The 72,089-nt window shown below is 37.7% G+C and overlaps 4 protein-coding genes across 4 annotated transcripts in view; 3 read left to right on the forward strand and 1 right to left on the reverse strand.

Annotated features, from left to right (window-relative positions):
* The first annotated feature begins 37,363 nt into the window (after nucleotides 1–37,363).
* Nucleotides 37,364–41,995, forward strand: LOC128015482 (E3 SUMO-protein ligase CBX4-like). Its single transcript, XM_052599344.1, has 5 exons — nucleotides 37,364–37,607; nucleotides 37,795–37,838; nucleotides 38,338–38,403; nucleotides 39,977–40,043; nucleotides 40,166–41,995. The coding sequence occupies exons 1-5, from the start codon at nucleotides 37,539–37,541 to the stop codon at nucleotides 41,546–41,548; spliced, it is 1,629 nt and encodes a 542-aa protein (XP_052455304.1). The 5' UTR covers nucleotides 37,364–37,538; the 3' UTR covers nucleotides 41,549–41,995.
* Nucleotides 41,996–46,914: 4,919 nt separating this feature from the next.
* On the forward strand, nucleotides 46,915–49,157 carry LOC128015483 (chromobox protein homolog 8-like). The gene is made up of 5 exons (XM_052599345.1): nucleotides 46,915–47,098; nucleotides 47,261–47,304; nucleotides 47,568–47,633; nucleotides 47,718–47,784; nucleotides 47,984–49,157. Exons 1-5 carry the CDS (start codon nucleotides 47,030–47,032, stop codon nucleotides 48,821–48,823), a joined length of 1,086 nt encoding a protein of 361 aa, XP_052455305.1. The 5' UTR covers nucleotides 46,915–47,029; the 3' UTR covers nucleotides 48,824–49,157.
* Nucleotides 49,158–56,974: 7,817 nt separating this feature from the next.
* Nucleotides 56,975–68,716, forward strand: LOC128015485 (diacylglycerol kinase epsilon-like). The gene is made up of 11 exons (XM_052599347.1): nucleotides 56,975–58,043; nucleotides 59,253–59,409; nucleotides 60,347–60,466; nucleotides 60,631–60,774; nucleotides 61,062–61,219; nucleotides 61,311–61,359; nucleotides 61,571–61,684; nucleotides 62,225–62,296; nucleotides 63,983–64,110; nucleotides 64,308–64,419; nucleotides 65,376–68,716. Exons 1-11 carry the CDS (start codon nucleotides 57,610–57,612, stop codon nucleotides 65,604–65,606), a joined length of 1,719 nt encoding a protein of 572 aa, XP_052455307.1. The 5' UTR covers nucleotides 56,975–57,609; the 3' UTR covers nucleotides 65,607–68,716.
* Nucleotides 68,408–72,089, reverse strand: part of LOC128015484 (E3 ubiquitin/ISG15 ligase TRIM25-like) — a 14,604-nt gene continuing 10,922 nt past the window's right edge. Inside the window, exons 6-11 of the mRNA XM_052599346.1 lie at nucleotides 71,760–71,822; nucleotides 71,550–71,621; nucleotides 71,410–71,469; nucleotides 71,193–71,291; nucleotides 70,300–70,359; nucleotides 68,408–70,218 (exon numbers count right to left, since the gene is read on the reverse strand). Of these exons, the coding sequence (XP_052455306.1) occupies nucleotides 69,686–70,218; nucleotides 70,300–70,359; nucleotides 71,193–71,291; nucleotides 71,410–71,469; nucleotides 71,550–71,621; nucleotides 71,760–71,822 (887 nt within the window). The 3' untranslated portion in view covers nucleotides 68,408–69,685. The remainder of the gene's footprint in view (nucleotides 70,219–70,299; nucleotides 70,360–71,192; nucleotides 71,292–71,409; nucleotides 71,470–71,549; nucleotides 71,622–71,759; nucleotides 71,823–72,089) is intronic.

The raw sequence follows: 72,089 nt of genomic DNA on the forward strand, positions 1-72,089 counted from the left end.
TTACTTGTTTGCATAGCATGTGTCTTTTCAAGTGGAAAGGACCCTGGCCTGCAAGGCCAGCGCCTCACAAAAAAAAAAAAGAAAAAGTGAAGTGACATTCAGGCAAGTATGGTGACCCATACTCAGAATTTGTGCTCTGCATTTAACCCATCCGAAGTGCACACACACACACACACTGTGAACACACACCCGGAGCAGTGGGCAGCCATTTATGCTGCGGCACCCAGGGAGCAGTTGGGGGTTCGATGCAGGTGGGCAGGGCTAATGGAAAGCACCCGCAGTTACCCTATTTGCTTTACCGATGATAGTGTCAGAAGCATAGTAGTCTTCAGTGACAGTGACCGAATGGTAGGCTGTAGCGGTTTAAAAGGGCAATAAGAAGGGTCTTTTCCACTGTTTAGACACCAAGTGGAGAAAACAGACAATTTAAGGGCATGGAGGCATCTCGTAGACTGTGCTCTAGAATAAAGTTCTGCAACGGGCCGGGTACCCGCGGGTAACCGCATAAAAGTGGCTGAAACTGGTGGATTTTGACATTCCTAAAATTCGTGGGCGGGGATGCGGGCGGATAATTAACTCCTTGCGGGTGAGTAGTAGCATGGATTTAAAATATGTGAATTATTTGTATGTCTAAATTACCATTACACATACGCAACAACAATATGACATTTGACCCATCACATCACCACCACTGATTCTTTTTCACAGCTGGATTAGTAATTCAAGAATGGAGAACACAACTTAAACCTGGGACATTAACCTTAAGGGAAAGTAAATGCATAGTTTGTGAGTGACAGGCTCAGGTTGTATTTTTTCCTTGTTTTTTTTTTTTTAGGTCTATTTGCGTATAGTTATCAGGTTCCATAGCCTATTTAGGTGCCGATGGTAGGCTACTTGAATGGCACAAAACAAAACGCACATTCGTTTCATTAGCACATTAATGATGTTGAGAGAGGCGCGAGATAAAAAATAAAGCACTTTAATTGGAATAATTTTAGCGTGTGCGATTTAGCGCGGGCGCAGATCGGGTAACGGGCCAAATATTAATGGGTCTGGGCAGATGCTGAACTTTGCGGTACGGGCGGGTGCAGGTCTCCAAAAATGGGCCCATGCAGGATTCTACTCTAGCCTCTGATATTGTGTTTAAAATTTGCTCTGGGAGGCTAGAATGCTCTCATCAAGTGGCCAGAGATGTAGAGCCCAAAAAAGGAGCCACCAGGAGAACTTTGTGTTCTTGTTCCCTGATTTGCCTCATAGCCTGTGGGATCAGGGTGCATCCAACGCATCCCTGTTCTTTGTATAGTAAATTGGGCAGTGAGAGTTCTCTTCTGAGGTGAAGAGCTATATCTTGGATCAATATTTGCTAGTATTAGTATCATTGTGTTCCCCATAACAAAGGCAATACTAGGAGCACACACTCACTTACACACACACACACGCACACACACAAACACAAAAAATGTACATGAATGTCACCATATATGTCTGTGTTGTCTTCTCATACGCTTGTGTTTTTGTAGTGATTGGTAGTGATGTGACTGCAGTTGTGGTTAGCAGAGGCACAAATACATCAAAAAGTAATTTTAATTACAAGTACTTGCTTATCAAATAAATCTAGTTATAAATACAAAATACTGGTGTAGAAAATGTATTTAATTAAAAGTAATTTGTAATTTAAAAATAAAAACATTATTTACAAGCAATCAAGTCCAAGAGACAGTGCCAATTCATTTAGTACTGGAGTTATATACACACAAAAGAGAAAGAGAAGTGCTTTCCCCTACTTGAACAACGAATTTACAACATATTCTTTAACCCTAACACTAGACAATATGTCCAATATATTGGTCCATATTTCTTCTAATTTCTTATGTTCACCTAAGACACCTTATGTTCACCCCTGTAAAGACCTTGTCTCAGATGAACACCAGGACAAGACCACAAGAAACAGATGATTCTTCTGCACAATCTGACTTTGCTGCAGCCTGGAATTGAACTACTGGTTTCGTCTGTTCAGAAGAGAACTGGCCCCCCAACTGAGCCTGGTTTCTCCCAATGTTTTTTTCTCCATTCCGTCACCGATGGAGTTTCAGTTCCTTGCCGCTGTCGCCTCTGGCTTGCTTAGTTGGGGTCACTTCATCTACAGCGATATCGTTGACTTGATTACAAATAAATGCTCAGATACTATTGAAAATGAACAGAGATGACATCACTGAATTCAATGACGAACTGTCATTTTGCATTATTGACACACTGTTTTCATAATTAATGTTGTTCAGTTGCTTTGACAAAATGTATTTTGTATAAAACGCTATATAAATAAAGGTGACTTGACTTGACTTGACTTGACACAGACTGTGTTTTCATTATCGTTTCTTTGTCAGGGTGTCAAAAATAAAGTAGTCCTGCAAAAATGTATTGTGATACTGCCTAGTCCTACTCATGAGGATGTTTCAAGCTATTACACTGTCAACCGTTGCACTTTATTTTACAGTACGTGTACTAACATGTACTTATAGTGTACTTACAGTGTATTTATCTAAGAAAGTGAGCTGTGATCAGCAACTTTTTGTTAATGCACTTGCAACATGAATGATCTTGCACTAAAACAGCTTCTTTCAGTGGCAAAAATGAAATCACCCAAAAATGGAAATTCTGCCATTAATTACCCTCATGTTGTTACACATTTGTAAGACATTCGTTCTTCTTCCAAACACAAATAATTAAGATCTTTTTGATGAAATCCAAGAGCTTTCTGTCCGTCCATAGTCAGGAACACAACTTACACATTTAAGGCCCAGAACTTTGGGATAGAATTAAAGTAATCAATATGACTTCAGTGGTTTAACCTAAATTTTAAGTGACGTGAGTGCTTTTTTTGCACAAAAAAAAACAACAAAATAATTTACAAGTATTGATTTGCATTGTGCATTCACAATGCATCTGTATTATGTTCATCTAATAGAAGATTCACGTCAACACAATTGACATTAGTCAGTGTTAACTAGAGTACTATGATGCATGTGTTTGGATAATATTTTAATAAATTAAGTGGTAAAGAATGTGTTTTTTTTTTTTTTTTTTTTTTTTTTTTGCAAACAAAGCACTCACTTGTCTTCATAAATTGGAAAATGTAATAATTTAGTTAATGAAATGGATCCAGGACCTTGAATTTGCATGGCTGACTGCAGAGGGACAGAAAGCTCTCCGATTTCATAAAAATATCTTCATTTATGTTCCGAAGATAAACAGGAGTGGAACAACATGAGGGTGAATAATTAAAAACGTCTTGGTTACGTATGTAACCCTTGTTCCCTGAAGGAGGGAACGGAGACGTTACGAATGGGATCTCGCCCGAGAGCCCAATCACCTTTGAGTGGTACAAAACGAGCCAATGGTACACAAAGTACCTTGGTCTGCAGAATTTGCATCGTGAGCTCTGCCCCGCAGAGCGGGTATATAAGGAGCAACGCGAGCAACTCACATTCAAGTCTTCGCTGAGGAGCCGAGCCAGTGACCTGGCCGTTCAGCGGAACAGCGATGTGGCAAGGGGACGTAACGTCTCCGTTCCCTCCTTCAGGGAACGAGGGTTACATACGTAACCAAGACGTTCCCTTTCAGTCGGTCACGTTCGACGTTACGAATGGGGTCCCTTACAAAACACCACATGGCTGTCTTCCAGCGACTCGTGTGAGTGATAGCACCCTGTCGTGAGGCCAGCACGAGTGAGGGCCTATAGCTCGCACAGAATACACTGGGTAGCATATTCCAGCTGGACATATGCTAGTAGGCTGCCTGCCCGTGGGAGGACTTACAGAAGGCAGGTATCTACCAAGGTGGTGATACATAAGAACTCTGAGGTACCCAGCCCGCAGGGTGGAAGTTTCAACGACAGAGCTGGCAAGGGGCTTGCCAAGGGAAAGACACATGCTGCGGAGAGACTTATTGTGGACATACACACGTGGGATTACCCAGAAAGGGGAATCACGACACATGGAGGCACCTAGTCCCACACATGGCTGACCAAGGGGCATGTACGCAAGTGTTGGACATTAACAGTGCTGGAGGAACCCAGGGTTCTGACTGAGGAACTCACCTGAGGGTAATAGCGCACGCATCCAGGCCGTGGAGTGGAATGGCACAGCAAGCGGATTGACACCGAGCAGGTCCTTACTGGCCCGAAGGGGCGAGTACCCGGGAGGACACGGGCTCTACACAGAGATTATAAAATCTCGCGAAAGTGTTAGGTGTCGCCCAGCCCGCAGCTCTACAGATGTCTGCTAGCGAGGCACCATGCGCCAGCGCTCAGGAGGAAGCTACGCTCCTAGTTGAGTGAGCTCTCACCCCTAGGGGGCATGGCAGGTCTCGAGCCTGATAACCCAGTACAATAGCATCCACTATCCAGTGGGATAACCTCTGCTTGGAGACAGCCTTTCCCTTCTGGTGGCCCCCGTAACAGACAAAGAGCTGGTCTGAGGTCCTAAGGCACCGAGTTCTGTCCACGTAGGTGCGGAGCGCACGTACTGGACAGAGCAGTGCCAGGGCTGGGTCTGCCTCCTCCAGGGGCTGCGCTTGCAAGTTCACCACCTGATCCCTAAAAGGAGTGGTGGGAACTTTGGGCACGTACCCAGGCTGGGGTCTCAAGATAACGTGAGAGTTAGCCGGCCCGAATTCCAGGCACACTTCGTCAACTGAAAATGCCTGCAGGTCCCCGACCCTCTTCACCGAAGCCAAAGCCGTCAGGAGCGCAGTTTTCAAAGACAAAAACTTCAGCTCTACTGAGAGCAAGGGTTCGAAGGGAGCTCTCTGCAGTGCTGATAGAACCACTGCGAGGTCCCAAGAGGGGACTTGCTGAGGGCGAGGCGGATTGAGCCTCCTCGCTCCTCTCAGGAACCTGATGATTAGATCGTGCCTCCCAAGAGGCTTACCTTCAACAGGGTCATGGTGAGCCGAAATGGCAGCCACATAGACCTTGAGGGTGGAAGGAGACAGCCTTCGTTCCAACCCCTCCTGAAGAAAGGAAAGCACTGACCCAATCGGGCACTTCCAGGGGTCCTCACGCCATGAAGAACACCAAGTGACGAAGAGGTTCCACTTCAAAGCATAGGCATGTCTGGTGGACATGGCTCTAGCTGAAGTGATGGTAGCTACCACCTGTGGTGGCAAGGTACCTAAACCTTCCATGAACCATCCAGAACCCACACATGTAGGTTCCACAGATCGGGACGTGGGTGCCAGAGGGTGCCCCGTCTCTGAGAAAGAAGGTCCTTCCTCAGAGGAATTGGCCAGGGAGGGGCTGTCGCGAGGAGTACAAGTTCGGGGAACCAGGTCCGGCCGGGCCAAAAAGGCGCAACCATGAGGACCTGGTCCTCGTCCTCCCTGATCTTGCACAATGTCTGTGCAAGAAGGCTCACTGGGGGAAACGCATACTTGCGCAGGCCCAGCGGCCAGCTGTGTGCCAGGGCGTCCATGCCAAGGGTGCCCTCGGTCAGGGAGTAAAACAACTGGCAGTGGGAATTTTCTGGAGAGGCAAACAGGTCTACCTGAGCGTCTCAGAAGTGTTCCCAAATCAGCTGAACCGACTGGGGGTGGAGTCTCCATTCCCCGGGGCGAGACTGCTGTCGTGAGAGCTCGTCGGCTGCACGATTGAGCCTGCTCAGAATGTGAATGGCACAAAGCGACCTCAGATGGCACAAAGCGACCTCCACAGGAGGAGATGGCGAGCGAGTTGCGACATGTGGCGGGAGCGTAGACCACCCTGACGGTTGATGTACACTACGGTCGCAGTGTTGTCCGTACGGACCAGAACGTGCTTGTCCTTCAGCAGGGCCCTGAAGCGGTGCAGAGCAAGACGTACTGCTAGCAACTCGAGGCAATTGACATGCCACTGAAGTCGGGGACCTGTCCAGGAGCCTGACGCAGCATGCCCATTGCACATGGCACCCCAGCCCGTGGCAGAGGCATCTGTTGATACAACAACATGTCTGGACACCGGTTCTAGGGGCACGCCGGCCCGTAGGAATTAGGGGTCCAACCACGGGGTGAAGTATCGATGGCAGGCCGGAGTGATGGTCACTCGGAGCATGCCCTGTTGCAATGCCCATCTCGGGACTTGGTCGTGAAGCCAGTGCTGAAGCGGTCTCATATGGAGTAGCCCGAGCGGTATGACTGCCGCTGCGGACGCCATATGCCCCAGGAGCCTCTGAAACAGTTTCAGTGGAACCGTTCTCTTGCCCTCGAATTGTCTCAGGCAATTCAGCAGTGACTGCACGCGCTCGTTCATAAGCTGCGCGAACATGGCGACCGAGTCTATTTCCATACCGAGAAAAGAGATCCTCTGCACAGGGGAGAGTTTGCTCTTTTCCCAGTTGACCTGAAGACCCAGTCGGGCAAGGTGTCTGAGCACCAGATCCCTGTGCTCGCACAACCGCTCTCGAGAGTGAGCTAGGATCAGTCAGTCGTCGAGGTAGTTGAGGATATGGACACCTTGTTCCCTGAGAGGAGCCAGGGCTCCCTCCGCGACCTTCGTAAAGACGCGTGGAGACAGGGCCAACCCGAATGGGAGAACCTTGTACTGATATGCCTGCCCCTCGATAGCAAACCGAAGAAACGGTCTGTGTCATGAAAGTACGCGTCCTTCAGGTCGATCGCTGCAAACCAATCCATCGTATGAATGCATTCAAAAATGCGCTTGGGCGTTAGCATCTTGAATGGGAGTCTGTGCAGAGCTCGGTTCAAAGCACGCAAGTCCAGGATTGGCCGTAACCCACCTGTCTTCTTGGGTACTAGGAAGTAAGGGCTGTAAAAGCCGGACTTCATGTCGGCTGGAGGGACCGGCTCTATTGTGCCCTTTGCCAGCAGGGTCGCGACCTCCACACGCATGACAGGGGCATCTTTGCCCACCATCTTCGCGTGGACACCCCAAAACCTGGGGGGACGCCGGGCGAACTGAATTGCGTAGCCGAGCCTGAGCATCCGGATGAGCCAGCGGGAAGGCCTGGGGAGCTCTAGCCAGGCTCCCAGGAACCGAACCAGTGGGGTCAAGGGAACTACAGGTGTAGCCACAGTGAGGCAGCGTGGTGGAGCAGACAGCCCCGGCATGGGAGGCATAGCGTCCCTTAGCGGGGGCAGAGTGCGGGCACTCGTCTGACTCCAAGTGGCAAAGAGGGCATGGGAAGGCGAAGCGTTCTTGAGCCGTCTTTGCATGGAAACTGGCAAGGGGAGAGAGGAACGAGAGCGGCGAGGAAGCACGTCGCCAGCTGTCGTTCGTGGCCTCTTGGGACCCGGAGGTAGAGGAAACAGCTCTTTTAGTGAAGGTTTGGGTACCACCGGCCGCAGGGCCAGTGGCGGAACAAAAAGAAAACGAGAACAAAGGTTTCACCCCCCGGCCCTCCTCCGGGGGAAGGAGTGGTCCTGCTACCATCTCCTGATGAGCTGACGTCTCCAACTCCGGGTCGCCCGTCTCAGGAACGCCGCTTGGCCTGGCGTTTGGCAGGTTTAGGGGCAGAGACGGGTTGCGCCGCCCTTCTGCGGCCATCTCCTCGCTGCGGCCGGGGTGAAGGCTGCTGCTGTGGCCGAGCGGGAGTGGAGGAGGCCGCAGGGAGGCACCCTCGGCAACGAGCAGGCTGAGGTTGCGCTGGCAGCGGGGTGGAAGCAGCAGTGGGCCGCCAGGGCAAGATGTGTCTTATGGCCTCAGACTGCTTCTGGGCGGCAGAGAACTGCTGGGCAAAGCTCTCTACTGCGTCGCCGAAGAGGCCATCCTGGGAGACCGGGGAGTTGAGGAGCTGAGCCCGATCAGACTCCCTCATGTCTGCCAGGTTCAGCCATAGGTGGCGCTCCTGGACCACCAAAGTGGACATCACCTGCCCCAAGGAGCGCGGAGTGACCTTCGTCGACCGGAGAGTGCAGCTGCTGGAGCAGCTTGGCCTGATAGACCTGAAGTGAGGCCATGGCATGCAGGGCAGGAGCGGCCTGGCCCGCAGCTCTGTAAGCCTTGGCCACAAGCATGGATGAGAACTTACAGGCCTTGGAGGGCAGCTTGGGACCACCTCGCCAAGCGGAGACGTTCTGTGGACACAGTTGCATCGCAACAGAACGCTCCACCGGGGGAATCCCAGCATACCCCTTGGCCGCCCCGCCATCGAGGGCAGTGAAGGCAGAGGAAGAACCAGAACGGTTTCGGGCAGTTAAAGGTGCCTTCCATGAACTAGTTACTTCCTGGTGCACTTCCGGGAAGAAAGGAACCAGAGGGGGGTGCCAGACACGTGACACAGCGATCGTGACCGTCACGAGGAGCGATATATCGACTGCACCCAAAAACACACGGGCGAAATGACATCTTTAAAAAGACGCAAATCGGCCCGTATCTCTTTTGTGAGAGAAATTGTCTCTTTTAGAGGTGTTGAAGTGCTCAGGGGAATGCGGGAGCTGTCGCAGGAAACCCAGACGAACCGTTGAATCGCGCCGTCACACCAACACCAGCTCTTGCTTGTAAACACTCCGGTGATTGCAGCAAGCGATGTGCTCGGCTCCGAAGCGAAAGCTTGAATGCGAGTTGCTCGCGTTGCTCTTATATACCCGCTCTGCGGGGCGGAGCTCACGATGCAAATTCCGCAGACCAAGGTACTTTGTGTACCATTGGCTCGTTTTGTACCACTCGAAGGTGATTGGGCTCTCGGGCGAGATCCCATTCGTAACGTCGAACGTGACCGACTGAAAGGGAACTGAATTTTTCTTTTTTTGGGTGAATTAACCCTTTTGGGTGACTCCACCTATGGATCCAACAGGACCTACTTAAGTGTTTATTTTATTTTTTTATTATTTAAAATCCAAAATACTGTCTCTCAAAGTATTTAATTAAAAATTCATTTTGTTTTTATTTTTTTTTGTCCAACAAAAGACAAATGACAAAATACTGGAAAGAAATTAAATGCGTATTTTAAATATATTTAATTGAAATACTGCCCATGGTTAGTGTGTCCACAGGGAACAGTGTGGTAATTCCCTTTTGCTATTTGAGCATGTTTGGCTTTCTGTCTTTGTTGCCATTGACAAACTGGATGTGATGAATGGCATTTTTCTGCATGCCAGCATGCAAGACATCCCAAAACTACTGCCAAACACAAATGTGCATGTTGCTCACACACTCACATACAAATGTGCAACCATAAAAATCTCACCAGTGTGTCTGTATATGGAGGCATGTTTGCGCAGACACATGTAGTAGTCAAACACAGACAGATACACACACATACACACACTTCAGGCAGATGACACTGACTTATTAAGCTGCTGTGTGAGAGAGGCAGGGGGAGGGGAACAGACTGGTGGCTTCCCTCAGCATCACCCCCTCCTCTTGCTCTTGCTCTATCTCTCCCTTGCTCCCTCGCTGTATTATGATAAATTATCTTTGTGTTCCCTCTTCACTCACTGAATGTCTGTCCTTCTCTCCTTTGCTGAGCTACAGAACTGGCAAATGCTCTTTTTAGTGGGAGGAGGAGCAAAGGAGACTTTTAAATCCCTGAAATCTCTCTCACACATAGGCACACTGGCACTGGTGCTGACAGCTACAAAACAATCCTACAACTGAGAGCTTCCTTTGTTCTGCCAGGCTGGACTCTCTTGTATCCTATTCAGAGAGGTTGTTCTTTTCACAGCAGTTTTTTCTCTATCTCTCTGACCTCTGTCTAGAACTCTGATGCATATGTATATATAACCAATCAGCTTATTGTCCTTTCCCACTTTTTTGTGTCTCAGTTATTTTTCTCTCTCTAAATAAGGTGTGTTCAATGCATGCAGACATTAGTATTGCACACCAGGGAGCTTACAAGTGGAAATTAACCATTTTATACTTGTGCTGAGTGACAGCTGTGTCTCCCAGAGCAGTTTTCTCCTCTTCCTATTCTCTTTCTCTCCTGCTCACTCACTCACTCTCTCTAGCTCTCACACATGCGCAACTCCCCTGGGAGAATAAATCTGCAATCAACTAGGCCTAAAAATAGCTGGTGATAAGAACCATCACCCTCTCTGTCCTTCATCAAAGATTCTTTCTGTTTCATTTAACAATGTATCAATATTATAGCAGTATTATTATATTATTCAAAAACTGGTATCTGCATGGCACATTCAGAAACTTAAACATCATTCATAACATTCATGCAATGACCATGTTGGTAATAGGATCACAATCAGATTTCACTGCATTACAGTTTAATTACAGACCGATCTCGAACCTTCCTTTTCTGTCCAAGATACTAAAAAAGGTGGTATCCTCACAATTATATTCCTTTTTAGAGTAAAATGGTATCTGTGAAGATTTTAGTCAGGATTTAAACCATATCATAGTACTGAGACTGCTCTCATTAGTTACAATTTACCTGCTCTTATTATCTGATCGTGGTTGTATCTCTCTATTAGTGCTATTGGATGTTAGTGCTGTTTGACACTACTGACCAGAAGATTCTCTTGAATAGACTAGAAAAACTTTGCTGGCATTAATGGAAGTGCATTAGCATAGTTCAAATCATACTTATCTTATTGCCATCAATTTGTTCCAGTGAATGAAGAGGTATCATATCAATCACAAGTGCAGTATGGAGTACCTCAAGGCTCAGTACTAGGGCCATTACTTTTAACGCTTTATATGTTACCCTTGGGAGATATCATCAGGAAACATTGTGTTAGCTTTTACTGTTATGCTGATGATACTCAGCTCTATATTTCTTCGTGGCCAGGAGGAACATACCAATTTGAAAAACTAACTATGACCTATGCTCCAAACAATAAAACTCCAGCTAGTCCAAAATGACCATATTAGCCTCGTTCTGCCAGCACTGCACTGGCTCCCTATTAAACAATGTATAGATTTTCTTGCTTATTACTTATAAAGCCCCGATTGGTAAAAACCTCAGTATTTGAACAAGCTCTTATTGCACTATAGTCCTCCATGTCTGCTGCGTTCACAAAACTATAACAATTTTATAATAACATGAATATCAAAATCAACTGCAGGCATCAGATCCTTTTACTATTTAGCACTCAAAATTTGGAATAACCTACCTAACATTGTTCACAAGGCAGACACACTCAACTACATCATTGCATCATTTGAATTCTGTATCATTATTCTGCTTTCCCAGATTATATTACCTGCAATTGTTTCAGCTGTTTCTACCTATTCTTACTCTGAAATTTAGTTAATCTGATTTATTTAGGGTGATTTAATAATGTCATTTTTTTATTATTAAAATCAAGCACATTTTTAGGTTATCTTTTTATTATTATTATTATTATTATTATTATTATTATTATTATTATTATTATTATTATTATTATTATTATTTACACTGTGCACTGTGATGTTTAAACCTGACTTCTTTCTGACTTCTTTCTAACAGACTGAATAAAACAGAATAAATGTGCTGTGGTCAGAAAGGTCAGAGTGACAATATTGATTATCTGTGTCATTAAACCTCAACACTGATTCACTCCTTTAATGAATCTATTTGCTGAGGTTTTGCAAAGAGACAATAGGTATCAACACGTCTTTCTAATGAGATTTTAACAGACAGTGAGATGTGTGTTTGTGTGTCTGTGACCCCTGCTGTGGTATATTTACAATGCGTGTGTAGACCTATGACCTTTTCCTGTCCTAATTGTTGCTCTGGGCCATTTTTGTATTGGGGTGTGCGTATGGGGTTTTTTCAGTAGCAGGGGTGTTATATGTGTCAAAAGAATCACAAAATTGTGATTGTTTAAAGGAATATTCCCAATTCAAGTTAAGTTTGATTAATGTTTAATGTTGATTATCCAAAAATAACTCAAGGGTACATTGAGCCACCTACAATGGAAGTAAATGAGGGATTTTTTTAAAAGCCGAAATTTTATTAATATAATTTTTTAAAAGCATGTACATTAATTCTTCTGTTACAACTAGTATTATGTGAGGTGTAAAGTTATTTCTTATTTTCATGATAATTTTTGTGTTTTAGACATTATTTCATGGCAACAAAGCTGCAAAACTGGATATCTTTACACGGTAAATGTTATAAGTTTGTTTTATATTTATTTATTGGTAACATTCACTTTGTTTGTCTTTTTCGACTGGCCCCTTTCACTTACATTGTAAGTTCTTTTTTTATGAAAACAAGGTTCAGAATAAAATTACATTTTATGGTAAAAATTAACATTAATTTATTATTAACCTATAGAAATGTTTCTAGGTAAAAATACATGGTAACAGTTTATAATAAGGTTTATTAGTTAATATTATAATATTTAATATTAGTTAACTACTTTAGTTATTAGTTATTATACAACGTTATTGTAAAGTGTTACCAAATACACAAACTAAAAATACTTTTAAATTGAACCGAAATAAAGGTCAAGATATGATAGCTGACAAGAACTGTCAGAGTAGCATGGTTAGCGCCCACTGATTAACCCTTTTACTGTGAATGACATTATGAATGGTTTTCCAACCCAGTACTATGAGAAAACATCATTATTTTACAATCTGGCTATTTTTTTATCTAAAAATAAAAAATTTAATTAAACAGTAGGTTAACACCCCTTAACCTAATTTTCAGTAAAATGTAAGCAGATACAGTAGGTACAAAAACAAATTAAAACAAATTTTCTGCTAATTAGCCAAAATGTAAATTAACTGTGTGACTGTTAGGCTCCGCCCAAACTTTTGTTTAGAACACCATTAAATTCTCTTCACACATATTTTTTTTTTGACCAATAACACCCTCTCTCTCTCTCTCTCTCTCTCTCTCTCTCTCTCTCTCTGTGTGTGTGTGTGTGTGTGTAGGTGTGTTATGGCACAGTTAATGGTATGGAGCCAAGGGAAATGTGGAGTAATCAGCAACCATGTTAGTATGCAGAGACCAGGCTGAATCTCTAATGGGGCTGAACTCTCACAGTCACGGCTACTCTGGAACGCTGAATCGCTCACTCCCTCTCTCTCTCCACCAACCCACCCCCAACACACCCACCCATCACACGCCCACAATTTACTCATCCATCACCATCAGGTCTATCTCCTCTTTCCCTCCATCTTCTGCATCTCTGTGTACCATCTCTCGTTTTTCTCCTCCTTTCCTGCCCCCTCTGCCTTTTTCTTTTGTCTTCGAACCCCCTCCTCCTCTTCACCCACTCCATCTCTCTCTCTTTCTTTTCTCCAACAAATTATGATTTTATGACTGCATAAAATACAATATGGTTTCTGTTAAATATATTAGACATAAGCAGGGATGTGCATGTGTTGCTTAAGTGTGTTTCTCTATACGTGTGAGTGTGGTGTCATTTACACAATATAATCAAGCAATTCAGGTTACAAATAAATGTAACATTGTTTGTTTGAGTTCCGTAGACATAACTTAATATTTAGTGTAATTTAATCTCAAATTTATGCGTTAATTGAATTTCTTTAAAAAAAAAAAAAGTTTTCGTAACTCAATAAAATTGTCTTGTTAACTTTGAAAATTGGGTAGTGGATTTTTAGTTCCCAGCATGCTTTGCATAGGACTGATAAGGAGAGTAAATGTTGAAATTAAATGTTAAATGTATCTATCTATCTATCTATCTATCTATCTATCTATCTATCTATCTATCTATCTATCTATCTATCTATCTATCTATCTATCTATCTATCTATCTATCTATCTATCTATCTTCATAGCAACACTCTAGCAACTATCCAAACTAACCTAGAAACCACCCAGGGTATCCTAGCAACATCATTACAAAACCCTAGCAACCGCATAGCAACACCCTAGCAACCATCCCAGATACCCTAGCAACCGCATAGCAACACCTTAGCAACCACTCAGGGTACCCTAGCAACTGCATAGCAACACCCTAGCAACCATCCCAGAAACCCTAGCAACCGCATAGCAACACCTTAGCAACCACTCAGGGTACCCTAGCAACCGCATAGCAACACCCTAGCAACCATCCCAGAAACCATAGCAACACCTTAGCAACCACTCAGGGTACCCTAGCAACCGCATAGCAACACCCTAGCAACCATCCCAGATACCCTAGCAACCGCATAGCAACACCTTAGCAACCACTCAGGGTACCCTAGCAACCGCATAGCAACACCCTAGCAACCATCCCAGATACCCTAGCAATCGCATAGCAACACCTTAGCAACCACTCAGGGTACCCTAGCAACCGCATAGCAACACCCTAGCAACCATCCCAGGTAACCTAGCAACCGCATAGCAACACCTTAGCAACCACTCAGGGTACCCTAGCAACCGCATAGCAACACCCTAGCAACCATCCCAGATACCCTAGCAACCGCATAGCAACACCTTAGCAACCACTCCGGGTACCCTAGCAACCGCATAGCAACACCTTAGCAACCACTCCGGGTACCCTAGCAACTGCATAGCAATTATCAAACTTTTTAACTTAACTTAAAATTTAATTTTAAACTCTTTAAACTGGCCAGGCTTTCTCAAGCCAACTTAAAGTTTGTCTTGACGAACTTTTTTATCTAGTTTATTATTATTATTATTATTAGTTTATTTTTGTTTTTAGTGAAGGGACAGACCTGTTAGCGTATAATGCTGATATGTTTGACATTTTAAAGAGTTTCTATTTTTGTGGTTATGTTGACTCTATTAGCAATGATTGTGCTAATCCCAGTGACAAGAAACATCTTGTTTATTAAATATACATGCTAAATAAATTGCATTTAGTATGTGCTATGATAGCTGTAGATTGAATTGATATTATATAAATTTTGGATTTTGAAATTATAAATTGGTTCTATAGACCCACAAATCCATTAGTTGGAGCGACTTACATTTTTTGAGTAATCAACTTAAAATGCCTCTATTGAATCAAAATTATTCACCTACTTGGAGTTTTCTGTCCTTGCCAGAATACCTAAAAAAAATAAACTATATGGAACTGCTTTAAGCATGGATCTGTAGGAGTAAAGTCCCATGAAATATCACAGAACATTCAATCTAATACACTCTTCTACAGTATTCTATACTCATTGATGACTGCTATATAATGAGCAAATGAAAATTAATATAGCTGTATAACAAACCATAACACATATATGTGTGTGTGTGTGTGTGTGTGTGTGTGCTAGTTAATCTCCAACTATTAAAAAGGTAAAGAAGGAATGGATTTGATTCATACTAAAGCTATTGTAATTTCCTGAATGAATAAATAAATACGTATAAAAAACATTTTATTTTTTTCAAGGATGAACTAACCGTAGTGGACAGTAGTTTTGAAGCTTCATAAATAAAGTAACATTGGCAGACAGCTTATAATAATTTAGAATAATAATTTAATGGTGTTTTTTTTTTGTTTTTTTGTTTTTTGCATTTTTTTAAGCTTGAAAATGTATGTACCTGAACAGATTGACAAAGTGATTTTCTGGATACATTAGATCAGAATACAAAAGCAAAAGTGACACTGGAGGTACATGTGAAGATGCATATCTTGAAACATTTTATTTCTGAAGTCAATCAATGATAACATAATTTTAATGTTTGTGTGAATAGTTATTCAAAACGGTTCAAGATGAAGGTTTCACCTAGTTACCAGTTAACAGAACACCAGATGCTGTAGATGATAGAATGAGCCTCATCTTCTGCCTCTCTCCTCCTATCATCATACTCTCTACTCCTCCCCCTGCATCCCTTTATCCATCTCTTCTCCTGCCCTCCCTCACCTCCTGCTTTATATGTCTCTCTACACCTCTGTTGTTTAATGCTGCTCTCTCTCTCTCTCTCTCTCTCTCTCTCTCTCTCTCTCGGCCAAATGTCCCTAGACACCCATTAGCTCTCGTTAACCCTGTCACTTTGACAGCAGGAATTAAATGTTTCCAGATATGCGTCCTCACGTGTTCCTGGGCCCTGAATGCAGTTCCACTTTTGTCTTTGTTTTCTGATCTAAAGGGTCCAGGGCACCTCTTAGTCCTTCTGTTCTCAAGCACATTTATAAATGTGTTCATCCTGAGTTCATTCTGGAGTCTATGTTTAATTTGACATATACTCTTGTGTTTAGCTGAGGAGAGCAAATACTGTAACACAATAATAACACAGGCAGATTTCCCACCATTACACAATTCTTTCAATTCAAATTAAATTAAAAACTGGATTTGTTTTTTACAAATGTAGCTCATTTTATTAGACCAAAGACACATTTTACCGTCTGCACAGGTGGCAATAAATTCAATAAAGGCAGATTTTGCTTGAATTCTTCATCAATATTCCAGACACAACCTGCTAAGTGATCTAATTACAGCAACCATTATCGCTCTGTGGATAATCAGCTTTAAAGTCTTTATTTGTACTGTAAAACACAATTGTCTGTTCTACAGCTAAAAAAACAATAATGTTTTGCGATTAAAAACTAGAGGTTACTCTTAATTTTTTGTCTTTATTATTATAAAATACATGCATTTTTGAATGCTTAAATGTTTTGGTATTTTGGAGTATAAAAGCTTCAGTTTATTGAATGCTTTTGAATTGTCTTCTGTACATGTTTGTTCATTGCTTGTTCTGAAATAAAGCACACTTGATCACTCCCCTAGGCAAATTCCTTAGCTTGCAGTCAATGGGACCTTGAATGCACTGTTACGGTAATCTCGGAATCTCTTGATAAGAATGAAAGAGATTATTGTTTCTGCCTCACTGCAGGGATTTTTTTTTTTTTTTTTTTTTTTTGACTCTGCTCTTCAGTAAGTCTCACATTTGCGTGTGGTTTGCTGTAGAATGTTAAAATTGAGGGTTTCTTTCAGTCAGAACCTAAGCTTTCCTCTCCCGATCCACTAAAACTGAGCAATGGCATTATACTGGAACATAAATATATGAACTCTGATGCAATTGTGGAGAGAAAAATGAAATGGTTGTTTGTTCTTTGTGATTTTTTCTCTCCTATTGTTTCTCTTTGTCTCTGTTTTTGTCTTTCTTCTCTTAGCATTCCACACATTCTCTCATACACAATTCCCCTTTTTTCCTGCTCTGCTGTTGCCCTTTTCACAATTTTACACATATAGTCTGGTTTACTTGGACATAGAGCTTCTTTTGATATAGTGTTTGAACACCCAACATGTTCTATATATTTGTGTTTGAAATGAAAAGAATGAGTGTTTGGTGCAGATATAATGCATTATGATCAGCTATTTGTGAACTTGTTAGATGCAGCATAATAAAGTTGTGTTGTGACACGTGTTTGGGTAATGACTGTAATATTGTCATAAATCGAAATCAGGCAGCTCTAACCAACCTGTCAAATGAAATACCACTGCCAGAGAGAGAGAGAGAGAGAGAGAGAGAGAAGAGGGAGAGGCTTAGAGAGTGTAAGAGTGTATGTCATGTGACAATAATAATTTTTCACTGAAATGAGAGGCGACTGAATCAGTGTCATTATATTGCAGCATATATACATGTACAGTTGACACTCAATTTCAAAGTGAGCATGTGTGTGTGTGTGTGTGTGTGTAAGAGAAAAATATATGAAATTGGATAAAGGATCATAAAGATGTGTAAAATGTGTTTTTTATGTGCATACATCTGTTTGTATGCACATGTGTATATTATGCACATTGATGTGAGTGTGTTTAAAGTGGGTGCAAGTGTAAGTTAAATGATCCTATTGTCAGGAGTGTGAGACCGCTGCCCTATAAACTTGTGTAAGTGTGTGTGTACCTGTGTCATTAACCGCATATCCGTGTTGCCATGGCCTTCAATTAGGACACTGAGATAAAAATGGCATTAGCATGTGAAAGCCAAGCTCTCTCCTCTATAGTCAGAGCTGAAAAACACATTCTCTTCTCAAGCCAGAAGCGAAAAAAAAAAAAAAACTGCTATTCTGATATTAAATACATCTCCTTGCTAAGCTCAATGAAAATAAAAAGAGTCAGATTCAGATTCAGAGTCAGAGACACAATTCTTTCTCTACCATCCTTCAACAGTATTTAGCAATCAGGCTTTATACATAAAAAGTATGTTTTTAAAGATAATAATCTAGCTGCATGCTGAAGAGCAGGCTTTGGTGCATCCTGTGCCTGTTTCATGATACACATGTATGTATTTTTAAGTTTCTGTTTGTGTGTGCATGAGTTTGAGGGTGGATGTGGGTGTTTATAAGTATATGCAGATATGCATGAAATTGCAATAATATACATGTATGAACCTTGTGTCAGGCTCTGCTTTTAATAATATGGGCTGATGGACAGAAAACAGACTGAGTATTTACACAAAAACACAGCAATTAGGTGGAATACAAAAAGTAGTTATCTAAGTTCAGTACAGCCAAATACAGTATAGTCACAATTTCTACGTGTCTATAATGACTTAAAGTTACAATACCATGATGCACTATACATAATCGTAAAAAAGTAAAATAAAATAATTGTGGACCAGACAGATTTTTGGCTTTTGTTCTTTGAGAATAAAATGCTGCATCAGAACCACTCTCATGACGCTCAGAATGTGTCTTTTTTTATTCCACTTCATACAAGAACAGATGCAGAATATAGTTACATCCATCTAAATACATACCCTGACATGTTAACAATGTCCTTTGACTGGTGTGTTCTGTTGCCTATGACATAATTGATTGAACATTACCATTAGATTATCACAAATAGTTACATTGTGAATGCCGTTTTCATATTTAAATCTTTTTCGCTTTTGGTATTACTTTAAAAAGTATACAAAATCTGAAAACAATCACACTAAAAGGGATTGTTCACCTACAAATTATAATTCTGAAACCAAGGATCATAGAAAAATCTGAAACACTTAAACGTGAATCTTGCAACATTTTATTGCATTTATTGTTTCATGTGAAATATGTTCTTTGTGTTTCATAGAAGAAATAAATGCACACAGGATTTGAACAACATAAGGCTGGGTAAATGATGTGAATACATTTTCATTTTCCAGTGAGCTTCCCCTTTAATGATGAAAGGATCTCAGTTTGAATTAAGCCTTTATGCTATTAAGACTGAATTAATTGCAGATGTTTAATACTTAAGAGTAAGAGGGTTAGAAATAACCCTGACCAGAACATTAAATATCAGTAGTCTTGTCCTGTGTAAGTACTGTAATATGAAAGCACCACAGTTCCACTGTGTGTATGTGTGTGAGTGAATGAATCTGTGTGTGTGTCCTCTGCTGTTATTATTATTATTATTTTTTTTTTTTTTGTGCTCTCTCATAGCCTCTGTGCCTCTGTCAGGGCGCTGGGTCAGCAGTAGTCTGTATAAAACTGGCCCATGGCAGCTGGCAGAGAGAGCTACAAAACCTCTCCTTCTCCATTTTAATTACCTGCACCCATGACCTCCTAGAGAGGGGAGAGAGGGAGGGAGAAAAAAAGAGCGAAAGCTAGAGGGGGAGGGAAGGGCATGTGTGTATGTGTGTTTGTATGAGAGAAGGTAACAAAAACAAAAATATTTTGAGAGGAAATGGTAGTCTGGCTCTTGTTCATCACAACACAGCACCATTGGCAGGACAGAACTGGCTTGCTCATGTGAGAATACACAAACTAAATAGAAAATACATTAAGGATTCCCAAACCCCCGTCTGTCACAGGATAATGCACTATAATATTTTATTATTCATTAGCACCAGAATTTCAAAACATTGTTCAATATAGTAATGATAGAAAAAATAAATAATTCCAATTTAAACATAAAATCACAACATTACAAGGCACTAAACCCCAAGTTCTCAAAAGCCTAAACCAATTTGTCAAATAAATCCCACATTCTCACTCACTAAAACACAATTTGCACTGTGATAAACATTAAACATTAAACACAAGAAAGCAAAAGTTAAGCACAACTGCAACATGGTTGTCAAGTCAAGTCACCTTTATTTATATAGCGCTTTAAACAAAATACATTGCGTCAAAGCAAATGAACAACATTCATTAGGAAAACAGTGTGTCAATAATGCAAAATGATAGTTAAAGGCAGTTCATCATTGAATTCAGTGATGTCATCTCTGTTCAGTTTAAATAGTGTCTGTGCATTTATTTGCAATCAAGTCAACGATATCGCTGTGGATGAAGTGACCCCAACTAAGCAAGCCAGAGGTGACAGCGGCAAGGAACCGAAACTCCATAAGTGACAGAATGGAGAAAAAAACCTTGGGAGAAACCAGGCTCAGTTGGGGGGCCAGTTCTCCTCTGACCAGACGAAACCAGCAGTTCAATTCCAGGCTGCAGCAAAGTCAGATTGTGCAGAAGAATCATCTGTTTCCTGTGGTCTTGTCCTGGTGGTCATCTGAGACAAGGTCTTTACAGGGGATCTGTATCTGGGGCTCTAGTTGTCCTGGTCTCCGCTGTCTTTCAGGACAGTAGAGGTCCTTTCTAGGTGCTGATCCACCATCTGGTCTGGATACGTACTGGATCCGGGTGACTGCAGTGACCCTCTGATCTGGACACAGACTGGATCTGGTGGCCACGGTGACCTCGGAACAAGAGAGAAACAGACAAATATTAGCGTAGATGCCATTCTTCTAATGATGTAGAAAGTACGGTGTTATGTGAAGTGTTCCGGTTCCAGTTTACCTAATTAATGCAGCCTAAAAGTCCTTTAACGGATTTGGATATTAAAAGCATATTAGTATGTTATGTGTAAGCCAGGTTAAAGAGATGGGTCTTTAATCTAGATTTAAACTGCAAGAGTGTGTCTGCCTCCCGAACAATGTTGAGCCAGTGCAGTGTGGACAGGACCGGGCTAATATGGCCAAACTTCCTGGTTCTAGTAAGAACTCTTGCTGCTGCATTTTGGACTAGCTGTAGTTTGTTTACTAAGCGTGCAGAACAACCATCCAATAAAGCATTACAATAATCTAACCTTGAGGTCATAAATGCATGGATTAGCATTTCTGCATTTGACATTGCGAGCATAGGCCATAATTTAGATATATTTTTGAGATGGAAAAATGCAGTTTTACAAATGCTAGAAACGTGGCTTTCTAAAGAAAGATTGCTATAAAATAGCAAACCTAGGTTCCTAACTGATGACGAAGAATTGACAGAGCAGCCATCAAGTCTTGGACAGTGTTCTAGGTTATTACATGCAGAGTTTTTAGGTCCTACAATTAACACCTCTGTTTTTTTCAGAATTTAGCAGTAAGAAATGACTCGTAATCCAGTTTTTTATATCACCTATGCATTTCATTCGTTTTTCAAATTGGTGTGTTTCACCAGGCTGCGAAGAAATATAGAGCTGAGTATCATCAGCATAACAGTGAAAGCTAACACCATGGAAAACATATGTTTCCTGATGATATCTCCCAAGGGTAACATCATTTACACACAATAATTCACAACTGTTCACATTTGTTTCTAAATATGTGAACGTACAAAATATAAGCCAGTTCAAAGTGCACAGATGGCATGGTTGCATCCATCCATCTTAGAGTTATGGATAAGTGTGCATACAAGGCGGAGGAAGAGGGGGATGAGGAAAAGCAAGACTAAGAACAGTCATTTCAGATCAAATCAGAGCTACTGTGATAGACCATGTTCTTGTGCATGGAATGACAGAGGACAAAGAGTTCAACCTAATCAGAGCAGATTCTCGGTGGCCACCAAGTTGGACCACATCCATCAGTTGGAAAGTTCAAAAGAACAGTAAAAGAAGAGTGGAAAGAATCTTGTGTAGAATTGGAAGAGTACCACGTTAGGGTGGAAGAACTGGAATGTGCTGACAGAAACATAATTTCTTGTCAAGGCTGTATCTGCCACACCATAACGTTACATTTAGCAGACACTTTTATCCAAAGCAACTTACAGTGCATTCAAGATATACATTTTTTTTTAACCAGTATGTGTGTTTCCTGGGATATACATATATATATATATATATATATATATATATATATATATATATATATATATATATATATATATATATATATATATATATATATATATATATATATATATATGTATGTGTATACACAGTATACACACACACACACACACACACACACACACATATATATATATATATTTATAATGTGTGTGTGTGTTTCCTTATTGAGAGTAATTTTATTTTATTTTTTTGGCATATTCTCTAAGATTTTTTTCATTTTTTTTCATAACTACAGGCACTAAACATTTTTTTGTTAACAAATGTTTATTCAAAATCTTCTCTGGGAACAGTAGTATAAAACAAAAAGCAACTGTGCAAATTAAGAATCCGTCCCACTCACTGGACTACAAAATAAAGGTAAATAAATAAATGAGTTAATAAACAAACATTAATAATACACATAAATTAAGTAATATTAGTACATGAATAACAATAAAATACATTTTACAAAGATTTAAGAAAAAAAGACACAACATTAAAAACTGAAAGCCATAATTTACACTAGATCCATATATACGAGAAGTAGCGAGTTCCAGCAAGATAATGTCCAACAAATACACAGTACCGGTTCATCTGTCCATTGTATGGTTCTAACAAAATGTTTCATTGGAATCAAGTAATCCCTATGCAGCAATTTCCAATAAATCAGTTGGTGGTTAGGGTTTTAAGAAAACAATTTAAACATTCCCCATACCTGAACCGAAAATAAAACATGCACCTCCTCATTAAGATCCTTAGCCCAAACAGTTGTAATGGATAAAGCTTTGTCTGAATGCGCAATAAGAAAGAGATAGATAACTGAAGCAGAGGAGGGAGATTCCTCAGAGGGAAGGATTAGTTTGCACAAACGGTGAGGCAGTTGAGAGTTCCATGGCACCCCATATTCTCATAGGGCCGATCTAATGCACAAATACATTATAAAGGAGGTGCCTGGCAGATTATATTGAGTTTTGAGATTCTGGAAGGATTGTAAACCACTATCATCATAGATATCTCCCATAGTATTTATTATGAGTAATGCCTGACAAAAGATTAATATTGTGGAAAATAGGCGAATACCTATGCCATATTTTAAATAGTTGTGGACGTCTTTCAACATCCCTCCATGTGAAGAGAAGGTGGCTTAGGTACACTGTCTAAACGGAACCCCTGAAAAAATCAAGATGCTTCAATTTATACGGATAAACAATAGATTCCTCAGTTGCTCTCCAAGACACAGACCAAACTGATTAAGAGCGGAGTCAAGAGGCTTGAGCATACAGTCTAAAGTTTGGGAAAGAAAGACCTCTATGTAATCTACTTCTTTGTAAGGTAGTCAGTTTAATACCATGAAATACATGCATCAAGTTTGTTCCAGTAGCCAGCCGGTGGAGCGAGAGGAATCATGGAAGAAAATAAATAAATACAAGGGAAAACATTCATTTTAATCACCAATTTACGAGCCTGAAGATAAGTAGGAAGACGAGACCAATTTTTTTTTGAGAGAGAATTTCCTGCAGGGAAGGAAAAACATCTGTCCCCAAGGACTAATGTGTGTATGATTTGAAAGCTTTGTTTAATTTTGAGTACAGGTTAAATGTTTTGAAGCAATTGTTTGATTTTGCCAGAAGAATCAGGGGTTCTGTGAATTTAGTTTGACGGTTTAAATTTTTGTTTTGAGAAAATGAGTGATGGTTTCAAAAAATCTTTTTAGCAATTCAGAAAAACTTTAATGTATTTTTTTTTTTTGGTGCAGATTACAAATTTGCAATGCATTTAAAAATGCAGTGCATATATAAAATTACATACATAAACATTTAATGCACATAAATCTACTGTAAAATGAGCCATATTAATTTCTGAATTCAAATACATTGCATATTTTTTTCGAGGCATGAAAACAAATTATATCATAATGAAGAAAAAGCCTATTACATGAATAACTGAAGAAGAAAAAAAGTTTAAAGTAGTTTAGCATACTCTTCATTAGACAAAATGATAGATTTTTTTTATTCAGTTACTCCACTGCTTGTTCATATTTGAACAACATTTTCTGCCAAATCAAAGTCTTCATATATACATAAATGAAGAAATGGAAAATGTTTACAAATCCAAGAGTAAATTATTTCTATCCAAGGTGCATAACTAGTTTTAATTATATACTGTTTTCATAAGACATGCACACAATTCGCACAAAGGATACAAAAGCTAAACTAACACAGTATAGATGAATGAAATTTGTGGCATAATTCTAAGATCTTTTCTTTTTATGGTGTTTAATCATCTATCTTCAATTCTGTTATACTGAAGCCAAGACTGTGGAAGATGCTTGCTGTGGAAAAACTTGCTTGCTGCTAAGCTTTTCAGCACTTGGATACAATTGTTTTGATTAGTATCATGACACAGTTGTGGATAGGGGGCTACTATACTTTCTGATAGCCTATAATGGGCCTGTGGAAGGAAAGCTGGTATCTGTTATTGTGTACTTACTGCCTTTATACTTGAAAAGAATCTCCAACATTTCATTCATTTCTGCTACTGTCACAATGTCAGCATTCTGTTTGGTCAAACTATGGAATGCTGCAATTCCTGTGATCTGCACTGAACTGCAGTTAAATGCTGCAGCTCAGAATGAGCTGTACACTTTTTATTTCATTTGCAAAGTACTTAACACTGCATAGAAGATATACGATTAAATAAAACAATTCAAGGACGTGCAATGTTCTTATTTCAGAGTGTCAATGCTCAGCTCTAGAAGAATTTGCCATATCTACAGTGACCTCTTACCCCGTGGTCTAATGTGTGTAACTGTTCTTAAGAGTGCAAAGTGTCTTTTTTTAATCTAGTATGTTGACATTGTGAAGATAAAGATCAGTTTGCCTCAGAGTTCCTGTAAGTGTGTTGCACAATTCTCCTCCCTGCTTCCTTAAATGTGTAAAGTTTTTTAGAAAGATATTTTCATTATTAGTATGTACTGTAGATATTGATGTATAAGCCCAAAATTTTAAGTAAATACACAACACTACCGCATTTCATCTGCAAAGAGTAAGAATCGATAATAACAATAATTTGGAGCTGCTAAATTGAGTCATATAAAACAAAGGACTAAAATGAGAATAGGAGTGGACAGGAGATGCAGACTGAAAATGTGGTTATTTTTTATAGCATGTTTCACAACATTAGCACAGAACAGAAGAGGATTTTAAGTAGTTTATGGTAATTTATTTAAGGTAGTTTTATAGTGGAATTTGGATGTGACATTTACTGCTGTGCCAATTATGTGTCCTAGCTTAAAAACAACAACAACAACAACAACAAAACCTGTATGATGTGTGGCACCTACGTATGTATCAACAGAAATCAGTATCAATCTTTAACTGTTCAAATCGCTAAAATATGATGAATTATCGCAGAATCAAACCAGAGACATGATTGCTGGTAAAACTTGAGATTGTTAGCGTGGAGTGTTTTGCTTTTAGGTTCTGACTTGTACTGTAGGTAAAGTCTGTTGTAGACACATTTATTTGTGTGATTCTCCAAATGCCTTGCATAATATTGTTGGTGAAATGCTTGTGTCCAATAAAGTATTTTTTATAGTTTGTTTTATTAAAATTGACTAATTGCAGAGAGTTCAAAGTGTACTTGTCTAAAGAATATAATGAAGCAAAACAGAAATGTTAATCTTTAGATTTCTGCAAACCTTAATTCCCACATTAAGCTTGAAAGAGCCAGACAAGGCTACATTTTATGACTATTTAATCAAGAGTTTTTTGCTATATTCATAGCAAGTAAAAATCCCTTGTGATTGTGGTGGTTCCACTCTCCTTAGTGTAAGTAGAAGCCCACTAAGTGGACACTGAAGGATGTTTGTCAGTCTGTTTCTCATTTCTGATTCTCTTTTAAAATTGTTGAGAGAGGGCTACAGAAATGTATGGCTTCCTCTCTCTGTTTGTCTTTGGATGTGGTTGTAAATAGTAATAGTAGGAACTAACAAGTATAAGCGGTGGATCTTGGTCCCATCCTTCCCGGTCTTTTGCATTCACTGCCTTGACCTACAACACAAATTCTACCTTCCTTTTGTGGGCTTGTGTAAACTTCACATACTGCTCCTCTTCTTTGCTCCCTCTCCCCCTTCCTCTGGCAAATCTTAAGTCCACCAGCAGTGGGAAATTCTTCAAAATCCATAATTTACGCTTGAGTTCATCCCCCCTTTTACCAACACACACATATATACACACGCCTTGCATGAGTTCTCTGGAACAGCTCACTGAAGGAACCAGTCATGAGAGGTTTGAGTGCAAATATGAGCATATGGAACAACAAAACACACACAAGCATGCACTTGGACAGTACCAAACACTTCCTCTTGCTTCACTCATACCTCAAATATCTATGGAAATACAAATGTGATGTGGAAACAAAACAAAGACACACCCTTAGACAGGAATACCCTTCAAACACACATGTCTGAGATGTCTGACAGTTTCCGGAGCCTTTCATAAGCATTTAAATTAATGTCATAGTTCCCAGTGTGCTCTCTGTGTGTGTCTCTGTGTGTGTGTGAAAGAGAGAGAGAGAGAGAGAGAGAGAGAACTTATGTGAACGTCTGTGCTAACTGGTGCCAAATCAGGGTTGGGTTACAGACTGTTAGTTCTGCAGGATCTGAGCTGAAGCCAGAGGAGGTCTTTCAGCCCCTCTTAGGCCTCTGCAGGCACTCTCTGTTCCTGCTTAAAGGAATAGTTCACTCCAAACGGAAATTTCTGACATTATAATACTCAATATTGCTGATTGTTTTCAAACCCATTGTTTTCCATGGAATGCAATGAAGAATTATGAAAAAAAAATTATGCAGTTCCATTGCACACAAACATTTTGGTTTGATCTCATGACATTTGAGGACTAGACACACAGGAACCAACCATGTTTGATATTACTAACATCCAGCTTTCAGCATACTGTAGGCATCACACATACTTGAATTGGTGAATAATGAGTGATTAATAATTTCAATTGTGGTATGCTCTTCATATGAAACTATGCATTTTTTGTAAAGAGGAATTGGAAAAGCTTGTATAGAATTGGAATTAGATCATGGTACCAGATTTTCACTACACAATTATCACGGCCAAAATAATTCATGATAACAATATTATTGCAATATTACAGTTTTTCCTAATTGCTAAAACACATTTCTTGAAACCATCACTCATATTCTCAAAACCTTAAACACAAATCCAAATACTCAAACTAAATTCACAAAACCTCTGACAATTACTGCAAAACCATTTCACTTGCACTCAAAATGAAATGGTGCTCTCAGATCACACACATATGAGTCAATAAAATAAACACTACAGAGCATTCAATAAACACTACAGAGAAAAATGGAGTACACAGCATCCAGAACATTATGGTTAAAAAGGATATTGTATTGAGTAAACAATTGTGCAATCCTGAAAAAAAATGTATAGTTATTGCAACTGAGTAAGGTGAATATATTGTGTAGGCCTACTGAAGAACAGTGTTGTGCTGAATATTCAATAATACTTAATGTTTGTATATTTAGCTCTTTGATACTGCAAAAACACTGCAGTGCAACTGCAAAGGGCAAAAAGGTTAGATACAATTCTAACTGAATAGCATGTTACAGTACACTCAAATACTGTAAATTGTGCAATGGTAAAATCAGGCTCGATGAGAGATTAATTTCGTCTTAGCATCATGTCTTTGTGCTTGAGTCAAAGTAATGTTGTCTTTTTTGATAGACAGAGAAAAAAAAAAAAACTCTTGTCTGACAGATCCAGCCCGGATAACGCTCTCTCAACCTTACTCTTTCTCTCCTCATCTTCTTCCTCCTCATCCTCCACTTCTTACATGTACTCTTCCTCCTCTCCTTCTCCGATTGTTTCCATCTATTGCTCGTATCATCATTCACCTGTGCATTCTGAACTTGCTCAGATTTTGTACAGTTGGTTTGATCACATCATTAGAAACAAGTGTGAACAAGTTTGAATCGTTGTCTGTAAACAGTGACAACTGTGCTTTAGTTGTGTTTAACTTTTGCCATTTGTGTTTACCCTTTTGCATCACAAATGCATCACAGTGTGATAAGTGTTAACGTGAACGAGAATGTGTTTAGAGTTTTGCAAAAAAGAGTGAATGATATTTGCAAATAGAACCTAACTGCCTGAACGTGTTTAAGAAAAAGTGCTTTATCCGACAAATTGGTTTAAGCTAGTGAGAATTTGGTTCAGAAATTAGGGTTTTGTGTTTTAGCAATTCAGAAAAACTGTAAACTCCTGTTTTAAGATGGATGGTGAAGAGTGCAAAGGTGTATTTTCACCACCATTGTACATTCATGTTTATGTCTTGTTCAGTTTCTTTGTAATGTTGTGTTTAGTTTCTAGTTCATGGTTTTCTTTTAGCTACCTGAAATCATTTATCTTTAGTTGTCTTATGCAACATTAACACCATGTTGTAATTACCATAGGGTCGAGATGACAACACATTTCTTACTATTTGAAGCTGTTCACGTCCAAATAATATCCTCCATCTGGGAATTATGCACCACTATCAATGCCTAAATGTAAGTACAGTGGTCAGGTGATAAAGCGGTCACATGGTAGGCCTACAAGTCGGAGCTTTTTGAAAATATCCATCTTACAAGCTGTAATTACGAGTTTTACGAGGACATGAGTGCTTTTACCTATTGAAACCTTAAAATTACAGTAATTCAACATGACATGAACACACCTAAAGCTTTTGATCATGCCTTTGTTTGTCTCCTAGTTTACTGATTAGTCTGCACCTGTGTATCATTTTGCTTTCTTTTATTGTTCCTTTGCATATAGAGCCCCCAGTTTCAGTCATTCCTGGTCTGTTCCTGTCATTACACAGTTATTGTGTTCTTCATCTTCTTGCATTATCTTTGTTGTTTTGTTAAATATGCCTTAACAGCTGTACTTAGATCAAGCGTCAACTTGCCTTCATTGCTTTTAGTGGTTGTTTTGATCTTTTTGGAGCTTGATAGTATACGAATACGAACTTAAAATAAAAAAGAAATAGTGTTTTACTTTGAAACTATTTTCACACACAAGTGGCTTGTAAATGGCCCTGTAAATTTGTACTGTATAATGGTACAAATAACACATTTATTTAAACATTACATTTTTAAAGACATTCTCTCTTCTCCAGGAATCTTTGTTTTAAAACTTCAAAATCATTTTGATAGTTTGACAATGTTAAACTATTATTAACATAAAAAACTGAAAGACATGAGAATGTGTAAATAATCAACTGTAAATTATTATTATTTTTTCTTAATTTTTTAATTTTGTTCTAACCATTGGGCTGTAAAAATGCAATGCTTAAAATCTGTTAATGATCCCTTGATGAAAATCGGTAATGGATCTAACAGGACATTTCATGCAATTGGACAATTTTTGGAAGTAAAAAGATGTCATAAATTACAAATATATATATATATATATATATATATATATATATATATATATATATATATATATATATATATATATATATATATATATATATATATATATATATAAACTGAAGCTTCAGAACATTTAATTCATGAGACATTAATAAACATGACTGTCCAGTACCTCTGGAACCTTTTTGTACAGAGTCATCCTGGGAGCAGATCCACAGCATTAACACAGTCGGCAACCAACAAGGAATGCTTGAGATTAATTGACTGATTTAATGATGTTTTGAGTCCTGTGATCTGGATGGTAGCAAGTATCCATGTCTTTGTTTGAGTTGGGGGGTGGGTTATTTATAGAGTCTCAGCAAAGTGTGTGGGAGTGTGTGTGTGAGAGAGAGGGCAGGGTCATATAATGCAGGACCGCAAAACACTAGGATGTTTCCATCTTTCTCTTTCTGAATTACAGTAAACATCGGAGGGAACATTCAGATCTATAGATCCCCTTTTGGAATCAATAAAATGCATCTTTCCATTCTGCTGGCAAAATCAATGAAGTTGGACCAGCTTAATGTCTAATTTGGGAAACAAAGTTCACTGAAATTTAACGCTCAGGAAGGGAATAATTTAGCCATTCAACAAAATCTGGAGATGTACTGGATCTTTGTTGATTTTTTTTTTTTTTTCAGGTTGATTCATTGATATTTAATCTTATTTTTTAATTAAATAAATCCATTTCATTAACATCAGTCTTGAGATCAACTATATTTGGTTTATTAATGAAGAGTAAGCTTATGCGAAACATAAACATTTTTACTTTTTTACTTTAAAATCTTTAATCATGACATTTCTCAATAACCATGTTTTATTTTGCAAGTGCTCAAAAGCAACCACCGTGCATTTCATGTTTAGTCATCTTCCTGAAATACGATAATTCAGCATTTAATTGATATGAAAATTACTCATCAGCAGTTAGGACTTTGCTGATAGATCATTATTTGTGGCAAGCTTCTGATGAGTTTTGACTTTAAGATTTCGCTCTCTTCTGCTCCAGTATATTAACATGCAAACATGGCAAATTAACCTCCCTATTATTCCAATCAATGGCCTTGTTCCATGGGCAAGAGAAGAAAGCAACGATTTGCATGACAGATGTGATGGGCAGTGGTGCATGAAGAGGATTAAAGTGTGCTCAAGTGGAGATGTTTCATGATATGAAGACCTATGGCAGGTGCAAAGGTTTACAGTAATCTATGCTCATTTTAAGGTCACATACGATTGTTACTCTAAAGAACGACTAACCCTAAAAAATAGGTTTGTGGAATGTCAAATCCTCACAATGATGTTTTCATGATGTGTTTGTAAAAACAAAAGGATTTGCAAGTGCATTTAAATTATAATCATTTGTTTAAAAAAATATATAAAACCTCCTTTCATGTTGATCCAGTTTTCATTTTAACTGACTCTAAACAGACCGGGAGTGCAGTATTCCAAAATAAACACCATGCGCTGTCCTTGTTTGAGGGTTACCTGCAGGTTGTGGGAATGTGTACGACCCCACACACCCTGATGCACACACGTAGCTTCAGAGCTCATTTTGCTCACTTTCTTTCCTTGTGGCTGCAAAGTGCTCAATACGATATTGACTTGTTCTCCACGGCAACCTGCAGAATTCCACTGACTCCCCTCCACGAGCCTGGCAGTCCGTCTCTCCACTCCTCCCTCTTCGCTTGCTCTGTCTCCATCACTTTTCCCATCCCCCCATCTCCAGCTCCAGGGATGCGGTGCCACTAAATGTGTGTGGTTGAGAAAGGAAGAGAGTGTGTGTATCATGACTTCAGATGTGTATGTGCATTGTGTGTGTGTGTGTCCACACACCATATGAGTGTGTGTGTGTTGTGGGGGTGGCTCATTGTGTGGTGCTGCAGGCAGTGTGTTTTAAAGAGCCAGTCACTCCAGCAGACGTGGTAACAATGACTTCAGCACAGCCATTTCATAGCACTAATCCAGAAAACACACACAATCATACACATCTGTCAATCTATTTTTTTCTGTCAATAAAATAGCTTAAAATTTGTCAGAATGCATTTGGCATGAGGCACACATTGCTTTCAAATATGCACAATCATTCAGAATATGTTTCCCTGTATTTTGCGACTGTGCAGTTATCAACCGGATTTGATCTCTCTCATAAGCATGAGTCTGAGAAAAGGACACAGAGGGTCTGCCTGAGGGATGCAGTCCTGTGAAATGAGTATGTCATTATAGAAGGTTTGTTATTGAGCCGGATGCTGATCATGATGCTCCGTGTTAATGTGGAAATGTGAGGGTGAGAGTGTCTGAAGCTAATCACCTCCTGCTGATGTCTGACTGCCACGCTTGAGGCCATTCCAAACATTTCTCTCAGTCTCCATCTCACTCATTGCATGACATGACCTTATTTTCATTATTATTTTATTTTTCAGATTTAATATAAAGCTGCATTAATCAAATGTACACACTCAATCCATGTGGTTCTTGATTGTTAAATGTGTAAATGTTCTGGCTTCTAATTTTTAACTATTTCAATATAGTTAACTACAGCTATGATGTGCATTTCCCACCATCCCTTTAAAAAAACTGTAATAGAATAGAATAGAATAGAAAGAACAGTACTAATGTCAAGCTGATGGGTGTGAGTCAGCTGTACATATACTAACTACATTCTTAGAAAGAAAGGGACAAAGGCTGTCACTGGAGAAGTACTAATACTAATATGTGTCCTATTTGTGGTAAATTAACCTAAACTATTTTGCCAAGTGTTATTAAGGCTTACCTTCTGAAAGGCAAAGACTATAGAATACCCAAGACATGTCACTGGTATCCACCTATTTCCTCACCGTCATTTGTAAATTCTATGGGTCTAGCTTCCGGTCTCATTACAGCTATTTTTAGCTGTACAAAACAGTTAATTTTGCTAATTGATATTGACAATTCATGTGTCTTATCATATTATTTTAATCTGTTATCTTAATTATGAGCTCAGTTCTGTTTGTACTGCAAAACGTTTTACAGTTTACTGCACATTGTTATTCTCCTAGTTATTTACCTATACCGGCTAATGAAATGGAAGTCACTCGCTGATCTAGCCTGAAAAATAAGCTTTTTATAATGCTATTTGAGCAAAATTAATAACATTTATGACATAGTTGTTGTCAGATTTCTTTGGTGACTTCAAATATGAAATTTAATCGTAAGCTTAGTGAACCGTTTTGGTTAATTTGATGTTTCCCCATTCAAAGAGAGCTGCACTTGGATGCCCAAAAGGTGTTTCAAAGATGGCCGCCGAGTGACATTACTTTTCTTGAAGAGACTTTGTGTAAGGGTACCGCTCCAGTGACAGCTTTTGTACCTTTTATGAGAATATATTAAGCCCATTGATTAACCTTTACCATCAGACAGTGTCAGAGCCACAAAAAGAGAGAATGAGAGAAGGAGTGGTAAAGCTATAGTGGAAGAGATTGTGTGTTTGAATACACACAGAATAATAGTGTTCCACAGTGAGTCATTCTGACTGGTCGTCATTGTTAAATAATCATGAGTAATTACCTGCTATTTATGGACTGCACTCTTAGCCAATCAAAGTACCCAACTCAGGAGGCTTGTCTGAGTCACTGTGACGACAATTTGTTTTCTCATTCTCGTTTTAAAGTTATTACTGAGACAACTGTTGATGCTGTTACTGTGTGTTTGCTGGTGTGCATAAACAATATAAGTATATATTCATTTTCATTTACAAGGTTGTGTTTTTTTATTATTAATATATTTTTACTTTGTTTTAGATGGGTTACATTTCTAAGACATTCCACATGGGACTACAGTAGTTCGAATAAAACCATATGTCCAAATTTTATTTAACACCTTAATGGCTGAGATACCTCTATACTGGGTTTTCCTTTTATCTTCTTCCTTTCTCCGTTTTCGTCCCTGTGCACCTGAGGGTTTATTAGACCGCTTCATTTTCTTCATCAACTGCGCACTTGCCTAACGTAACGTAACGTAATGTAATGTAACGTAACGTAATGTAACAGCGACCCTAGAGGGCGCGGACACCCAAGCCCCCAACATATTTGTAGCCCTAGGCAACCACCTAGTTCACCTATAACAATCGCAGGCCCTGTGTCCAATGACAAATACATATAATATACTGTAATACAAACATGTTATGACATTCCAATTTTATTCCAGTAATAGGAAAATACATTAATAGGCACGAAGACTCCCCAAAAGGACAAGGACACTGATATCAGCTGCTGGTGCCCCAAAGCAATACACGAAACAAGGGCCCCAGAAACCCTAGCCCTATGGCCATTTACCCAACATCTTGTAAGGATGGATGCAAGAACTTGCGAGACAAATTTAAATGAATTAACTGAAGGTTAGGATCATGCTTTCCAGATCCCCTCTGTATCTTGCTCCAGTCTTCAAAGGTCCCGTACAACGGTTACCTTTTTATTTTTTCATTGATTCAGTTAACAAGACAGTGATAATGACATATGACTCATGCTCAAGAATCAAGGAGGTGTGATTAGAAGGTTTTTATTACAAACTGGTTCGATTAGTTCTGAAGGTAGTAATATGCATGTTCAATGGTTAGTCATGCATCACACATTTTCCTGGTAAACAGGACTGTTGAGTATCGATGCATTCTCAAGAAAAACCTCTACTGTATTTTTTCCAGTATGGTTGGGCTTTGTTTGTGTGTTTAAATTACAGCCTGCATAGCTGATTGTTACACCATAGTGACATGATTCCCCCTCCCAATTTTCCATTAGTGTAAGGGTGTCCGAATAGTGGTTCCTTAAAATCTTCCTTAAAGCCAATTTCAAATAACAATCATTGTGCCACTGAGTACACAATGGGTTATGTTTGGTTTCAGGTTGAAATCAGTTTTATTAGTGTAATGTTGCTGCATATATTCACTATAAAATATATGGTGTTCTAGAGTTAAGAGTTATTCCCTGTGTTCACATATGCACTGTTATGACAAGTTTAAACAGTCATCCAAATGGGATAATTCTGTTCCAATTAAAGGCACAAACTCAATAACAACCTCAAAGTTGAACTTCATTGGAACAGGTTCAATATAATTAGCGCTGACTTGACTGGGAGTTACAACCAAGGAAATAATTTCACACTGAGTCTAATTGAGGCTATTATAGGTATCTTCTTGTTTTCTTGTTCTATTTGCTTAATGGAGCATGCTAGTGATCCTTACTGACTGTTGAAAGTTGATCAGGTGTAGCCTACTAAATCCTCCTGACAACTGTGGCCATGTTCTATGATTACCTGACTCCTTTATACAGAATTGTGATGGTCAGTGAAATATTACTAACAGCAACACTGGAATGAGTGAAATCTGTTAGTTCAAACCACAGAAAATTGCTCATACTGGACACCTCAGATCAGGATATCAGGAAAATGTAGAACTATAACCAAATGATTTATTAAACCTGTGGTCAAATTTGCATCTTTACGTGTAATTTGGAATATTTGCTCTGCAGTGCAAAAGCCACCACAATTGCAATCCTGGGTTCCAGAGAGCCTTTATGATGATACGACGAGAATTTTAAATTGGTTTTCAAACGACATGAAATACAATGACGAGCATTTCATTAACATCGTCAATTCGTCCAAACACCGACAATTTCTTCAAAAGGTAGATCAGTTTGCGTGATATTTTAATGACCATGTAAGAATGGCCTTGAAGACTTTTATGCAATTCAGAAAAAAAGAACAACCAGTCTGCTCAAGGTCAAAACTAGTGTTACCTTAACCCAGTGTTACTTTTACAAGATTTATTAATAGGCTTACTGCATGTCCAACGTTAAAATCAAAGCCAGCAGAAACTTAATATAGCCTAATCTTATGAGACACCGAACTCCTGAAAACATTATTGTGACAAAATCTTTGAACATAAGGAAGTCCTACTTTTTTTTCCAAGGGCTTTAAACAATGCTCCATGTTCTAATTTTCCAAACTGCGTTGATGGGACAGTATGCTGACATATTTCATAGTTACATTCAAAGATTTATATACGCACCGACATTTAGAAATAATTAGAGATGTCTTTCACTCAGTTTAAGACCCTTTCGTCTCTATAGTTACACAGACTGTTATGTTATTTTATCAGAATTTTCAGAGTATTTTATTGTATGAAGGACGAAATTAAAGGAGAGAAAATGTGTCAATTGTTCTGCAGTTTAATCTGAAGCCACAGTTGTGTTCTTTCTTGGTTTTAGCGATGATGTTGGATTTTATCTTGTTTTGTGCAGTCCATCCTATATGTTAGTAGTACTTAAGTTTGAGTATGAGAATGGCGTGACTCAACTTATTTATTTAACATGAAAGTATTAAACAAATAAGAAGTTAACATGAATATCTTGATATACGTGCACTGGAGATCAGCAGGTTGAAAATAAGCTACTGAAATGTTGCTCGTTGTCGAAACAAGTAACTCTGGATTGTCTAATAATAAGATTAGCTTTTGCGTCAGGTAGAGCATAACAATTTTACGTTACAGTATTCCCTGTAAACTGACACAGATCCGTTCATGCGATGAAACTGTGCTTGAAATGCGACAAATCGACCTCCTAAGCAAGATTCATTACAAGGAAAACAAAAATCTCTATGATACGTCAATTTTAAGTAACTGCATAATGTCGGTGAATACTTAGCCTAGTGTAGCTATGTCATATATTATGTATTCAAGCATTTTTGCTGCTGTTCAGCGGTCATTGCCTTATAAGGAAAGGCAGTCGTGCCTCTCTGCAATAGGCTGAGAACTGCAGCCTGCAGTTAACCCTTATCATGCTGAATTTTTCTTAAGATATTTACGTTTTGGGGTCGCAAATACACATTTATATGTTTGTATGATAGCTCAGATTATTCCATGTATGTGTATAAACGTATCAGTCCGTGTTTTAAATATATGTTCACGTTACTGATTGTATTTTGTTGTTCGCTTGTGTGTGTGCGTGCGATTTCTTTCCTGTTCGGAAGAATACGCGGCACAGCTTTTGTGGTACAGGCAGTGAATGATTGGGCATTGCCCAGGGTTTTCACACGTTCGTTTGTCACTGTAGTTTATTTTTCACAGGTCTTATAGCAGCCGTTGGCCGTCAGAAGGCAGATGTCAGATGAACTGAGTGCTTGAGGCTTTGAAGACCAACCAGTGACCTACATATTGTACATTCGCGGTCAACTCTCATGTGCATTGAACGTGTACATGAGTTTGAACAATTAAGTTACTAACATACTCTAATTTAGGCTACTTGTAATCAAAAAACGAAATACATTGTATCTTAATGCAAATTTTTCAAAAGTAGTTGCTATTTATGGATACCCGAGATGTTTAACCTGGACAGAATATCACGCTTTAAGAATAAAATTCACCAAATGTAATAATTATTAGGAATTTCAAATCTGTCATTTTAACCTGCCAAGTACTGGCTATTGAGGATGAATCCCAATGCCACCCATTTGATTAGCCTATTTAATGCATCAGTGGACTGCATTGCTTCAGTGGAGAAAAATATAAATTAAAAACACTGTTCAGAATGTAAAGTCTCAACATGCTGTTCTTTGATAATCTAATTTATTAATGTCTTAGCGTCAGGGTATGGGGTTTTGTGTAACCTAATGTTTGTTCAACATAAACAAACTTTTGTACATAGCTCAGTTCTTCACTTCAGTAGTCCTATATCTGTATTCATTTTTAAAATGTTAATATCTTCCTCAAAGTTGTCCCTCCACTGATATAAACTTAAAATGGATTGTAAATCCATACGATTAAGAAACCTTGCTGATGCTGATAATGCTTTAACCTGTTACCTGAACTGCTAAATGCCAACTGAAGAACTAATCAAGCTTAAACTTTACAACTGCCACAAGTGTGCCTTTCTTTGCATCATAAAGAAGGAATTCTCTATCAGTACTTGAAGAGCTGCAATAACGACTCTTCATTTGCTCAGTAAACCCGCGGCACAGGGCAGACCAGCCTCTCCACCGCCCCTCCTGATGTGACGTCGCGCTCATCGCTATTTGCATGAACTACGTTGTACAGAGCATTTGAGAGTTAAAACTGAATCTCGCTTGAGAAGCGAAAGAACATACGGAGCGGGAGAGCGCGCGTGGAACCTCACCGAGAAGTGCACTCGTATTATCGCGCGCACTGATAAGTTAAAGCGCGCCCTGAAAATGGAGCTGCCCGCCGCGGGTGAGCACGTCTTCGCGGTGGAAAGCATCGAAAAGAAACGCATTAGAAAGGTTTGTGGTTTTCTCTTAACAAACACTTTACATTTCCATGTTGTAAGCATATAAAACGTGCAGGTAAGGGTTTGCTATTTTAAAAGAGAGAGCAGAAGAGTAGGTATTTGTTTCCGAAAGCCAGGAAAATTATTTTATTTACATTAATTCCCAATCATAACTGACTTTGTTTTTATGATATTTACAGGGAAGGTATGAGTACTTGGTCAAGTGGAGAGGCTGGTCTCCAAAGTAAGTTTCACTTCAAGATGTCTCTTGCTTTGCTATTTTAATGTTGTTGTGTTGTGTGTGTGTGTGCGTGTGTGCGTGTGTGTGTGCGAGAGAGAGAGAGAGAGAGAGAGAGAGAGAGAGAGAGAGAGTTAGAGAGTTAGAGTTTGCTAACTGATGCAGGAATGTCATAACTTGAGTCTGTGATGGTAAATAATAATGTTTCAAATGTAAGCTTAATGCTGTAGCCTATAGAAATGCGTTTTTTTTCTTCTCAAAATAACACGTAATACTATTAGTATACCGACTAGGAAATAAAGCATCAAACATGTAACTTGGTATCAGTAGGCTATTTTTTACTCCCTAACATTCTTAAAGATCCGTTTAGCAGGACCTTGTTTGTGGCGTTAGTCGTTCAGATGACAGCCAGGTTAGATAGTTCGGTTGAGCGTGGTGGTGATATTCATGCTTCTCTGCTCTCCCCCTCTCTCCTTGCTCTCCGCCTCCTTTCTTTTCTTTATAGATATAACACGTGGGAGCCAGAGGAAAATATTCTGGACCCTAGACTTCTCGTCGCTTTCCAAAACAGGTGAGACATAGCAGTCTTGACTTGACACTCTGAGCTTGTACAGCCGAAACGGTAGGAGGAGGGAAGACGCTGTCGCTGCGCTCATGCTTTTTCACTTTCTCTCACTGACAGAAGGGGGGTGCACACAGGAGCTGGAGAGAACTTGTGCGCAGGCGCGCCATAATATTTGACTGAATTTAATTTCGCGGTACACCAATGCCACGGTCCGGGACCAGCCATTAAAAAATGTTTACATACAGACGTGGCCAGAAAACGTGATCCTTTGAGACACCTTTAATTCCTTGTGGAACCCTTTTATCTCAACAAACGCGCCGCCCTTTACATATTGTATTCATTTCGTCCGGTTTGGCTGACTGTCCGCTTTTGGACAGAGCCTACTCTCTAGACTCCCTAAATCGAAAGCATTGCTGTAAGCGCAAATTCACGCTATTTTCTGTTAAGTTTACAGCCAAAGTGTACGCCCACACTAACTGACTGTATTTTACGTTACAAATGGGCTACACGTGCATTCACGCCTCCCCGAAATTCCACACACAATTTTTTTTTATCGGGTATTCATCCCCTTTGACTGGCACCTGCGCGCTCCATCGAGACGCGGAATTCTGTTTGGGGTAATTGCATGCACCCCTTGAGTATAGAAACGTTCTAGGTCGTTTAATTAGGTTTTTGCAATATCATTTTATAGAAGGTCGATGAGAAAAGCTGATGGCCCATTTTTTTCTACAGCCTATATGCATAGTTTGAGCTAACAAATAAACATAACTCACTGGAAATAAAGCAAATTAATAGGCTACGTTTTGTCATTTTCTTCCCCTTTCCAAATGGGATTGTTCACCAAATGATTAAACAAGGTGTGTACTGTGAAGCAACACAGAATGTTCTTTATTCTATGGGGGTAAATTTTATGAATGTCACTTGTGGGCAATTTAAAGACAGATCATATTTGAAAGGATAAACAAAAGTTGGGCAAGTTGTGGCCTAGTGGTTAGATAGTTTGACTCCTAATCCTAGGGTTGTGGGTTCAAGTCTCAGGCCGGCAATACCATGACTTAGGTGCCCTTGAGCAAGGCATTGAACCTCAAACTGCTCCCTGGGTGCTGCAGCATAAATGGCTGCCAACTGCTCTGGGTGTGTGTTCACTGTTGTGTGTGTGCACTTTAGATGGCATAAATGCAGAGCACAAATTCTGAGTATGGATGACCATACTTGGCTGAATGTCACTTCACTTCAAAACAGGCAATAACCTGACCATAATTCACTCTCAGAAATGAAAGTACAAAAGCTGTCTCTGGGGTACTTGCCTTTTACCTTTTCAAAATATGCTAAATATGCTATATGTCACTTGTGTACTACACTATATATACACTTTACTATTAAGCACCCTTTGGGATAAAAGTACATAGGTCTACCTTTTGAAAAGGTACCGCCCCAGTGGCAACTTTTGTACCTTCTTTCTAAAAGTGTGGGGCAAATCATCAGAATATATCAAAAGTTAAATATATTAGAATGTGTCTTATTGTCAATTTGGTCTCTTTTATCATGATGTTCTATAATCTAAAACTTTTCCATTCAGGGAAAGACAAGAGCAACTTATTGGTTATCGTAAACGGGGGCCAAAACCAAAACATCTTCTCTTGCAGGTAATTAACCATCACTGACAAACATGCATATGAACACAGTGTATACAATCAACATCCGTGAAAAATCATGTCACTAATTGTTTTTACCTCAAAGCTCATTGTTGGTTTGTCTGATTTCTAAGGTACCATCATTTGCTCGAAGATCCGGTGTTCTTTCCGACCTTCAGGAGGTATCTCAGGGTGATGATTACCAACCCAAAGCAACTTCAGACCTGGTCCAAAGCCAGCAATACCAGCTTAACAGCAAGAAGCATCATCCCTACCAGCCCAACTCAAAAGACAAGCAGGGAGAGGCTCGAATAAATGGAAAAAAGAAGCACTACTACCAGCTCAACAGCAAGAAACACCATCACTATCAGCCAAACCCTAAAATGTATGACTCTCTGTATCAGAGGGTCAAGGAGACCAAAGTTCCTGAGTTGACTGACAAGGAATGGAACTTATCTCCAGCTCTAAAGCAGAAATGGGTCCAAGATAAGGATTCTGGGTGCCTCAGTAAGGTGAGGAATATAACAATGGGGTTGAAAAAGCTTCCTAAACTAAATGGTGAAGCTGACTTAATCATGAACACAAACAGTGATGCAAAGGAAGACAAAGCACCTCCTAATGGAATAAGCAGCAAACTGAAGATTGTGAAGAACAAGAATAAAAATGGGCGCATTGTCATTGTCATGAGCAAATACATGGAGAAAGGCACCCATGCTGCTAAAATTAAGGAAGGAACAGCAGATTCTGAGGAAAAAAGGCAAGCACAGAATTGTAAGCCCTGTGGAACAGATGGGAGCACAGAGAAAATAAAGCACACAAAGAAGCAAAGTCTTGTGAAAGGGATAAAAAAGGACAGTAAAGCTGAGACTGCCTGTTTTAGGCTTTCGAATGGACTATCATCTTTTGGAGGGGACAATCCTAAAAAAGCATGCTCCATAGTGTTTGAGCCAAACAATTTAAAGAAGCCTGGTAACACTGGAGATGATGTATCTCATGAACAGCCCTTGCAACTGACAACCAAAACCAGTCTGACTACAGTGCCTTTTGAGAAGAGTGATCAAAGAGGCATCCAGTCTACTCAATATGGTCCCATAACCTTACCTCAAAAGCATTGCTACTCTGAGCCAGAAAGTGACAGTAGGGAGGCTAAGAGGTTCCTAAGTTCTCAGAGTATAAGTCCTCCAAATACTGACTTGTCTTACTCTTGCAATGATACCACACACTTCAATGACCATCAGCACTCTAGCAGACATGACTTTGAAATCCTGGACTCCAACCAAGATGAACCGATAGACCTCAGCTGTGTAAGGTCGAGAGAAGAGAGAAAAATTCCTACACATTCTCAGATTGGAAACTCTATACCGACTGTGAAAGAAGCAGTCTCTACGCCAGAGCAAGTAGAGAAAGAAATGAAAAAATCTGTTCAAAGCTTTACACCTTTTCTTGGGAATATAATAATCACAGATGTCACAGCAAACTGCCTCACAGTGACATTCAAGGAGTATGTTACAGTTTAGGAATATGTGATGGATATCAAGTCTGTAAAGACTACTGACTATTTACTGTGAAATTGTAAAAATGTAAAGCATGTCTATTCATCAAGTCCTTAAACTTGCCTGAAATGTTTGAAACAATCTAGTGTAAAGTTTTGATATAGTTTCAGATTGCGTTTGATTGAACTGATCTGAATTAATTTTCAGATTTACACATTTAACTATTCCATGTTAGGGATAGAAGAAAGAAACTAAACAGGCTTTCATGTTAATAGCTTGTATCAGATTAGCTTAAAGCTGTATGCAGTGCTGTATTTCAAAAGGCCTAAATATAAGAAGCACTTACTACATGTGTAATACTGAGAAACATTTTCTACTGATCTGTCTTTTATAGACTTCGCTTTAAAAATAAAATGTGTTATTTAGGTTTGTCTAAGCATATTAAAAGTTGTATTTTATGTTCTTGAGTAAGATCTTAGTCTTTGTCTGTACTGTTATCAGGTGTGTGTGTGTGTGTGTGTGTGTGTGTGTGTGTGTGTGTGTGTGTGTGCGATGAATAGAAGTGTTTCTATTAAACTCAGGTGAGAGATGAGCAGATAGGCCAAATGAAAGATAGCAAAACATTTCCATCATGTTAATGCCTAAGATATCCGTATCAGAATGAAATTTGCACAGCCCTTAAATAAGCACATGGATTAGTGACACTTGGGACTTCTGTCATGTGGATTTGCTGCTTTTACTCCACACAAAATGCATGTTTTTTTTTTAACAAATATGCTTGAGATAGGCACTCATTCTCAGTTCAAGACTAGGAATAATTTGTTGATTTAATTTACTTCCATTACAAATAATAATAATAAAAATAATAAATAAAATAAAATGAACATTAAAAAACATATGCTTGTAAGTTTAGCACAACTCTGATCAGTATCATCCGATGATAAACACGTCTGTGGGAGTATTGGCATCAGTGTTGTCTTACCAAAACTTAGGCCTAACTTAAAACTCCTCTAGAAAACAAGGACAGTAGGACGGTCTTTAATTATGAGCATAGATCTACGCATCTGGATACTTATTATCGAGATCACACAAAACATCCTATTTAAAACATCAATGTCAAGACAGAAACTTTTCATTTTCTCGGCCGTTGAATAAGTTTTTATTTAAGAGTTAATCACATTTCTTGCTACAAGAAACTATACACAGGAATAGCTAAGAAACCAAAAATCTGTTTTCATGTTGATATTGCCTCAGAAAAAAACAAAAAAGAAATTCCGTGAGCTATCAGTTAAGATAGCAGATATAATTAAGATGGAAACGTGGACCTGGCGTTCTAATTGATTTTTCATCTTTTTTTCAGATAAGGCTCACGGATGATTGTGTAAATAGAATTTTGTGTTGCACTATTTTAATAATGGGCTTTTTTTTTTTTTTGTCAAAAAATAAATAAAAATAAAAAACCTATCGAATGGGATAGCCTATTTAAAAAAAAAAAAAAACTCGGTAGACTATAGGCCTACTATGATAATTGTGGAGACGTAGGCTAAGCCCAAGTTGTCACATCTGTGAAGGTAATAGGGTAAGTACAGACTGCGCAAAGAAAAAAAAAAGAAAAAAAACAAACAAACTAACAAATAATAATAATAATAATAATAATAAAACATTAATGAAAAAACCTAATGGGTTTAACGGAGCTGTCGGGCTGAAATAGCCTAAACAGCGCTGGCATTTAAGCAATTAACATCTTACAGGCATTATTATATAGCTAGCCTATGCGTAGGCTTTATGCAGCTGTCTCAATATTTAAAAATGTTAATGAATGTCGCGTTTAAAGGTAGAACGTACATTTTAATGTCATCCAAATGCGATAATATATCCATATGTGTCTTCAGACCATTACAAACTTTGTTTTTGCACAATACTGTCCATACAAGACCGACAAGAAGAGATTCATTCCGTATAGGCATCGTCAAAGGTTTATAGGTAAAAAGCACTATGGCTATATGCAATAAGGACAGAACATTAATCATTATATGCTTAAAGTCTTTCGCTTTATAAGCTACTATCACTGGGCTTTGAATGAAGCTTTGAACAGCCTGATGTAGCCTACAAAACTCGACTCGATTTTTTTTTTCAGCGCTAACATGGCGGACATCAAACATGTCTTTCTCACGACAAGATCATGATTAGTATTACTCCATCCAAAAACTATGGTAGGTTAAGCGGTGAAATTTGCGTCAATGGTGGGCTTCGACAAGCACTTCAGCCTCACTGAAACGGAATCAACCATTTCCTTTGCTGCACCGTCTGAGATAAAGCTGCTCTCGCTGCGGTTATAAAATGGCTTCCTTTGGTCCATCCACTTTATTTGCGATCAGCTTTTCAATTCAGCTTTACTGTAGTGCATTTTAGCTGTCGCTGGCTAATTTCGACAGGTTTAGTTAAAAGACGGCTCGAATAGCTTCTTTTGAAATAAAAAAAGTAATACAGCTTATTTACAAGTTTTAGTTTATACTCAGATGGTTTAAGTAAAATACAGCGTTTTGATAATGAGAGAGGTAGGCTACAGATGCGTTCTAAAGCTTGAGGTCATTAAAATAGTGTAGGCTATATGTTTAAAATACCGACGATAATAAGTGATCACATTAAATAATAATAATAATAATAATAAATTCTAAATACAAGTTGCCTTCGAGAACATAAACATAGCCTAACTCTTATGTTTATCTCGCTAAAATAATTAATAGAATATATCTAGTTGTGCCGGGTTTTTTTTTTTTTTTTTTTTTTTTTTTAAGATAACAGTCGTTAATACAAGTTTTCCCAAGGTGTTTATTGGCAAAGCTTAGATACATTTTATTTGGCATAGGATATTTATTTATTTTGCGAATGTAAATCAGTAACTTATACATTTTTGATTTTAAAATTATATAAAATGTAAAATAATAAAGCCTATATAGCCTATAAGCTATGGTGATTGGTAAACTAATATGCAGCCAAAAGGGCTGGATTCATGGTCTTATTTATGTGTAAGTGTGGACACAATGTGACCTAAATAATAATCCAACAAAACTAGGGAATCCGTGTAAATATTTTGGTAAATCAATTTACATCGAAATATACAAATATAGCCTATTTTTAACATTATCGAAATTGTATCAAACAGACTGAAACACACGGGGCAAAGGAGAAGTGTATTTGTCATTTCCCTTTGTAAATTGTGCAGAATATCTCATGCTGGTTGCCCAGAAACGAGTTAACCAATAATATTCTTCCAGCTCGCTCTAGAGTCCTTATACGGATATAGCCTAACCACTGCAGCAGTCAAACCACCAATCCGCAGAACCAACCACAAGCCTGCTGTTTACCTGTTTTGTTATGTACATAAAGACTGAAAATGAAAACTCAAGCTTGGATTTTATTGTAGAGAAATCTTCACAATACAGTCGCAACAATTTATTTAAACCACTGTTCAGCTGTTAATTATTTTGTAGCGAATGCACACCAAATAAACCCACTGAAACTTAATTTACAAGCCACAAAGTGAACAATCGCTATATCGTTTATTGACATTTTCAAAGTTTTAAGATATTATTAAAAATAGTATTGTTTACAGGCGTAAACATAGCTGTGATGTTACATTTAAACGCCCGTTACAATTTGATAATGTCTAAAATTCACACAGAAACATATTAATGTCATAATTCTATATATTTTTTACCTGCCCTGTTTGAGACCCAAGTGATTGTGCAGAACTGAGCATAAGATTGGTAAACATTTTCGGAACGCTTTTATGTGGCCATGAATGGTTAAATGCAATAAATTAATGACTGTTCATCCTTCATATGTGTAGCTGGTATTAATGTTTCCTTGCCATTTGAATTCTTAGGTAAAATTAATTCAATTTATAGCCTTAAATGTTAGATTTGAAATATATTTTTCGTTAAACCAAAATCATTATGTGAGATTTATTTTTATTTATTATTTTTTTTATTTTTTTTTTACATTGAATTAGGCTATATGTAACACCAAATTATAAAAGGATAATTATATATTTATTTTAATAATATATACAATTATATTATCTTCATTATTTATTCTAAATTTAAGATAGGAAAATAACAGAAATAAATGAATAAAAAATAAAGAGCTATGGAGACCAAGTCTGGCCTATGTAGGCTAATCGTTTTTTAGGGAACCATTTTAGAGGTTAGTGCATTTGGCAACTCTTGTTACTAAAAAGTTAATATTTATTACATGTTATATTCGCATTATTGTGCTGTATTTTTTTTTATTTATTTATTTTTGGTTTAGTTGTCTTTAGCTAAAGTAAGCGTTGTTGTCATCTTTTGCGTATTGTTATAACTACGATATTAGTAGCCTATTATCTTTTAGAATTATTTCAGTAGCTAATTAAATTAGCGTTGCTATTTTATAAATAGTGTAAAATATAAATCTATCTACAATGGCGCTGTTTAATCAGTTTGCTTTTTATTCTTATTTTGTCAGTAAAAAAGGTCAATCAAATAATTGTTTTAATTAATTAATTAAATTATTTTCGAAAGCGTCATAGTTGAAGAAAAAAAAATCTAAATATACTTTTAGTAGCGCTACATTTGAGCAGAAGTGTGGACTATGTAGGCAAATGGATGAAATATAAGTAGTCTATGATCTTTTTTTTTTAGAGAAGTAACAACAATCTTAGACAATAATGTGGCAAAGTACTTTACCTTATAGCCTACTTTAAATCATTATTTAGCATATTCACAGCCCGTTCTGTTTATTTAACGGCATATAAATAAAATGTATCGCCTATAAGACACGAAAAGAAACAATTATTTTGTATAGGCTCTTATTCTCCCGTAGAACTCATATTCAAACCAATATTAATTTATATGATTAGTTTGTCGTAGACTATATAAAGAATTATGTTTGATTTTGGCTGGATTAATAAAACAGTCTTGTGAATAGCAGAATATTGATCAGAATATGATGGCATACATGTTCCTAAAATAACAGACGTACAGTAGCCTATATAAAATAGCTAATAACAGAAAAATCTTAACGAATTATGCATCTTTGAGAATTTTTTTTAGAGCAAGTTAGGCTATGTAGGCTATAGCATAGGCTAACGTTACACCCCCTTGTCCTGCTAACGTTAAATTGATTACGTTTTCCTGTAGTCTTGACGTAGCGTTTACGGTGGAGAATTTTAACCTTCTGATGTGTTAATTTAAGTATTGGACCATCTTATAATTCTGTCAATAATTCTGGTATGTCACTAAGTGCAAGCCTTGGACACTTAGCAACAGTGGAGCCAATGATCGGCCTCCAAATCTTTCCACCTACACGCGGTGCCACGGCAACATGCTAACGAACGTGATGACGTCTGGCTTGCTCGAGAATATTATGGGCTGTATGGAATTCTGAAGCTAGAGCAGCAGGCGGACCGGACTCGCGCTCTCAGCTAGCTACGCTGCAAGCTAACGGTAGACGAAGGTAAACATGGAGCTGTCGGCTGTCGGAGAGAGGGTGTTTGCGGCCGAATCAATCATCAAGAGACGAATACGACGGGTATGTGTTGTGTGAGAGATATCTCGACTCGACAATCCCCCCCATCCCCCCCCCCCCCCCCGCATATATGTGTTATTGTCGTTGACTCGCGCTAACGAATTCTTTTGTGTGTGTGTGTGTGTGTGTGTGTGTGTGGGTGGGTGTGTCTGATGGCACGCGCAGGGTCGAATGGAATATCTCGTGAAATGGAAGGGCTGGTCACCCAAGTGAGTAATGCATGCCCATCCTTTCTGTTGTGCCTCGCGCTGGTGTTTTGGTGACAGTGATGGCTGTCAACCCATCTAGATATCGCGTGGGGCGTAACGTTGCATCCAGAGGCAGGTTAACATGCTGGTTGTTACGTGCAGACTGGTTTTGACACATGGCATTAGCTGGCCCTGCTAGCAGGCCGATAGAGTAACGTTAGAATGAAGGTTTAAATGAAGCAGGATATTGACAGTCATCACGTGAAACTTTTTTGTTGTCACAGGTACAGTACTTGGGAACCAGAGGAAAATATCCTAGACTCGCGGCTGTTCGTTGCCTTTGAAGATGGGTATAAAATAAATTAATAAAGATGAAGTTAAACTATTAAAAAATACAGACATTTTCACTCATGCGCGCTTGTATTTTCATGCAGGGAGCGTGAGAGAGAAATATTTGGACCCAAGAAAAGAGGACCTAAGCTCAAGAATTTTCTTCTAAAGGTTAATGTAATTTTTAATTAACATAAATAATATAATAATAATATAATAATACAATTGTGTATAACTTTTTCACTTAATCTTCACAAAAGTTATTGTGTTTGCACTATTTTATTTATTTTTTTATTGTTTGTGTAAATGAATTAAATGAAGCATAATTTGGAGTTCTGCACTAATCATTCAAAATCATTACATTCTACAGGCCCAAGCTAAAGAAAAGTCAAAGTCTTATGAATTTAGGAATGATTTATCCAGAGGCATTACATATCCCAGTCCAGAGCCTGTAGTAACCCCTAGAGCAAGAGAAGGACTACGTGCTGTAGTTCCCACAATTTTCCCTCCCAGCACAGTCAACCGAGGGGAGAGTGTAAGGATTTCACCTCCAGAATCAAGGGAGCATCGTTCTCCACACTCACCCAGACCCAGCACTGATGAATTTACCCTCATCTCAAAAAAGAGAGGACGGAGGCCCAAATTACGCTTCACAGATGGCTATACAAGTTCCTTACATCCAGAGTATTCAAAAAGAGCAGCAGACGAAAAAACCATGGCAAGCATTCCTTCCAAAATGGCAAAGTTAGGATTGGGAGAAGAGGAAGAGAGATGCTCTGAAATAAGTGGGAGAATTAAGATATCTCACAAGCACATTGATGGTACCTATTCACACAAACAAAACAGAGTTGTTCCAAGCAGGAGTACCCAGCACATTTCTTCAGAGTGGAGTTTGCATTCCAGCAGAGTTAGTGGAGACTTACAGGGACACAGGAATAATCCACAGACAAGCCACTTTCATCATAAACACCTGAAGTACCATTCAAAACGAAGAACATTTGAACATGCAGATTCCACCAGCAAACACCCTTCACTTATTGCCAAAATTCCAGTGTCACGCATATTTGGAGAGTCAGATGAGGGAGATGCTTGGAGACCCTCCTTCAGCAATGTGGAGAAAGTTATCGTTACCGATGTGACGTCAAACTTCCTGACTGTAACAATAAAAGAGAGTAACACAGATAAAGGCTTCTTTAAAGACAAAAGATGATTATTTACTGCGACCAGTATGCTCTTTTATTTTCAAAAATGTCCATTGTATTGTGTGTGTGTTTGTGTGTGTGTGTGTGTGTGTGTGTGTGTGTATATATCATATATATATATATATACATTTTTCGTGTCACACTGAAAACTGTATTTATTGTGAAATTGCTGCTTAAAGAGATTTGCATGCACTAGACACGTTAAACAAAGCCAGAACTGCGTTCAAATACATACAGTTTTCAGATTGTTTGTTGTAAAGTATAAATTACAAATTGTTAACCTAAATAAATAAAAGTATCATATGTCTCCCAGACGAATATTAAAAATGTTTATGTACAGACCAGGAGTTGACATTTTGCACACTAGCCGGTTTATTGTTATCATTATTTATAATAGCTATTATATATTTGCGTCATATCACGTTTTCAGTTCTTGTAATTTACGCTGATTTTATTTTGTCATTTAATGTGGTCAGTAACCTTGTACACACACAACAGCGACTTTAACAATTTATGCATATAAAAGTGTAAAATGAAAATATTTTCATCTTTAACTCGAAAGTTAAATGTAGAGTTTTGAACACGTTTTTGTGTATCTCTTTACTTCAGCTTAAATTCGTATTCATAAATATTTAGACTTTAGACTATATAGACTACTAATTTTTTTGTTGGGCGATTTTGTAGTTGGGATTATCTATGAATTGTGCGAATAAATGTCCTTCAATATGACGTTACATAGAAAAGCGACACCACCGATGTCCATAATCATACTGAATCACAATTTTACAAATAGGCTAATATAATATAACAGACAGACACATACACACACATTACTAATAATTTATTACTAAATAATGAAGATAATTTAAATATATGCGTATTTGCCCAGTTAGAGTAGCATTAAATGAAATAAGAGATTTATAGTGGAAGAGAGGTAGAAACAAGTTCCCAAAAAGTTAATTATGTTATACAATGGTGGTACGTATTGATTCCATTTTACAGCCTTTTATATGTTTATTTATTTGGACTTTATGGTTTCTTGTGTGACACGTGACAGAATGTAAACGTTCAGGTTTACACAACACAGTCATTGTGCTTTCGATCAATCAGCGTTAGGCCTTCAGATATTCCAGTGTAAAGGTCAAACTCTTGCCTATGTTTATGGACCATTTGCGCTTCATCATTCTTTTAACCATTTATATATATATATATATATATATATATATATATATACACACATACATACATACATATATATATATATATATATATATATATATATATATATATATATATATATATATATATGTATATATATATATATATATATATATATATATTAGATTCGCTTTTATTTATAATGCAATGAAATACTCCTGCAAGCCGTAATATTAAAACCCACAGTCACAATAAAAATTAAGAGCACAACAGTTTTATTTTATTAATAAGTATCTTATTCAAAATGCGATTTCGTAATTCGTTTGATTAAAAACAAACAAAACAAAAAAAATCTACCGATTATTAGATTTTTCATCTAGCCTAAATAAGACTAATATGCGTCTACACTATTGATGGGTTTTTGTCTTTGTGGATTTTGTGTCCTCGGTATTTCTAAGTCTCTTAGTTCTTATTGCAATCCATTTCATGCTCTTTTTTAGCTTTGTCGTCGCAGGAATTTCCTTACTTCGCCCTGAAAAAAAGAGAGAAAAAAATCACTTTGAATTGATTTGCACTCACATATGGGTAGAATTTTCGTAAATATAAACTGTTATCAATAAAACAAAAACACCGCATTTAGATCTAATGTGCCTGAAGTCAGGGCAGAACTAAAAAAAAAAGCCAGTCCAGAAAGGAAAATAAAAATATACACATCCAAAAGAGAGTTAACAATTATTGCCTTCACCCAAATATTTAGACACATTGAAATTTTAAATACTTTCTTCACCTAATTCTCAATTTACATAATAAATGAAATCACGCTAAGCTTAAACAAAAGCTGAGGGATATCAGAACCTGTGGATCACTGCAGGCCCGTTACACAGGGTAGCCGTAGATGCGGTCACAGCTAGGGAAGCAGTGAGGGTTCATCCAATGCTCCATACTGGTCTCTCGCGCCCTCAAGCCTCTGGATATGCAGCATGTGTTCCTGAAATACACATGAACTCTGCATTCTAGAGTATTGACATGAAGCGGAGTTCACTTTTTGTCCTAGAATTACAGCAGGCTCTCATGCATGATGTTTTCTAAATATTTGTTATTAAGGATGTAAATTAAAGAAGTCTGTTGTTGGCACCCAACCCTCAGAGGTTCATCAGGGTGTCCAGGCTTCTGTCTCTTGGTGTGGACAACTGCTTTGCAAAACTCTCCTTATGATGGGGTCTGCATCTAAGGATTATGACAAGTAAAACGATGACAATGTATCAATTTCATATTTTGATTTCATGGCAATGACAAAATTATTTATTCATGTGAATACATTTATCTGATTCATTTTTCTATATAACTAAGGGGCTACCTAAAAATGTCAAAACAGTTGATTCATTATATTTTTATGTAGACAAATGAGATTATCAAAGACTTTAATTTGTGCCATTTCATATTACCCATTTTTCTTTCTTTCCTTCTTATTTATTTATTTATTACTAGCTGCATGCTAATTTTATTTTCTCCATTCTCCCCCAGGCGGCAGTTCTGTTCTGAACCTTTATTCTTTCAGATTTCCTCTATTCCTTTGGGGGTCTAATTTGTATGAATTTCGGCCTTTCTCTTTCCCTCTTTCTTCATCTCTCTCACTCTTTTTTTTCTCTCTTTCACATAGACACGCTCGCACACACATACACTTCACTCACTTTCTCTCCTGCCTCCCCATTTCAACCCCTCCCTCTGTTTCCCAGCGCTGTTTGTCTATGGAAGAACACAAAGTGCCCATTCATGAGCGCGTCTCCCCGGGGAGCGCGCCCCTGCGCACGCGTGACCTGGAGCTCTGACCCGCAAGGGGTAAGAAAATGAGCCCGTTACGGTAAACACCGACGTGGCAGACAAACAGCCGAGCAGCGTTTTTCATTGCAAATTAGATAAGATCCTTAAATGTATAGGGGGGTGGGGACTGTGGGTGAAAACATAACATAATTTGTGTTCATGTAACATTTTCAGCAGCTAAAACAAGATGGGATAGGAATGTATATATATATATATATATATATATATATATATATATATATATATATATATATATATATATATATATATATATATATATATAACATACAAATAAAAGGGAAACGTCAAAAAGCAAAAAAATAATAATATAAAACATAATAATAACAACGCCAATTCTAACTTTGCTGTTCCAAAAGACTGATATGAACAAATCGTTTAGCAAGTGAGTGGGAATTTTCTCACAGAAATGTACAGACCACTGAATAGGCTACATAAGAAGACTAATGGCTTCACATCTGGACGAATCTGTAGTTATAGACACATTCCACAAGATGTCGCCTTTAATTCTACTTAAAAACCTCTATGGTCTAGAGACATATAACCCTGCTACATAATGGTTCATATCTGCTCGCTGTTGGCTTGTGGTTGCCAGAAATTATTGCAAATTTTAACAAATTTAAATAAAGAATCAAATAAAATGATTGCGTCATTGTTTCAGGCATTATGGAGTGGCATTTTGTTGTCAAGTCGAGTCACCTTTATTTATATAGCGCTTTAAACAAAATACATTGCGTTTGCAAAAACATGGGTGGAGTGTTTTTAGTCATTGTGATTCATTGACTATTACCAATCTATATTAAATAACCTGTCTATATTATATAATCCTACTGTATTATATACTTAAACTTGTTAGTGTATAAAAGTAACATACTGTAACATTCTGTGGGTGCTGGTAGGTGGAGGATTAGTGGTGCCACTGGACTGTTCTGTGATGGAGCATCAGTGAGGATGCAGGTCAGGAGTGCTGAGGGGACCATTTTTTGATAGCTGCATTTCATTCTTTATTTTTCTTAGTGCTGCCTTTGCATTTTTAAATAGTTTTTCTTGTCTCTTTAATTTTTTAAAAGACCCAGGTAACTGGCTGATGGTTCACTGGAATGCTAACTGGCTGTTGACTGACTTGCTGCTGGTTGACTGGGTAGTGTCACCTGTCCCTGTCTCTCCTCTCTAGCCATGTCCTCTATTTGGTGGATCCTATGCAAGGACAACATGAAAGAAAAGACACTTACAAAATGCTTGGCATGCTATTAAATTTATTATAAATGTATTCATGAATTGCTGTAAATAGTTAATTGCATTTATTTCAATAAAAATACAAAGAAAAAGTAATCTCGTAATATAATTACAATTTAAAATAACTGTTTTCTATTTTAAAATGTAATTTACTCATGTGATGCCAAGCTGAATTTTCAGCATCATTACTTTTGAATGGCAGTGTACATGTTTGTATACGAGTATGCCTGAATATATTTTGTATATGAATAAGTACATAATTATATATATGTAATTGTAAGAATTGTAAACAATAAGCTTCATTTTATATTTACTTAACATGCTAATTACTGCTGCTAACAGTAAAGTGCAGTGCAAGCTGAAAATCACTGTCACCCGCCTGTCTCTGTACTATCTGAAAGTCATCAATATGACATTAGTTAACATGAGATCAGTGAAAAAAAGAACAATATGTAACGTAAAAAGGCAACCGCAACCCGTGTTTATACAACTTAACATTAGCCTGAAATAAGTTTTTAAAATAACGGTAATTTAACACATCCTCAAAAATTACCTGATTTGATATTTAAAAAACAACATCGCTATAACTACATATTCATGCTACATACATATGTCGGTGTGTTGTATAAATATATAAGATAAATGCATTTGTTGACTCCTTATTACCAGAAATCGCAGTTTTGTCACTCAACTCTATCAGTTTGAATGGCAGCCAACGCACTTCCTGGAACTATCTGAAGTCTACATGAATCACGTGACAACCAAACATTTCGAACTTCCGTTGTCGCAACTCTCTCTATATGGCTCTGACCCACACAAAACACCTGACCAAAGAATAGACAAATAGACTGTAATAGAGGGGAGTTGTGGCTTAGTGGTTAGATCATTTGAGCCCTAAGGGTTATGGGTTCGAATCTCTGTCTGGCAATACCCCGACTGAGGAGCCCTTGAGCAAGGCATTGAATCCCCAACTGCTCCCCGGGCGCCACAGCATAAAAGGGTCTGTGTCTGTGTGTAATGCAATAAGCATTAGCATGACAACATGAATTGTAACATTAACACCTCTAAAACAATACCATCTTTTTTTCATTATTATACCTCATTTGTCATTTTTCTGTCTTACTACAACCAGTACATACAATACTTCACCATATTTGTAATGAAATTATATTTATATATATATCAATATCTATTATATCTATATCTAAGCTAATATTAGTCTGTTTCTCTCTTATTACGAGGTCACCGTAGCAACCAGGGACACTTGATTTACAGCAATATCATTGACTTGATTGCAAATGATTGCACAGATACTATGTAAACTGAACTGAGCTGAATAATGACATCACTGTATTCAGTGATTAACTGCCTTTAAATGTCATTTTGCATTGACAGAGATTTTTAAAACAAAACAAACCTCTTTAAGATTTATTTTCACACAAAAATATGTTGCCCCATCAATTGGCAATAAAAACATATGGCCTAGGCTATAGGCATATATTTCTGCAATCTGAAAAGCACAAACATCAGGTCTTTTTTTCAGAATTATTATCCATTGCATTCTGTAATATTTATGCTTTGTAACTCTTTTCTTTATTGCATTATTATACCTCATTTGTAATTCTTACTACAACCAGGAAGTATGACCATATTAGCCTGGTTCTGTCAACACTGCACTGGATCCCTATTAAACATCGTATAGATTTTAAAATCTTGCTTATTACTTATAAACTCCTGAATGGTTTAGCACCTCAGTATTTGAATGAGCTCTTGTTACATTATAGTTCTCCACGTCCGCTGCCTTCTAAAAACTCTGGCAATTTGATAATACCTAGTCCTAGAATTCACTGTGTCGCCTAGTCCTAAGAATACTAATGGCTTCACATCTGGATGAGTCTTTTCAATTCACATAGTCCTAGAAAAATCAATTGTAAGTGGCAGATCCTTTTCCTATTTAGTGCCAAAACTCTGGAATAATCTACCTAACATTGTTTGGCAATCTGACAGTCTTGCAGTTAAAATCTAGATTAATTAACCTGGCGTACACATAAGACACTAATACGCTTCTAATATCCAAATCCATTAAAGGATTTTTAGACTGCATTAAAGCTGCAGTCAGTAACTTTTGACACCTCTAGCGGTTAATAAACATAACTGCTTGAGTCTTGCAGAAGAACATCGTAGCCGGAGCTACTTCTCTGTTTATGTCTATGAAGAATCACAAAGGTACTGGGTTACTCCACCGCGGTACCCAGAAGCAATCGAAAATAGTCAGGATATAAACACTTATTATAGGTGCACCCTAGTGATTCATGACAGGCTAAAAACACAGTTTGGAAAATGGATTCATGGTGTACTCGCTTATTATATACATTTTGTAAATTTTGAACACAAAAAAATTTACGGACTGCAGCTCTGATTGGTTGTTTCTTACCGGGTGCGGAATTTCTGCAAATGGCAATAGGACCACTGGGAGGAGCCAGAGGAGCTTGATTTTTTCCACAGATTATCTGTCTCATATTCTACTGTCAGGACATAATGACAGGTTTCACAAATATGTAAAAAAAAAAATTTTTTTACAAAAGTTCCCTACTGCAGCTTTAATTAGTTTATTTATAACTGGAACTGGGAACACTTCTAATAACACACAATGTATTTGTTACATTGTTAGAGGAATGGAATCTACGCTAATGTTAGTCTGTTTCTTTCTCTTTCAGAGGTCATTGTAGCCACCAGATCCAGTCTGTATCCAGATCAGATGGTCACTGCAGTCACCTGGATCCAGTACATATGGTGAATCAGCACCTAGAGAGGACCTCTACAGCCCTAAATGTCAGCGGAGACCAGGACAACTAGGTGCGCCCCAGGGAAATATCCCCAGTGAACACCTTGTTTTAGACTGCCACTGGGACAAGAACCAGTTGAGTCCTTTGCACAATCTGACTTTGCTGCAGCCTGGAACTGAACTGCTGGTTTCGTCTGGTCAGAAGAGAACTGCACCCCCAACTGAGCCTGGGTTCTCCCATGGTTTTTTCTCCATTCTGTCACCGGTGGAGTTTTGGTTCCTTTCCGCTGTTGCCTCTGGTTTGCTTAGTTGGGGACACTTAATATCAAGCGATATCATTGACTTGATTGCACAGATATTTAAACTGAGCTGGATGATGACATCACTGAATTCAATAATGAACTGCCTTTAACTGAAAATTGAGTGTTTACTATTGTCATTTTGCATTAATGACACACTATTTTCCTATTTAATACTGTAAAGTGCTTTGGTATAATCTGTTTTACTAAAAGCACTATATAAATAAATTTGACTTGACTTGACGATATGATGCTTAAAACTGTCATCCTGAGTAGCAGAAAAAAATCATACAAATAGGCTTGTTCAAGATGTATCGGCGCAGAACGATCAGTGCATGACATCAAAGTACCGCGAGAAAAATTAAAAAGCATAAGGCTTGTTTGAGATGAGCAAAATCTGCACAGAAACGATCACTGGTGATCACCGCGAGATGCATGCCGGTTAGAAAAGTGTCCGAGTTACATCCGCCTTGCTCTGATGTCATGCTGACGTGTGCCAAAAACCTCTCGCGATGGCGAGGTGGCTGTGTCGGATTGAGCAGTCGAGCGCAGTTGCTCTCCAACCGACTGCGCTGATCAAAAGCATGATGAGAAATGACTGACTGACAACACAGCTTCATGCTCATTGGCTGTGAATGTCAACTGATACATTTTCTCTTTATTCTAAGAATAAATTAACCATTCATTTATTAATATTCACAAATATTTATTAATATTTATAAACAAAAACAAAACACGATAAGTGAAGTTAAGACTTACGTCATGTTTATTTAATTACATTTTTCTTTTAATTAGAATTTTTCTTCGTTGTAATTTTCTTTTTTGATCCCTCCCCTTACTGCAGCCGCCTACTCTCAGGCGAGGCAAGACGCATCTCAAACAAGCCTATAGAGTCGTCTGCTCTATTAGCTATGGTTCTCGTGGTATTTTGATGTCATACACCGATCGTTCTGCGCAGCGCATATGCATCTCAAACAAGCCTAGCATACAGTGCTCGTTCTGTCTCACGTTTGTTCCGTCATAAACTTACGTCATCATTTCCGTGTCCGTACATTGAGATTAATATTGTAAGGATTTTATCCGCTTTCTGCGTTATTCCAGTGGTTTCAATGCACTTTTAAAATGTGTGGATAACAAACATTATGACAGGATCTCCCACTTAAAAACAAAATGTAGAACATAGACTATTCGTGAATGCAGTTATCTGCTGTAGCTAAGTAAAATTTATCTTTCTGTAGCCTACCAAGCATGGAGGTGTTTAAGATGGCTGTGCTATGACATCACTGTGACTCGGGTTTGGTGCACTGCCTGGCAATGCGATGACAGGATGCTCGGATTGGGTTACAAATGGAAAGTCGTTGTGGGACGTCAACACTTCAACACCTTGGCAAGTGACAGTCGCAGGAAATCACAGAATTTTTTTTCATCTGCTCTGACTTGTGCATGACGACGTTTCTGTAAAATAAGATTTGTGGGTATGGAGGAGAGTACTGAGGAGCTGAGGGAGGATTGGACCTTGTTCATCTGGACGACGGTTGCTGTTCTGGTCCCAGTGCTCATCACACTGTGGTGCAGCTTCCAGCGTCCTAAACGCAAAGTTCAGCTTAAAGATCTGTTCCGAAAGAGCAAACACGGCTGGCACTACACGGATCTGTTCAACAAGCCCACCTACTGCTGCGTGTGTTCTCAGCCCATCCTGCAGGGGGCGTTCTGTGACTGCTGCGGCATATGTGCGGATGAACAGTGCATACAGGGGGCAGATCGCACCCTCTCGTGTAAGGAGATCATGACACAGAGACAGACAGATGGGAGGTTTTACCATCAATGGGTCAGGGGAAATGTGCCTCTCGCCAGCTACTGTGCCCAGTGCAAACAGCAATGCGGGACTCAACCTAAACTTTGCGACTATAGGTAGGCTATTTAATAACGCTGAGTTTTTCTTTCTTGATTGCTTTATTTCTTTCATAGATATATAGATATATAGATAGATATATAGATAGATAGATAGACAGATAGATAGATAGATAGATAGATAGATAGATAGATAGATAGATAGATAGATAGATAGATAGATAGATAGATAGAAAGGAAAACACAAATTGTCCTCCTGGATCTAAACCAGTTGTCATTCTTGTCAGATATTTTAAACTTGTACCACAATTTTGGGAAAAAAAATAATAAAAGAAAAACTGATATTCATGTTAAATATTTTAATCAATGTCGAAAAAAAGCAACGACACTTTCACGTGGTCATCTTTCAGGGTTTCAAATTTTAATTAATGGCTTTGTGACAATAAATAAGAATTTGTTTAAGTATTTAGGATAGAACAAGGCAAACAAAACAAAACAAAACAAACAAAACACGTGTTCTAATTTGAACTTAGAGTTGAGAAAGAAAATACAAATAAACAATCAAAAGGCTACCTGGACCATCTCTAACTATAAACAACAACAGAAACTATTTTGAAAAGAACCTTCCAAGACCTTTCATAGTTTTAACAAAATTTACAAAACTCAAATTCAAGTCATAAGTCAATATTTACAAGAACATTTTAAAGACCAGACAAGTGTTTTTACATCTTAACTTGCAGCGAAAAGGATGGCGAAACGGCAACAACCTAGACACAGATCCATAGCAGCAGAGAGCACACAGTAGCTACAGAACTTGAAAGCGTCTGTTGAAATCCATTTTCGTTAAAGCTGCGGTGCTTTGAAATGCATCACTCGCTGTTGAACAAACAGAGCAAACCAGAATCCTTGTCTTTTTCTCATGTGTTTAATCTTTCTAAAGCATGGTTTGATTAAAGAGTCAGGAATCCCTGTTATGTGTTGATCCAGGATCAGGTCCTTCAACCTAAATCCTCAGTGTCAAAGGTAGTGCTAAACTGGTTCCAGATCAGCCTCTGCTGATGATCAAAGAAAAACAAGAATTGATTTAAAATCTTTTTACAGGAATTTGTACTTTTTTATGATTCATTAAGAATATATTATCTGCAAAATAAGAACTCTTATTATAAGTTTTAATAGAGAGATGCAGTCAGTACAGTATCCGTTTGAGTGTTTTTTTTTAACAAGCTATCAGTTCTCTCACATTTCCTGTTTTTATTTGGGAATACATAGGTGTGTGTGGTGTCAGACCACAGTGCATGATGACTGCCTTTCTAGTCTGAATGATGATCTGTGTGATCTTGGAGAGTTCCGCTCTGTTATCATACCTCCATATTACCTCTATCAAGTCAACAAGCTCCGCCAAAGACACCCTGATGAATACAGTAAGGTGAGATCCATCCACAAACACAAATACTGTTTATGTAAAAAACAAGGCTGGTTTGTCATTAACTGATGGATATTTTTAACATATAAAAAGGTAATTGGTCCAAAAACAGCTTTTGTTGAAACCAACAGTTAAAGTGTTTAAACCAGAGAATAAAATGGCTATTTATTTCCTCTAATTTATTTCTATTAAGTTATACATAAAAAAAAAACTCTAATACTAGTTGAAATGTAGTGTAATGCATATTTTTCCAGTGTGTACTTGTACAACAACTTGTACTTGTTTTTTCTTTTTTCAAATGTATTTTAGGCATTTACAAATATCATTAATATTACAGACACACACATTATAATCGAAGCAGAAAATGTATAGGTATACTAAATGATTAACCAAAAAGCTGTGTAATAAATGCCAGTCAAATGTATTGACATGACTAAATGAAAACAGAATCAAGTTCACACAGGATTTTTATTTTATATATATAAAAAAAAAAATAATTCTCGCTACACTGCTTTTTTTTTAAATTGCTTTTATATGTAAAAGTGTTTTGGACTGACATCATTGACTGTTGAAATGAGTTTCATAACTTTCAGCATCTTATGTAGAAAAAGTGCAAACTTGTATCTTGAGACACGGCATTATTTCCATTTTTTAACGCTGCATTTGTGTTTTTAAATGAAAAAGCGATAAAGGTTTTAAAAATGCAAGGTATTTATTGATTGAACATTATTGATTAAAATATGTATAAACATATAAAAACACAGCTGTGAATAAATTACAAACAAAAAGAGTTTTGAAAATTTGCAGTATGGGGAAATTAGAACCAAACTGTCCCTCAAGTCCTTTTAATCACTGAATCAATACTTGCACAGTCCACTAAATTAATATAATTAAAATAACCTTTTTTTTTTTTTTTTTTTTTTTTTTTTGTGGCATGCAGCTTGCTGCAGGGTTTGGGAGCGGCTGGACTCCAGTTCTGGTCTTGGCAAACACAAGAAGTGGCAACAACATGGGAGAAGTTTTGCTGGGAGAATTTCGTACCCTTCTGAACCCTGTGCAGGTGTCATTTAACTCTGCGCTGCTTACATTCACATATTCAGCCAGTCTCTCTCTGTTTCCATACTCTCATGTCTCTTTTTTTAATTTGTTTGAATGATCAGATTATTCTTACTATCTAATGGTTTAATACAATAGTTTAGTTTTTTTTTCTTCTTTCCCATCCAGGTGTTTGATCTCTCTGAGCTGCCCCCCTCTAAAGCCCTGCAGCTGTGTACTCTTCTGCCCCCGGGCAGCGTGCATGTTCTGGTGTGTGGGGGAGATGGCACAGTAGGCTGGGTTCTGGATGCTATTGATAACATGAAGCTGAAGGTGAGAGCTTTAGCCGAAAAGTTGAGTGGACTTAAAAAAATAATAGATTATATTTTAAGTCAGGATGTAAACCAAGCATTTTTATTTTCAACGTGGCCTGGCTAAGTAGGATGTGTATACATAAGAATTAAATAACACCACAAATGTGAATATAATCATCACATAATGACAGTTTATATGCTGTGCATATATTCACATTTGTGGCATTATTTCATTAAAAAAGCAATTTGTTGTTTCTTTTGTTATTAAAATATTGTTTGTGTTTGTCGCTCTCTCATTCTGTATAGGGTCAGGATCAGTTTATTCCTCTTGTGACCATCCTTCCATTGGGAACAGGAAATGATTTAGCGAACTCTTTAGGATGGGGAGCAGGATATGCGGGAGAGATTCCAGTAGAACAGGTGCTCAGGAATGTTCTAGAGGCTGAGGTAGTCAAAATGGACAGGTAAGACCCTAGTTGTGCTGTAAAGTCTTGTATTATGAGGAATGGCGTTTGTCATTCAATTAATTTTGTATTTCTGCTGTTAATGTATTAGGTGGAAAGTTCAAGTTGTCTCCAAAGGAAACTATTTTCGTAAGCCAAAGGTCAGTACATGCAACATACTGTATGATCGACCAGCAGGAGGATGTACCCCGGAATGCAAATGAAATAATTTGTATGCTTAGCACATTTTAACATAACCAATTTATTATCATAAAATCCTGTGAAATACAGCATTAGCTCAATCACTCATGACACGTTCAATTCATGAAGAAAAGAGATTAAGCTTTTATCTTAAGGTTGTTTTCTCTCCAGGTATTGTCGATGAATAATTATTTCTCAGTGGGTCCTGATGCTCTCATGGCATTGAACTTCCATGCGCACAGAGAGAAAACGCCCTCCTTTTTCTCCAGCCGAATCATCAATAAGGTCTGAGGCATTGCCTGTCCATCATTTCATTTTTCATTTTAGAAGAAAATTAAATCAAAAGAGCAACTTAGTTTTTTAATGTGATACACTGCATATTTCGATGTAAAAACATTTACATCTGTAAACTTAACTAATTTCCTTTAACTTAAGCACTTACACAGTTGACAAGACTATGTATAACTGAGAAAACGTCATGATTCTGCAGTTGATTTATACATCCACAAAGTATCTTTAACTACCATGTACTACATCTATAATTAATTTCTTTCACTACAACTATATGCATTGTTGACCCTACCCCTTAACCCACCCATAAACATAACAATACCAATAATCCTGTCCATTAACTTTATCTCACCTTAGTAGCAGCAGAATTGTTTTGCAATAAAACATGAATGCAGTAAGTTGCATTATAGTATCTAAAAAACGTATACTAGTAGGCCTATTACACGAATTGTCCTGTATTCATGCCCTGCTTGGTTTGTTAAAAACATAAGTAAATTCATGGCTGATAATACCTAAAATTGTCTTTTCTTACAGGCAGTATATTTCCTCTATGGTACCAAAGATTGTTTAGTGCAGGAATGTAAAGACCTGGATAAGAGGATTGAGGTAAACATTTTAATTTGCTTGCTGAGACAAGTTTTCTCAAACGAAAGTGTTCTCTGATTGTTTACCATTGTTGTTGCCATCATATACACAACTTTTAAAGTCTGAACAAATTTGTTCGGACTATAAATTAGGGGAAAATTGTGGCAAGGATTGTGTAGTGTAATCCAGCTAGAATCTATTGCTGCATACCTTTAGGACGTAGTATATGTAGGTGAATTGGCACACAACAAAAGGCTTCAAAAAACAGCTCTATATTGTTCCTTTTAGTTACTCATTCCTGGTGTTTATGTGAGAACAGTTTTTACTTAAAGTAATTTTCAATGTAATTTCTGCACTGCTAGCAGCACCAGATTTACCAGATTACTTTCTAAACAGGTTTTGAAAATACTGTTTTATCTACCATTGTTCATACAAACTGTCAGTATGACCCAATCCAAATGCATTGAGACAGAGACTGCTCAGTAGACCCAGAAATTACACTTACTGCAGTGTTTACAATCTTTTAAACCACATTTTTATTTGTACATAAACCTGAAATAGAAGAAAGTATTTTAAAGGTCCCATTTTTCATGCTTTTTTGAAGCTTTGATTGTGTTTACAGTGTGCAATATAACATGCGTTCATGTTTCGCGTGTAAAAAAACAGTATTTTTCACACAATTCACATCTGTATAACGCTGTTTTCACTGTTATAAAAACGGGCTGATGTCTTCCTTGTTCTATAAAGTCCCTCCTTCAGAAATACGTAAAGAGTTCTGATTGTGTGGAGATGTACTTCTAATCACAGGAGGGTATTTACTGACGAGATATGCATAAAAATCGCATTATAATACTTAAATAATAAAATACACTTACCAGTTGCGGTCCATAAATAACACCTTCTCCAGACAAAGAGGTAACTGCTCCATCTTTCAAGAATAATCTTTGTGCGAATCCGGCATTAAACTGATTGATATTGAGGAACCTGTCCTCAGCAAGCTGTCCTCAGTAAAATGTGCTGCACATAGTTTTACATGTGAATTATAATTTTCGGGAACCGAGTTAAACATAAATTGTAACCATTGATCTTTAAGTACAACATACCTGGGAAGGCCAAACAAAGGTGATAGGACTCTGAGATGAAAATAACAGCGTTTCGACGACATGGTGACAAACACAAACGCAACTCTTCCTCTTCTCTGTAGGAGCGCAACAAGACCACGCCCCCTTTTTTGTGTATTCATGTGGGCGGAGGTTAATCAAAAAACAATTTTAGTGACGGTATTACTGCAGGAACTGTAGTCCAAACTGGTCCTTTGTTGTAGGCAAATTCTTTTAAATATCTCGCATGGCATTGAACTTTGAGTTTTAGAATTTTACAGATATTATTTATACACTAACAACAACATTACACACTAACTAAAGTTTAAAACATGGGATCACGAAGAACGGGACCTTTAATGTTATGAAGGTGAACACAAAATGCAGTTTTGAGATTATTATTGTAGTCAGCTGTGTCACAGTAGTCAATGTGCTGAAACCACTTTACCACAGCTATGATCAAAAGTGTATTTTTAAGTATAAACTGCACAAAATCCTGTTTCTAATAGATACTTGAGTTTATAGTTTCTCGTTATCTCCACACATATTGAAGGTGCTGCATGATTATAGTACTAATGTTCATTATTACTTAATTGTGCTTATTTAGCTGGAGCTGGATGGAGAGCAAGTGAATTTGCCCAGTCTGGAGGGGATAATAGTGTGCAATATCGGCTACTGGGGCGGTGGCTGTAGACTGTGGGAGGGAATGGGAGATGAACCCTATCCTCCAACACGGTGAGAATCCAGATGCCACTCTACTTATACACTTTATATACTCTACTATATATGTATCTACTATACTGTACTATACAAACTTATAGATTTGACTTTGTGAGAATAGGTTGAAATTAAATTTATACCTCTAGACCAGGATCAGAGTAGGATGACCTTTGAAAATTAATATTTTCTTTATGTCCTTTTTCTTTCTTCAGTGTGGATGATGGCTTATTAGAGGTGGTGGGGGTGTATGGTTCGTTCCACTGTGCACAGATCCAGGTGAAACTGGCTAATCCTGTGAGGCTGGGACAGGCACATACAGTACGGGTAAGACATAAAAATGTTCTTTACTCATACAGCTTAAGTGTGAGTCATGGTTCAGCTCCATGGTGCTCAAAACACTACAACGTCTCCACTTTAGGGTGTGTCTATAGCAAGTTTGTTTAATACTGTTTTTCAGTACACAGTCCATATAATCATATAAATGTCAATTTAATAAACTTGTGAACCCAGCCAGGTTATTCAAAAGGAAAGCGTCAAAACTGCAATATTTAACATATGCCATAACTACGAGGCAGACAGCATGTAAACAATATGATTTACGCACTAAATCCAGCAGAAACGTCAACACAAACTGCATATTTTTAAATGTTCAAGACAGTTTCTGCTCATTTGCATTAAGTTGAGTCTTTCTCGAGTTTCGCAATTTCACTTGAATCACAATAGGGAAAAGACAGTTAAATTGCTTAATTCTAATTTGAATACCTGTGCAGAGTAGACCTCTTTGCTGAATAATAAGAATCCACAAATCTGTGCCAATGATATTAGAAGAGAACAAATATTGAACTGAATTGAGCTGGATGATGACACAATTGTCTTCTGTAGAGCTGCTATATAGCTGAATTTTGCAGCATGTTCTGTTATTGAATTGGATTGAATCAACCTTTAACCGACTTGAGCTGAATAATGACACTCTTGCCTTCCGTAAAGCTACTTTTGATTTGATCTCAATTCATAATTTGGTTAATTTTACAACATAAACATTGTTATTTAACTGAACTGAACCAACACTAAACTGAAATGAGCTGAATAATGACATATTGTCTTTATAGCTGCTTTAAAGCAGATTTGTTTTTTTTTCTCATGTTTGAAGAAGTTTGCATCATTGATTCATTTTCCTGTTTAATACTGTCAAGCTGCTTTGAAATAATATGTGTTGTATAAAGCACTATATAAATGATGATTCTTTTTTATTCTTTATCCTTTGCTTTTTTATCTGTAAGCTTGTGTTGAAGAGTTCTCGGATGCCAATGCAGGTGGATGGAGAGCCATGGGCACAGGGTCCATGCACCATCACCATTACCCATAAGACCCAGGCTCTCATGCTGTACCACAGTGCAGAACAGACAGATGATGACGACTCCAGCACCTCAGAGTGTGAAGAACCCTCAGCCGAACACACACACGACTGGCAACACACAGGAAACAGTGACAGAGACTTAGTAAGGCTGTAATCACTCTGTCTGTGCTATTTCTATCCCAGAAAGTAGCACAGCATGAAAGGAAGACACCATGATGTGTAAATGTCTGATGTTATAAACATAAATGTACGTAATGTGCATGTGCTGCTCAAGTAATAACATCTGCATTGGTTATTTCTGAGTTTAAAATCCCCTTCTCTCTCAAGCACATCTTGAAGATGTTTGTCTCTGACATTGGTTTTGTAGATTTGCGTGCATAGTTTTTATTTATTTTTTTCCTGCAAGGGAGTTCTACCCAGAAGCTCTAAGAAGTGGCTCAGGTTTTAGCAATTTAGACCACAATGGAATCATATTCAGCTGTTAGCAGAGCTCAGGCAATCATAAAACAAAATTCAGTCCAGTGGAGAATGTTACAAACAAAGCTGCTTAGACACAAATGTTCAGAAATCTTTTATTTGAGTTGTATAAATTAAGCTGTAAAATAGTTTTATTTAGGACATTATGTTTTGTTACTCCTTTTGTGAAACACATTTGCACTGCTTGAATCTAGAGTAGATTGAATAGAATGGATTTGCCATTGATATCTTATTATTTTGCAACTATTCAAACTGGTGTTATTGATTTTGATTGAGTATATATACTTTCAGTGTTTCAGAGCACTGGATTAAGATATCATTCTTTATTTTGCTATTTGAAATTGTATTGTTTTATTCATAGTTCATTTTCTCCACTTTTCCATAGAGATGTGTTATGTTTTTATGCATCCTGCTTGAGTAAAATTTACTATGCCTAGAATATAACCATCCAATAGGCTTTCAATATTTTCTTTAGTCCCTCTCTTTGCAAGTCTTTCTGCTTTAAGTTTAATTGGAGCATAAGAACGGTAATGTTCTTGAAAAACTAAGCCAGGATAGAATAGAAGAACAGCTTTAGGGGTGGTAATATGTCATACATTTCATATAGCCATATCTACATCTATGCACATGACAAGCACATGACATTTTCTCCCTGAACTAATGTCACCTCTCCTTGCAGGAGTTGCACATATTATCCATTAAAGCCTTGTTTGTTAAATCTGAGGTTTTGCTGATGTAAGGCCTTTGAGCATTTTATATTTTGACTTAGTTCATTTCATAGTTAATTTAATGTACAGAAAGTGATTTTTTTACTGGAAAAATCTTACAGATTCTTAAAGGGATAGTTCACCCAAAAATGAAAATTATGTCATTAATGACTCACCCTCATGTCGTTCCAAACCCGTGAGACCTCCGTTCATCTTCGGAACACAGTTTAAGATATTTTAAATTTAGTCCGAGATCGTTCTGTCCCTCCATTGAAAGTGTGGAACGGTTTACTGTTTATGTCTAGAAAGGTAATAAAAACATCTTCAAAGTAGTCCATGTGACATCAGAGGGTCAGTTATAATTTTTTGAAGCATCGAAAATACATTTTGGTCCAAAAATAGCAAAACCTACGACTTTATTCAGCATTGTCTTCTCTTCCGTGTCTGTTGTGAGCGAGTTCAAAACACAGTTCGATTAAATAAACCGGTTGAAGAAAACTAATGATGTCATTAGCGATGATTGCCCTTGATTCAAGACTTGACAAAAATAATGGAGCATGCATCTCTACTTTTTTACACTTTGGCCCATTGTGTTTCCAATGGTCATCTCCTTAATACTATATTATTTAGCTAAGAGAGTGTGATGATAAATACTTGATATGTCTCATTCCTCATGCAGCATATTCCCGAAATTCAAGATGATATCATGTTTTTCCTAAACAAGCAAGAACAAGCAGGTCATTGTTACATCTCCTCATATTCAGACCAAGCAGGCATCATAGGCCTCACACATCAACACTCATAAAGCATTTCATAATATCAAAGCAATATTTCAGTTAATATATGAAGTAAACATGGATATAATTGATTGAGATTTTCCCTTATAATAAATATCCTTTTTTTCTCAGCAAAGACTGGATATTTCCCTGGTAAACTATCTTCTTCAGTTGCATATCGAAATGTTGACTGCTTTATTAGTCTTGCTCAGTTTAGTAATGTCTGAAAACTTGCTTCTATACCCTGATAGAATAATATATCAAAAAGTTTGTTTTTTGAATAGTGTCATGAAAAACTTTTTCATCATATTTATGTGTATAAATACTGAAGCAGTGGTTGTGATTAAAACATTTTCTTTACAGCTGTAATTCCCCCACATCCCACCCCCTGAAGACATCGGTCATATTCCTAAAACTAGACTTCACACATGCTCTAAATGTGTCAAAAGGATTTTAAACAATGGTATTCTCCTTGGGACTATATAAATTTAATCTTTTGGTACTGTTACATTAAATGGGAATCTCTGTATCGAATATTAAAGGTTGAAATATTTTGCACTGATTTCTGTGTGCTAGAAACAACACATGGTTAACACCCATGGCTTGTCTTGTTTTTCAAATGCAAATGAAGCCTAGTTTGGTTGCACTTTATTTTACAGTACGTGTACTAACATGTACTTATAGTGTACATACAGTGTATTTATCTAAAAAAGTTCTGATAATACAAGGTAACTACATGGGGTAGGGTTAGGTTTAGGGGTAGGTTCAGGGTTAGTACCTAGTTATTACATAGTTATTGTAATTACTATAATAATTACATAGTATGTACATGGGGAACAGGACTGTAAAATAAAGTGCTACCCCTAGTTTTTATCTGACAGTAGTTGCTCCTTGCATTATGTTTAATGTGTAACTGGCTTGTTTGAATGTGCCAAGGTAAAATACCAACATATACTACAAGTTGGAGATGATATAAATAATAGAACATAAAGAAATTTTTGGTCTTTTTTATGTTTTATTTTTCACCATCGAAAACAATGTGAGCTGCACAAATTAACAATCAACATTTCAAGAGCAGAATTAAGTCATCCCATAACATTTCACAAATGTGATCAATACAGAAGATGAGAGAGAAAGAATAATACATCTAGATATTTTTATTCTTATATGAGACATGCTCATGTCATGCCTTTATTGGTATTACTCTATTTTACTTTATGTATATTCACTCTGTAGTTACTCTATATGATGTATCTGCCAAAATTGTAATTTTACATAAAGCAAACAATAAATGCCTTACTAAACTTTCTGAGCTATTTTTTAGACACTGCAACATGCAACATTACGGCAACATTAAACTGGATTATTTTGTTTTAGATTTGTTTCTGATAACACAACATACATCTTTTATATATACACATGAAAATATATACAGTTTGATTTACATATATACATGGCTACTGGTGTTGAATGTTTCATTTTTAACACACATTTAACCCTTGTTGGTTTGACAGAACTACACATAAGATTAACACGAAGTAAGATTAAATAATGTCTCATTTGCAAATCTCATAAGTACTATGTATGTTCTGCTTTCTGGAACAATACAACCGCTCTCTGTAATAGCTGTGCTAGTGTCTCTTGTATCACTCTGCAGTCTTGTTCTTCACACTTTAATCATCTCAGCCTAAAACAATATTTAATTTCCTTTTATTTGGTAAGCAGCCATATAATAGGATAAGTTGTTATTGCAAATGCAATTCAAACCTCTTTACTTTGTTGAGTTCTTTTAATGAGAGTTGGTCTACTTTAGCCTTTACACCATCCTTCCATCAGTCTAATTTTATTAATAATTTTTTTGGTCAACATTAAAAGACATTACTGGACATGCAAAGATTAAAAAGACTGCTTTATGCATTCTTTACAATCACAACACATCTAATTTAGAATTAAAAAAAGATTATTTGCACCAAACCTGACTAGTTTAAACCACATAAATAAATATACTGTCATATTTTACTCATGCTCCTGTCTTCCCATTTTTGTTCATCTTCGAAAACAAAATGAAGATATTTTTAATATACCATAATTATTTTTGCCCATCCATTGAAAATGCTTTAATGATTTCATTAAACATGAAGCTTGAACATTCAGGTTGTGTGGACGTTTACTCCATGGACAAAAAAATGAGAGAATATAAAAAAAAAATATCTTCATTTGTGTTCCAAAGATAAACAAAACATCAATACATTAAAATAAACATATATATACTTTCAGTTGCTGAGCTTGCACAAAGAGACAGAAGAACCATTTGAGAAGATCCAGAATGCTGGATATACAGCTTCAGTGAAAGGAAAGACAAATGTGTGGAAGGGGTAGGCCCGGTCCTGCACATTATAGAATGTTGCACTTCCCTGATCACAGTCCAGCAAGACACCCACACGGCTGGGGTTGGGATTCTGCAGCACCGTCTCGACGCTGTTGTGCCATGCAGAAAGCTTGATGTTAAACCACTCCACACACCAGGAGTCTGCATTACGCCCCAGACGGCTAGAGGGACCCTTGCGGTCGATTCTTCCATATGCAAGTCCCAATCCGCAGAAGTTGTTACTGCTCATTTTGATCTCCCAATAATGACGGCCCTGAGAGAAACCCTTTGTGCAGAGCACCTGGGAACAGACAGAAAAGCGAAGGGGAATATCTGGATAGTGAGCCGTTTCGTCCGAGACTGTCGCTTTGGTGTTGTTTTCAGACAGTGAGATCCGCTTGTGAGCTGTTCTGAAGTCAAAATTGAGGATAGTGCCATCTAGACAGGAGAAACACAAGCATATAGATGTAAAAGGTGATGAATATGAAGTGGATAAAATCTAAACTATGTTAAACTCACATTTAAGGAGGTCACTTCTTTTAACGGAGTTTTGCAGAGCTGGTGAACTAGCAGGTGAATCTGTAATGAGAGAAAGTAATAAAATTAATAAAAAGCTTTCAGAAACCACAAAAAATATTGCCTCCAAAAGGAATGAAAGGCTTGCTCATTTTATTAATACATTAATATAACAAATCCAATCAACCAGTTGTGTGTTTCATAATAGCATTTTTAGCCAACTATGATTATTCAGTCATTATGCACCAAATTCAACAATTTGCTGTTTCATGAAACCAACGTTTCAACAAACATTTGCAAACAGCGTCGCAAACTTGTGTGATAGAACTATAGCTCTCAACCTGTGGTTAGAAGCATAGTTTCTTCTTAGATCATGCACAAATTTACAATAAAAATGCTATCATGTGGTACATTATATTTTTTCATTACATTTATATACAGCGTATATAATATATATATATATGAAAGATGCTTTTTTTTGAGGGGGGAAGTCGTGGCCTAGTGGTTAGAGAGTTTAACTCCTAACCCTAAGGTTGTGGGTTCGAGTCTCGGGCCAAAAATACCACGACTGAGGTGCCCTTGAGCAAGGCACCGAATCCCCAGGTGCCACAGCATAAATTGCTGTTCACTGCTGTTTGTGTGCACTTTGGATGGGTTTAATGCAGAGCATGAATTCTGAATAAGGGTCACCATACTTGGCTGTATGTCACTTAATTTAAACTGCACCCCTGCATGACATTACATAATTTAAAAACACCTGGTCTGATATATTGCTTTTTTCATTTATAGAGTAGAATCTGCAGTCTATTCTAGAATTGCGTTTTTGAAGCAAAGACCCCTAACAGTAAAGATTAAATTTAGGAGGACATGAATAAACAAGAACTGTTTCCACATACTTATGTCAGGTATGTCAACAGTTTTAGCTGCAGTGTCAAGCAAATTTTCCATGCTTTTGGAGAAAAGAGGATTTTCTCCTTTAGAGGGATTCCTAGATTCTGGAAAAGACATATACAATTAAAATAATAATAATAATAATAATAAAATTATCGATTTAAAATCAAAAATTAATTAATGAAAAAATAATGAACATATCGAGGGGTGGTCAGAACTTACTGTTTGGCTTCTGGTCTTTACGCTCTTTGTGATCCTTTTGATCTTTATTAGCACTCTTGCCTATCAATAAATAGAGAAGAACAATGAGAGGAAGGTGTACATCTTAATCTATATCCAAAACATATAAGCAATTGACTCACTTGAAATTTTCTGTTTCGCTCCTGAAAACTTGGGTTTGGGACCACGATCTGGACTGGTAATTCTCATATGTGCTGAAACATATTGGGAGAAGAATTATTTAAAATTCAATGAGAAAAAAATTGTGATGAATGGATGGATGAAAGGGTAAAGGTTACACTGAATCAAGAGGCAAAAAAAGTCCATTCAGTTGCATGGAAGTTACAACTTACACATATCTCTTGGATTTGGCAGAACAGCAGGAGTCTCACTTAGGATTCCTGGGAACTGGTTTCCTAGACCCAGAGGATTAGAGAAGTGGTTAAAATAAATAAATATATATATATATATATATATATATATATATATATATATATATATATATATATATATATATATATATATATATATATATATATATGTTACTTAAATCATGTTCTATTTATAATTATGTTGCTTAAATAGTGTTGTATTAACATTTTAAGGTGACTAGTTAATTAAAATAAAACAAAATAAAATAGAGAATTGGTCAAACGTTTAAAAAAAAAAAAAAGAGAGAGAGA

This window comes from Carassius gibelio, chromosome A6, assembly GCF_023724105.1.
Source record: "Carassius gibelio isolate Cgi1373 ecotype wild population from Czech Republic chromosome A6, carGib1.2-hapl.c, whole genome shotgun sequence".
In the NCBI taxonomy this organism is placed as follows: Eukaryota; Metazoa; Chordata; class Actinopteri; order Cypriniformes; family Cyprinidae; genus Carassius; species Carassius gibelio.

Excerpts from the sequence above, each read along its gene's own strand:
- LOC128015482 (XM_052599344.1), top strand. The coding sequence starts at position 37,539 with ATGGAGCTGCCCGCCGCGGGTGAGCACGTCTTCGCGGTGGAAAGCATC. Across the intron at positions 37,839-38,337 it reads TGGAGAGGCTGGTCTCCAAA|ATATAACACGTGGGAGCCAG; the intron begins GTAAGTTTCACT and ends TTTTCTTTATAG. Across the intron at positions 38,404-39,976 it reads CTCGTCGCTTTCCAAAACAG|GGAAAGACAAGAGCAACTTA; the intron begins GTGAGACATAGC and ends TTTTCCATTCAG.
- LOC128015483 (XM_052599345.1), top strand. The coding sequence starts at position 47,030 with ATGGAGCTGTCGGCTGTCGGAGAGAGGGTGTTTGCGGCCGAATCAATC. Across the intron at positions 47,099-47,260 it reads TCAAGAGACGAATACGACGG|GGTCGAATGGAATATCTCGT; the intron begins GTATGTGTTGTG and ends TGGCACGCGCAG. Across the intron at positions 47,785-47,983 it reads TCAAGAATTTTCTTCTAAAG|GCCCAAGCTAAAGAAAAGTC; the intron begins GTTAATGTAATT and ends TACATTCTACAG.
- LOC128015485 (XM_052599347.1), top strand. The coding sequence starts at position 57,610 with ATGGAGGAGAGTACTGAGGAGCTGAGGGAGGATTGGACCTTGTTCATC. Across the intron at positions 64,111-64,307 it reads GAACCCTATCCTCCAACACG|TGTGGATGATGGCTTATTAG; the intron begins GTGAGAATCCAG and ends TTCTTTCTTCAG. Across the intron at positions 64,420-65,375 it reads GACAGGCACATACAGTACGG|CTTGTGTTGAAGAGTTCTCG; the intron begins GTAAGACATAAA and ends TTTATCTGTAAG.